The following is a 72,089-nucleotide window of genomic DNA, read 5'->3' as shown; positions in this document are numbered from 1 at the left end:
ATACTTGAGGCTCGATGTGCTGCGGTGATATGCGAATTCCTTGTTGCATAGCATGCACACAACCATGCTCTAATCGACGCTTCCATCCGTTCGTTTTTTATAACAAAATGTCCCATCCACGGATCCAACCAAAGCGGTCTCGTCAGCTTCTTCGTTCATGTTCACTGTGGTTTGTTGTTGTCTGAAGCATTGATATATATAAAAGGTCTGAAGTCATGAACGCTAGTTGGTGCTCCAGTATAATCGGTCCACCGAAACTCATCCAGTGAGAAACGTCCCGCGGTGCAAAAATAAGTGTGATTAAAATGCGTAAAAAATGTTTAACGTGTTATTTTTTGTGTAATTAATTAACGCATTAAAGTCTGTAATTAATTAATCTTAATTAAAGCGTTAAAGTCCCGGCTCTATTAAATACATAACACATTCTTTACACAAATTATAAGGCAGTAGTCTAATGTGACATTAACCAGTGACATTCAGGTCTAGGGTTTTTAGCAGATTATGTTTGGTCTTCGGATTTGTTTTTTTGTGTTTGCTATGTTATTACCCTAATCAAGAAAAAGAGTTTTTCATTCTTATGGTAAAAATGATTGAGCCTTCTGACGTATTCCGTCTTTCTGAATATGATAATATTGTTTGGACACCGTCTCTGATACTGTGTGAGACTGATTATTTTTTTTTACGTGAACGCTCGCTACTATTTAAAAGAGGTTTTTTTGGTACCTATCCATTTAACAGGTAAGAAATTGAAATTAATATCCATAGGGTTGAATCTTTAAAAGTAAAATGTATTTTTGTGATTATTTTGGAATCAAAAGGGTGAACTGTGGTGGCAAATTTAATTTTAACCATTTGTTTAATGATATTAACCATTTGTTTAAAGATTGTTTTATAATGCCACAAGATTTAGCTTCTTCATGTGTAGATTAAAAAGGCTCCAAGTGAAATAGTTGGCAACCGTGAACTATAGCCTAGAGAGTTATTTAGTTTTACTAGTCTGAAGCTCCTCACATTGTTGACTTTTTGCTTAGATAGAAGTGGAGATGGCCGATGACTGTTTACAACAGTGAGAACTACGTAGGTTTCTGTCTCCTGAGATAAAAGTGTTGTTTAGGCTAATGTTAAGAACAGAGAGCAGAGGGGAAGGTGAGACAATGGTGTGACTGTTAATGATGTCCTCTCTTCAACTATGGCCATGCTAAAAGACACATTTAGAGGGGTGGCTTAACAGAGGTCTTCATTATATGATGTTTGGATATTAAGATTTTAGGTTAGAAAGACATTTTCAGTTGTGCTGCATGTACCTTTGAAACTGTTTTCTCCATTTGCAAATGTAAATAAATACTCAAAGACCAAACTTTGGTTTAATTCTCAAACGGTCGTTATTCGTTTTTATTTTATCATGAATATCACTAACGCTGCTGCTTCAAGGAAAACTTCCACCACAATTCACAGGGATGAGCTTCTTATGAATCATTCAAAACACCAATATTTAGAACATTGGAGAAAGCAAAAAAAGTAGACTGAATTGTTATTTGACACATTATCTTCACACTGTCAGAGTTAGGAAGAAGAGACAGATCCTGACTAAATACAGGCTCAGTGGCCACCAACTAGGTCAGACAGACAGGTCAGAGAGAGAGAGACAGGCTCAGTGACCACCAACTGGGTCAGGCAGAGGTGCACTTCCTCCTCCACTGGGAAAAATAATTTTCACTAAGAGATTTACACTTTGGAAAATTGCCAAAAAAAGTTAACACCAGAAAAGAAGCCGTAAGTTTTCCTAGGAGAGGGGACAGCAGCTCTACTGACAGCTAAATATGGATCTGCATGCCACAGCCTGAGGGACTCACAACCACTTAGGATCCCTAAGTGGGATCAGACTTGTTTAGTATTGTATAGTAATTATATTAGAATAGTATATATGTGAAATCTACATATTTAATATATATATATATATATATATATATATATATATATATATATATATATATATATATATGGGCTATGAATTTCTGTAAACCGGTTGAGAGAGAGAGAGAGAGAGAGAGAGAGAGTCAGTCTGATTACCTCCGCTGTCTGAAAACTCCTGTTTTTCTGAACGACAGTTTACACATCAACGTACTATGTGAAGGCATTTCATCATCTGCTGTCTTAGTTTGTAATTCTTGTGTCTTCCTGCTAATAACAACTGTTTTCGTCTTCTCTGAGATGATTTTTGACGCATTTCTTTTGACATTCTGAACTACCGCGGAAATGTCAAAGCACGTCACATGACGATTCTGAACGACTCACATTGTCAGAAATTGGCATCAGCCAATGAGATTGCGCATTAAGAGTTATATCCCCCCACTTGTACTTTCACGATTGGTTGCTAATAAAAAGAAAATGACCATATTTGGATCCGACAGCATTGCACAGGAGAGAGAGAGCTTTCCAACGGTATATGTGATGGTACAGACAGTGATCGCGGAGCAGCAGGATGATTTAGAACGCCAACTTTTGTTAAATTTAGGAGAAATCTACAAACAAAGTGTGGTAAAATAAAGACCTAAATGTGTATTTTTTTTACTTTTTTTAACCGCAAGTCTGAAAGAATACATGTTATTGAAAAAAATTGCCCAAAATCTCAAAATTGACCAGTGAAAAAAAAACAATGTTTTTGCCTGCCGTGTCTCGCCTTAACAAGCACAACCATGGCCAGAAGCAGGAATAGCTCCTAAATGTCTTTTGAGCAGTATCAGGCATAATTTACAGGGGGGATAGTAATCAAAACTGGCCAGTTCAAACCCCCAAGTATCTTATCATAATGATGAATGAAAGATATTAGCTCTTGTAAAACATAGGTGGTTGACTTTCTAAATTCAATGTAATTGGCAAGCAAAAGCAAAATCCCCCGCCCCCCCATCCGCCTCTGTGTGAGACTTGGTTGCGGCACATCGGGTGCAATTCGTGAGTGTTCATGAGTGCATTCCGCATGAAGTAAAGTGTAAAAGACTGGTCCAAAGTATGCCCTTCTTTTCCTGGAAGTGTCATTCTTTCAGAGGACTTTGTGCGATAAATCCATAATTTTAGATTCAATATTGATAGTCTTTTGTCGATATATATGTAATTAGACTACAGCCCTCGGTGGGGACAAACAAAACTTTTTTTTCAGCTCATTTCTTCGGTAAGTGTTTTTTCTTTGGCGGTCTTTTAAACAAAATATTCATTTGGGGTTACGAGGGTACAGCATCATAAATATGTTTAATTTGCATTGTTACACAAACACTAACCCGAGAGTTTCAAGTCTGCAGTGTGGACTCTTCAGTCCAGCCGACACCAGCTTGAATCCTGCAGCTCGTTGTTACTCAGGTCCAGCTCTCTCAGACTAGAGGACTGGGAGCTGAGAACTGAGGATAGAGCTTCACAGCTTCTGTCTGATAGGTTATAGCCACTCAACCTTAATGAATAATTTTCATCCATTTAACAATTAATACATTAAGAAAAAGAACTTAGGGACTGTTCATTATTTATTTAAGGGGCTACCGGAGGAGTTTTGGGACCTTTAGCCAAAAAAGACATGACCCTCCCCTCGCCAGTAAAAAACATTCTATGACCCTCCAAAACGATTTGGAAGAAAGGCATGACCCTCCCCCAAAAACTTATCAAGACCTTCTGTACTGGCTTGCGCTTGGCAAAGATATACAGATTCCCATTGTTTTTTTACAGCCATGACATACGTGACTAAACCTCTGCATTCTCATCTGACGCTCTCTGTTATGGTGTGGTGCCATTTCAGTAGATTTACTCACTAACGTTGTTGTGAACACAATAAGCATGGAAAACTAAATGCAAACTTCTTACATTACTGCATTACTTCAAATAAGTTACTCCTCTAGTAAACTAGTATTCACATGAAATAAAACAATAAAACATTGAGACCATTCTGCAAGGCACTCTGGGTAACATTTAACACACAAACAGGTTGCTATGGACTCGTCGCTAGGCTTCCTCTACTTCGCAGTTTAAACAAAGTGGAATAAATGTATAAAAGTCCAAATCTACACAAAACCTGCAATCAATTAGTAAACTGACATCAAATGTGGCATTTAGGAAACATTTATTGCAACCTTGGCACAGTAAGATGTCCAGACATAGTGCAACGGTCATTTTCGTTTTTTGCGTCCTGCTCCTCCCATCGTCAGCCAGAAAATATTTTTTTTTTACTAAAGCAGTATATGAAATCAGATGTATTACCTACTACCATTTAGTTGTTTTTTTGTTATTTAAGATATTTATAAAATATCTGATCATGCCAGACGTAATTATTCCACTTATTTTTTAAACAATGCAATTATCCGTTTCAGCAACCAGGGGGTCAGCTCCCCCTGCCCCACAGCAAACTCATGGGTCTGACCCATCTGGTAGTGGGGGCCCAGAGTAAGAGATACATGGAAAATTATGCACCAAACAAGCCACTTTGAAATTTTTCATTCATGTTTCATGAATACAAAAGTTGGGTGACAAATAGACTGAATTGTGGACTCTTTAGTCCAGCAGACACCAGCTTCACTCCTGAATCCTGCAGGTTGTTGTTACTCAGGTCCAGCTCTCTCAGACTAGAGGACTGGAAGCTGTGAACTGAGGACAGAGCTCCACAGCTTCTCTCTGACAGGTTACAGACAATCAACCTTAATGAATAATTTTCATCCATTTATTAATTATAATACATTAAGAAAAAAGAGCTTAGGTGGTCATCTTTCTCAAATATCAGTACACTAACCTGACAGTTTCTAGTCTGCAATGTGGAATCTTCAGTCCAGCCAACACCAGCTCCACTCCTGAATCCTGCAGGTCGTTGTTATTGAGGTCCAGCTCTCTCAGACTAGAGGACTGGGAGCTGAGAACTGAGGACAGGGCTTCACAGCTTCTCTCTGACAGGTTACAGCCACTCAGCCTGAAGAGGAATCAGCAATACATGAGAAAACAAAAGTTATTTATTTTCTGAATAAAGAAAATCTCTTAATCTGGATAGTGTGTGTGCACATACAGAGCTTTGTTGGAGGCTTTGACCACTGGCAGCAGCCTCAGAAGAGCCTTCTCCTCAAAAGCCAGTTTTCCCAGAGACTTGATCATCTTCCTCCTCTCTGTACAGTGTGTATCTGTCTCAGCTCCTCCGTCATACTTGATGTTCTTCACTTTGGACTGAACCACCAGGAAGTGGATGTACATCTCAGTCAGGGTCTTTGGCAGCTCTCCTCTCTCTCTGGTCTTCAACACGTCCTCCAGAACTGTAGCAGTAATCCAGCAGAAGACTGGGATGTGGCACATGATGCCGAGGCGTCGTGATGTCTTGATGTGGGAGATGATTCTGCTGGCTTGCTCCTCATCACTGAATCTCTTCCTGAAGTACTCCTCCTTCTGTGGGTCAGTGAACCCTCTGACCTCTGTCACCATGTCGACACACTCAGGAGGAATCTAATTGGCTGCTGCAGGTCGTGTGGTAATCCAGAGGCGAGCAGAGGGAAGCAGTTTCCCCCTGATGAGGTTTGTCAGCAGCCCACCCACTGAGGTGGACTCTGTAACGTCAGTCAGGATCTCAGTGTTGAGGAAGTCCAGAGAAAGTCGACACTCATCCAGACCATCAAAGATAAACACAACCTCTTCAAACCTAAAGAGTCCTGCTTCTTTGGTTTCACTAAAGAATCGATCAACAAGTTCCACCAAGCTGTACTTTTTCTCTTTCAGCACATTGAGCTCTCTGAAGGTGAATGGAAATGTGAACTGGATGTCCTGGTTGGCTTTGTCTTCAGCCCAGTCCAGAGTGAACTTCTGTGTTAAGACTGTTTTCCCAATGCCAGCCACTCCCTTTTTCATTACTGTTCTGATTGTTTCATCTCTTCCAGGTGGGGCTTTAAAGATGTCTTCTTGTTTGATTGTTGTTTCTGGTCTGTCTGGTTTCCTGGATGCTGTTTCAATCTGTCTGACCTCATGTTCATCATTGACCTCTGCAGTCCCTCCCGCTGTGATGTAGATCTCTGTGAACATCTGATATAGAAGGGTTGGGTTTCCAATGAATACATTTTGGTAAATATTTTGAGACATTAGTAAATATCCCATTTATCCAGCATGTTAAATCTTTAGAGAAATCCTCTTACTGCTTTGCAGACGGTCAGCCAGCTCCTTCTGCTTCATTCTCCTTAGGAAGTGCAGTGTGATCTTCAAAAATGCCTCTCTGCTGCTCTTCCTCTGCTGTTCATCCTCACCATCCAACAGCTCCTCATCCTCCCTTTTACTCTCTAAGCATTCTGGGTAAGCTGGACTCAGAATCTTCTGGAGCTTCTTCAGCTCGTTCTTCACAAAAGTGCCGATGTCCTCCTCCAGCAGCTGGAACAGAAGATTATATGAATGACAAATCAAACTGAAATCACAGTAGCAAACATCAGATCCATGTTGGACAGACTGACAATCCACTGGTCTAAAAAGTGCAGCATGGAGATGATTTTTAAGAGAATATATGTAAACGTAGCTGTTGTATATGTACAGACCATAAATATGGAGCTCAGGTGTGTTTGATGCTGCTGGGCAGACTGACCACTGGGAACCTCTGAGCTCTCCTGGTCCAATCTGTGGAGGAATCAGGAAGAATTAGCTCACATTATGTCTCTCCAGACAGAGACAAACACAAGGTAATAGTTCATGAAGTGATGTTTGGATGTTAACAGTGAATCAGAGGACTCCCTCTAGTGGTAAACGTTTACTAGTCCTGTTGATTAACAGTTTGAAATCCTCACTTTTGATCAACAGAGTGGTGTCCATCTTTGAAGTTTAAAGGATCATACATAGACTGGTCACTCTTCATGGACACACAGCTGGGTTCAGGTTCTTCCAGATTACTCCTGATAGAAACACAAGATAAATTCTGTACTGCACCCACAACACACTGAGACAAAACCTTAGAGTGGTTAAATACAGTACATCGTCTGTACATTATATTTGTATCCAGCTAGTTATTGGTCACATTGTGTATGACCCATTGTAAACATTTAATTTAGCTGTATTAAATGCGGGGTGCAGCACAGACTTAAATATGATGCTGTGGGGTGACCATAATGGTGTAATAGTAATGTGAATGTCTAATAAGGATAATATTTACAAGGACTTCCAGATGGCAGAACTAGATTGGTACTCCTTGACGGTGTTTTAGCAACTCAAGATGTGTTTTGGTCTCGTCTCGGTCTCTCACAAAGGACCGGTCAAGAATAAAGTTCCTAAACATTTTCTAATACATTTGTGTTTACATCAACATTAGCAACATTAACATGTCAGCTCCGAAATGTCCCCCTTTTCCTACTTTTAGGTTTCAAGTTACAATATATATATATATATATATATATATATATATATATATATATATATATATATTTATATATATTTATATATATATATATATATTTATATATATATTAGAAGACAAGTGTACACCAAAAATAAACAATGTGAATAAACTGTAATTTTATATTTAATTTTTTGTATATTTGTAATTTGTTGTAAACTTTGAAACTGAGACTGATTTAAAGTGAGCTGACAGGACACATGCCGTCACCGTCCATTAAAAGACTTTTTAAAAACATCTAAAACCCGGAGATCTCACAATATATAAAAACACATCATTTTGTTTTCACCATCAGTTTAAAATCTTCACCTTTGATCGACAGAGTAGTGTCCATGTTTGAAGTTTATAATAAGAGGGATAGACCAGTCACTCTTCATTGACACACAGCTAGGTCCAGGTCTGGGTCCAGGTCTGGGTCCAGGTCCAGGTCCGTGCTGCTTCACTGGGCTGAAACACAACACACACAGAGCTTTGAGTATGAATAATGAATGGTGGAGTGATCTGAGTGGTGGACAGTTAGAGATGGTCCTCTCACCTCTGAGCTTTGGTCTGGCTGTCATGTTCCCCACACAGAGTGGTTTTAGAGGGAGGGGCTCCCTCCTCTCTGTCCTCACACTGACTCATAGCAGAGTCCACACCTTCATCTGGAGAGGAAACACTGAGAGCAGCAGTCCAATCGTTCATCAGCACATCATCACTCATTCATCCCTCACATCATTTCTCCTGGAAAAAAGCCAAATATCAGCAGCTGGTCCTCTGATTGGCTGCTTCTCTCTGTCTCATATCAGTGTCAGTTGGACTGTTGCTCAGACTGAAGAATCAGTTAGAAAACATGACTGAACTCTAGGAACTACTGAGGGCCTTTTCTCATCACTTCATCACATATCATTCACTCAACACAGAGAACTGATCAACACATGGATCAATAGTGGTTTGTTATTGGACAGAGAAGATGCTGCTGGTTCTCACTGGTCAGTGGTGAGGACCAATCAGAGCAGAGGAAGCTGCCATCAGCTGCTCTACTTCTATCAGTCCACTAGATGGCCTCATGGAGCTGTTATAGGATTTTACTGATTGATGGAAATCCGAGCTGAATGTCACCTTGTGTGACGGCAATCTTTGATCCTGATATTTGGATGATTCAAGAGAATGAAACCAGAGAAGCTGCAAAAATCCAAGTATGTTTCGCTGCAGCCTGCGGAAGACGGGGCTTGATGTCAAGCCCACATCCATCTTGTTTCACATTATATGATAGAAACTGATGATGTAGGCTAAACACAAATGACATTTCATGTAGTTACTGTGATTGGGCCTGTGTACGTTTTCGTTTGATTTTCGTCGGATTTTGAAACAATATCCAAATTTGAAAAAAAATGGGTCATTTTAAAGCTTGTTAATATTGATGACAATGTGTCGAAACGGAAAACAAGCCATATTTCAGGAAATAAACTTGTCCATGAGTCTATTGAGAGACTTCCAGCTGACAGAAGGGTCTGTAGGCATCACCAGCTGGCTGTCACGTCAGACTGGAACTTCTCAAGTCCGACAACATCGGAGCAAATGTGCCATGTGGCCATACATTTTTGTAAAACTGCCCATATTCTAAATGTACACAGTTGATTTCACGCATTAAAAAAGTCTCAGAAGTGAATTTAGTGGTGAATTAGCTGATGAAAAATGTAACAAGTTTCCAGTTGTTGGCTGCTGCTACTACTGCAAACTCCCAGTCTAGTTCATTGTTAATAAAGCAAAATTGACCCTTTGTACATTTGGATGTAATGGAGACTGAATTCTTGTTGTTAATATGAAAGTCCATGATAACAAAACAACACACCATTTTACTTTTGAGGGCTAAATTAAATGAAATTTGGCTTGTTTTCTGTTACACTGTACACATACATCCTGTAGGGGAGCTCTATAGAGAAACCTGCGAGGAACAGCGAAGAAATGGCCAAAACTGCATAGCACCCCTTTAAAGAAAGCGTTCCTCTGAAAGCCTTCGTGATTTAAGTTGTCAAGTAGATGTTAAGTTAATGCAAATCACAACATCTTTTGTGGCACCAACTTCATAGCTAGGACATAGCTTAGCTTCAAGGACATCTTGGCTGCTAGCTAGGTGCACATCACATGACGTGATGACATGTATACAGCGTGAAGGGAACAGCAGGAGTAGACACTGATGATACAATCATTCGGAGCTTACTAAAAGCAGGGAACTGTCCTTCCAGGAATGGTGTGAGAGCAATCATCTCACTTAACACTAATAAAACTAAGGAGATGATCATTGATCAAAAAGAAGTGGGCTCTCATTACCCTATAGTTATAGGAGACAATGCAACTGAACAGGTGTCCTCTTACAAGTACCTCGGCATCCACATAGACTCTGCTAAAATGTGCATTGTCTCCGGACATTGTCACATTTTGACATTGTGAAGTACTTAAAATTACATTTCGCTCAAACACAACAAGTTGCAGTCAAAGAGAGTTAGTAAAGCTAATCACTCACTACTGATCACCAAAATGCAACAAACCGTGAACTCATCTTTATTTCCCCAGCACAATACACATTTTGAGGGCCTCCCAGACCCAAGAAAATACCTTGAGGGTAGATCCTATAGACCTTTTTCACGGCAGACATGTTGACATGTCATCGCAGAAAAAGCATAGGTGTATTCAAAACCATTACTGATGGCTGCATTCCACTTAGGAGAGGCCCTGGTATTGTGCATGCTGACTCACTGAAATAGCTTACTGGGACATATACTACTAACTAAGGTTATCAATTTCAGCTGTACTTTTCCTACTATGACAATTCAACATGTCTGCTGTGAAAAAGGTCCATACATGTCCATGTTGTTATTACTCCACCAATATCTTGTACAATATGAGACTTCACCTTGATAACCACATGTAGCTTGCAGTGCAACACAAAGGTAGGGTTTGTTGGGATGGACAATATGTGTATGCTAGATGTTGAGCACCAGTCCCAGATGGATATGTAATGGATAATGAACACAGCTTTGATTGATTTTGTTTAATTATGCACACTTTGGCAGCCGTTATCCCTTACATATAGGCCTAGCTGGCAAATCCATGACATTCTACACTTATCAGATTTAGTAACAATATTAATGTTTTACAGGGTTTTTCATCTGTAAATGTTTAATTTGGCTGTTTCAACTTATTCTATGTATTGCAGTGCACCTTTTCCACATCCATTTTGGGAATTAATCTCCAATCTACATTTTCCTTTGGCAGTGTGAAGACTGATTTCATGAATCCGCCACTTGAATTTGTCAAGATTTTTATATTTGTCAATAAAACTTTTATACTACTTCCTTGAAATGTGTATTATTGGATGTCTGGTGCTTGCACTTTTAAAGTCTGTGTAATGATAATATGCAGCCACATGGGGGCATTCTAACCCAAAAGATAGATGCGGGTGGAAGCATGCCGCCGTGAAGAATTAAAGGCTTGAAATATCTCGCTTTGCATGTAATGAGTCTATAATAATATATTAGTTTCACCTTGTAATGGAGACTGATTCTTGTTGTTAATATGAAAGTCCACGATAACGACACAACACACCATTCACGTTAGAGGGCTAAATTACATGAAATATATTTTCCGTTTGAACACAGTGCCATCAATATTAACAAGCTGAGCCCCTCAAAATTACCCATTTTTCGTTTCAAAATCAGAAATCAAATGAACAAAAAAGTACACTGGCCCAATTACAGTGACTACATGAACACTTCACTGTTGTTGCATGAAATGTCGTTTGTGTGAAGCCTACATCATCAGTTTCTATCATCTAATGTGAAACAAGAGGCTATATCAGCTTCACTACCAGGCTGGCTTGGTCCGTTCCAGTGTATGGGGAGTGATGGAAGACGTACTTGACATTTTTAGCAAGATGTTTAGCAAGATGTTTTTCACTTCCAAGGCTGGAGTTACTTCTGCTGTATTTTCTCTCTCCAAGTTTGTCACTTTTTTCAAAGTTTTTGTCTCCGTTTTTGAAGTTTGTCTCCTTTTTTTGAAAGTTTTGTCGTTTGTTTTGACCTATTCTTGCCTTTCTTCGTTACTTTTTTCTACTGTCTTTTTTCTTTCAGGTTTTTCTCTTTTTTAAGTTTGTTTTCTCACTTTTTTTCAAAGTTTGTTGTCTTCAAAGTTTTCAAAGTTTTTGTCACTTTTGTCACCCTAGTGTTCTACAGTGCCTGCAGAGGACACAGAGACACTGAGGAACCAGAGCAGAGCCTAAACCCAGGATAAAGAGGTTCAGTGAATGTGGTGTTGAAGGTGTGGAGGTGGATCAATGAGTCAGAAGAGACTGTGTAGAAGGACAGAGTGCCAGCAGGACAGTCCACATACACTGCTACTCTGTTAGAGACCGAGGAGGAAGTGAGGTCTGTTCTTATCGTATTGTGACAGACAGAGTAACCAACATCAGAGCAGATCAGACTCCAGGACTGATCATTCCCTCCAAACCAACAGTCATAACTGTTTCCTCTCCTTGTGATTCCTCTGTAACTCACTGATATATGAACCCATCCTCTCCTCTCGACCTCCCAGTAACCGCGACCAGTCAGACCATCTCTACACAGCAGCTGAGGACAGGAGTCAAATCTGTCTGGATGAACAGGATATGAGTGATTCTCCTCCACATATGTCACCTTCCTGTTGTTATAAGACAGTTTGAGGTGTTTATATACTGTGTTTGTGTCCAGTTCCAGTTCACAGACATCTGATGGAGAGAACAAGACACAATACAGCTGCAGGTTATCATCTGATGATTTATTAACAACTTTACTGACAATAGAAATTACTGAGTTACTGAAAATCATTTAAACTTTAATTTCATATTCAGCTGTGAATGATTTTTAACAAACTTTATCTTCAACAATCCAGTTATAACATGAACAGTTGCTGAACATGAGATTCAGCATGTCAGTAATATTCTGCTTTATTTCCTCATGTAGAATAAAGTCTCACTAATAAAACTGTCACATCATCTTCCACCACAGAACAAGCAGCTCTGAACTTAAAGGCCCAAACACACTGAAAGCTTCAGAGACTCGCGTTTTGAAGTACACCTATTATTTAAAATTGCCGAACACGCACCACAAGCGTTTTGATGCACCTCAAACTGCTTTCATGCGTCTACTCTGACCTTGATTTGATTTTGGAGCGTCAAAATGAGGACCCACCGTGACCAGAGCTGTTTTTATCTGCAGCTGCACTACATGTTTGGAGAAAGTTACTGTAATATGCTATGTAATGATGTGATCCGAATCAAACTTCCGCTAAAGCGGTTTAATGCACCGGAAATCAGCTGTTCATTTAATATTGAATGTGTATGAGAGTGTGCTAATAGTGTACTTTTATCATATCTGATGACTAATTCGTGAAAATAGCTTACTGAAGCATTTTGTAAGAGAGAGAAAGAGACAGAGACAGAGAGAGAGAGAGAGAGAGAGGTGGATACGCTCAGAGCAGACAGCTGTCGGCGAGCCTGTACGGAGATATGAATAAAATAAGTTATCTGTTTGCCATGTAAACATCATATCTCGAATATGATCACACAAGCCTCATAACGGCAATATGCATGTCAATGTTAACACACATGATTCAAACAACATGCTAGCTCCGTCCGTGGGTTTAGTGATACTCAGCATCCAGCAACGGCTTTTCTACGGATCGAGTCATAAACATGAACATTGTGATAAATAGTTCATGGGTTGTAGGTAAAATAACGCATAATTAATGAGAAAAATATAACATTGAACAGAGCAGAGAGCAGAACAAAGCTGCTGTCGGCTGCTGCTCCTGTGCACATTTACGCATTGTTATCATTAGCGTTGTGATTACTGCTGCCGACGCCACGCAGGCCAAAAACAGAAAAAAAAGTGGTTTTTCAACAACTCAATTTTTCTTATCGCTAAACAACAGTTTTGATGCCTTCCAGTCAGGTTTTCGACCACACCACAGCACCGAGACGGCTCTTGTTAAAGTCTTTAATGACATCCACTTAAACACATATAGTGGCAAAATTTCAGTCTTAGTATTACTTGATCTCAGTGCTGCATTTGATACGGTAGACGATGACATATTGCTTGACCGATTGGAAAACTGGGTTGGTCTTTCTGGCTCAGTACTAAAGTGGTTTGAATCCTATTTAAAGAATAGGGACTACTTTGTGTCTATAGGTAATTATACATCTGAGCATAGAAATATGACGTGCGGAGTTCCCCAAGGCTCAGTTCTGGGGCCTCTTCTGTTCAACATCTACATGCTTCCACTGGCTCAGATTATGGAAAACAACAAAATAAGATACCATAGTTATGCGGATGACACACAAATTTACATAACCTTATCGCCAGGGAACTATAGCCCAATACAACAATTAAATATGTGCATTCAACAGATTAATGATTGGATGTGCCAGAACTTTCTTAAATTAAATGAAGAAAAAACTGAGGTTTTTGGAGCAAAAGAGGAATGATTGAAAGTCAGTGCTCAGCTTCAAACGACTATGTTAAAAACAACAGACAAAGCCAGAAATCTTGGTGTAGTCATGGACTCAGACCTGAATTTTAAAAGCCACATTAACATAATTAAAAAATCAGCCTATTATCACCTTAAACATATATCAAGGGTTAAAGGACTTATGTCTCAGCAGGATCTGGAAAAACTTGTCCATGCTTTTATCTTCAGTAGACTTGACTACTGCAACGGTGTCTTTACAGGTCTCCCTAAAAAATCCATCAGACAGCTGCAGCTAATTCAGAACGCTGCTGCTCGAGTCCTCACTAAAACCAAGAAAGTGGATCACATCACTCCAGTACTGAAGTCTCTACACTGGCTTCCAGTGCCTCAAAGAATTGATTTCAAAATACTTTTACCGGTTAATAAATCACTAAACGGTTTAGGGCCAAAATACATTTCTGATCTGCTACTACATTATGACCCAACCAGACCTCTCAGGTCGTCTGGGACAGGTCTACTTGTTGTCCCCAGAGTCAGAACTAAACAGGGGGAAGCAGCGTTCAGTTTTTATGCTCCACATATCTGGAACAAACTCCCAGAAAACTGTAGGTCCGCTGCAACTCTCAGTTCTTTTAAATCTAAGCTAAAGACCTATCTTTTTGATGTTGCTTTTCTTTAAATAATCTACTTTATTAACTTTAATTTCTTATACTGCACTGTAGCTTTTATTCTTATACTGCACTATCAATTTTATTCTTGTCTTTTAATGTTTTTAATTTGTTTATTAATGTTTTTAAATTGTTTTTAATTGTCTTCTAACTGCTCTTTAATGTTTTATGTAAAGCACTTTGAATTGCCCTGTTGCTGAAATGTGCTATACAAATAAAGCTGCCTTGCCTTGCCTTGCCTTGCCAATGCTTGCCCTTGGGGGAATTACTGGAATTGTTGGGTCTTTGTAAATTATAGTGTGGTCTAGACTTACTCTATCTGTAAAGTGTCCTGAGTAGTGCTGTAAAATGATTAAAATATTTATTCGCGATTAATTACATTAATATCATAGTTAACTCGCAATTAATCACAATTAATCGCACATTTTTATCTATTCTAAATGTCCCTTGAAATGTCCCCCTTCTTTTTGTCCCATTATTTTTTTTTGTTAATAAATGTTCGGATGGTGAATGAATGAACAACACACAGCACAGCAACACAATCCCTTTTTTTCCTTTTGAGTTTGACCATCTCAGCATCGCCTTTCCCTTTTCTTTGTTGGCTTTCCATCATCAGACTCACACACTGTCTGTTAACATAGACTTCCAAACGTGACAAAGAAAAAAAGAGGTGTTCGATGGTTTTACGTCATAGGCTGACAAGGGTTATACCATTTTGTGAGGGGCCGTTCACTGATCCCCCTATATTTCTGAAAATCCTATAAATGGTTCTGACCGTTAGTGCTTTCTGATTAGCCTGTATTAGTATTGAAATAAGAGGCTGCTGCGGCCCGCTGTAAGGGTTGAGCAGAGGCTGCACAGTTTGACCAGTGGGCCGTGCAGCCAGAATCCGCAGCCGGGCAGCATGGCAGGGCAGCTTGGCCGAGTAGCTCGGCCAGGCAGTGTTGCTTGCAATGTATACAAAAAAGGGTTTGTGTTGACGCCGTTAATAACGCGTTTAACTGACAGCACTAGTGCTGAGATAAATTAATGCTTTTAGTGTGTTCAGGCCTTAACCCTCCACCAAAGAGTTAACATTTAGCACAAAGTTCAGACCTTTGAACATCAAATCTCAAACTGAACTGAGTGTGAATGAACATCAGAGGGTTGTGGGTCCACCAACTGGCTTTAAGCTGGTTTTCATTGACCAGGGCCAGATGTAAAAAAATCTCTAGCTGGCTCTCAAACTTTAAACACACTCACACTTCCTCACACCAGGTCTCAGTCTTTGTGGTCCACCATGGTCCATCCTGCAGGAAGAAACAAAGTCAGAATCAACTTCATACACCTTACATCCAGGCCTGCCTTAACCCGCCGTTACCCCTCCCCCCCCAAAAAAAAACTCACACTATAAATAACAAAAATATGTAATATCCACATTCGTTTATACAGCACAATATGTATTAGTGTTATTTGGGAGATACAATGGTGACTTGTCCCTCTATGGGATGACCAAATCACTTAAGCCTACTTGGATCTGTCAGAGTGTGAGTGTGTGTTTGTGCCTCAACATGACGAGAAGACGGGGCAGTGGGCAGCATGCAAGTCACAAGTTAGAAACAGCATTCATATTTTTGTGCTATTTTTATCATTGGCTGAACATATTTTCTTAACTCATGTTTGGGTTGGCTGAGCCCATTCTTGTTCCTTGCTCTCACTGGCTTAAGTGATGGACAGAAAATTCAAAAGCTTTCTCAGATCCTCCATTAAACACAACCCAGCCAGAGTTCATCAGTTAGTGACATAAGAACAGTGTTGTCCATCTGTTCAAACCTGAGAGTGTCCAGTCTCCAGTTTGGATCATTAAGTCCAGCTGACAGCAGCTTCACTCCTGAGTCTCCTGGATGATTGTAGCTCAGGTCCAGAACTCTCATATGGGAGCGGTTGGAGCTAAGAGCTGAGGCCAGAGAAGTACAGCCTTCCTCTGAGACCAGACAGCCTGACAGACTACACACACACACACACACACACACACACAAACAATTTAGTTTGAAATATTGAATCTGCAGGTCCCAATAGAAATAGATGCATAAAATCTTGGAAACAACCGTAATTCCTACATAATCCATTCAACATAGCTGGGATAAGCCTCGTATTGAACTGGATACAAATATAATACACTAACCTAAGAGTTTCCACTCTGCAATGTGGACTCTCTAGTCCAGTGGACACCAGCTCCACTCCTGAATCCTGCAGGTCGTTGTCACTCAGGTCCAGCTCTCTCAGACTAGAGCACTGGGAGCTGAGAACTGAGGACAGAGCTCCACAGCTTTTCTCTGACAGGTTACAGTCACTCAAACTGAAAAGGATATTTAGTCAGTCCATTCCAAAGTTAAATACATAAAGCCATTCAAGGCTTAGTGGGTAAACTTCTAATAATATTTGAATCCTAACCTGAGAGTTTTTAGTCTGCAGTGCGGACTCTTTAGTCCAGTAGACACCAGCTTGACTCCTGAATCCTGCAGCTCGTTGTTACTCAGGTCCAGCTCTCTCAGACTAGAGGACTGGGAGCTGAGAACTGAAGACAGAGCTCCACAGCTTCTCTCTGACAGGTTACAGCCACTCAACCTAGAATAGAATAGAATAGAATAGTTTACTTGTCATTGCTTTACAGACAACAAAAAGAAGTTTACAACATTAAAAAAACATGCCAGGATAAAATAATTAGATTTAAGTTAAAACGTTGCATTAGGGATTAGAGTAGATGAAAGTACATACAGTGCTAATAGATAGACAAACCGGCAACATGCACGAACAGAACAGTCACAGGTGTGATAGCAGTTATTTTTTCAGTGGCCATTTGGTGTTATGGATTTGACAGATTTTGGATAGAAGTTGTTTTTTAACCTGTTTGATTTGGACTTGATGGACCTGAATCTCCTACCAGAGGGCAGTGGAGAGAACAGAGAGTGACCAGAGTGTGTAATGTCCTTGAATATACAACTGGCTTTCTTCTGCAGTCTACCATAGTAGATGTCTGTGAGTGAAGGCAATGATGCGCTCAGCAGCCCTAACCAGGTCCTCCCTATTCTTTTGTGCTGTTGGAAAACCACACATTGCAACAATAGGTAGTATGCTCTCTATCACTGACTGGTAAAGGTTGGTCAGCAGGTGCAGAGGGAGGTGAGCAAGTTTTAGCTTCCTTAGAAAATAGAGCCTCTGTTGTGCCTTTCCCACCTGGTGAGAAATGTGCATAGTCCAGGTGAGGTCATCCGAGATGTGCACACCAAGGAATTTAAAGCTTTCCATCCTCTCTACTTCCTCTCCATTAATGGAGAGGGCAGAGTGCTCAGTGCGCCTTGATCTTCTAAAGTCCTTTATAATTTCCTTGGTTTTGGAAGTGTTTATGTCCAGGTTATTTCGAAGACACCAGTTTGTCAAATGTTGAACCTCCTCTCTGTAGGCTGCCTCATTGTTGTCAGATATCAGGCTTACAATGTTGTTGTCGTTAGCGAATTTGACAATGGTGTTATTGGGGTGAATTGGAGAGCAGTCATGTGTAAATATGGAATAAAGGAGGGGGCTGAGGACGCAGACCTGGGGTGTGCCTGTGTTGAGTATGAGGGTGGATGATGGATGCTTCCCCATCCGTATGTTCTGTGGTCTATTACTGAAGAAGTCCAAGGTCCACATGCACAGTGAACTGCCCAGGCAAAGGTTACTCATTTTTTGTACCAGTTTCAACCTGAAGAGGATCTTTAGTCATTCAATTCATGAATCAAATACATAAAGTCATTCAATGCTTAGTGTGTAAACTTTGACAAATATTTGAATCCTGACCCGAGAGTTTTTAGTCTGCATTGTGGACTCTTTAGTCCAGTAGACACCAGCTTCACTCCTGAATCCTGCAGGTTGTTGTTACTCAGGTCCAGCCTTCTCAGACTAGAGGACTGGGAGCTGAGAACTGAGGACAGCGCTCCACAGCATCTCTCTGACAGGTTACAGCCACTTAACCTAAACATAATTAAATAAAAAGTACATTCAATAACTAATACATGACGAAAATAACAGTTAAGAGGGTCATCATTTTACGATCACAAATAGTGGTATATTAACCTGAGCGATTCCAGTCTACAGTGTGGAGTCTTTAATCCAGAAGAAACCAGCTCCACTCCTGAATCCTGCAGGTCGTTGTTACTCAGGTCCAGCTCTCTTAGACTAGAGGACTGGGAGCTGAGAACTGAGGACAGATCTTCACAGCTTCTCTCTGACAGGTTACAGCCACTTAACCTAAAAATAATTAAATGAAAAGTGCATTCAATAACTCATACATCATGAAAATAACAGTTTAGCAGCTCATGATTGTACAATCACAAATAGTGGTATATTAACCTGAGAGTTTCCAGTCTGCAGCGTGGACTCTTCAGTCTAGTAGACATCAGCTTCACTCCTGAATCCGGCAGCTCATTGTTGCTCAGGTCCAGCTCTCTCAAACTAGAGGACTGGGAGCTGAGAACTGAGGACAGAGCTTTACAGCTTCTCTCTGACAGGTTACAGCCACTTAGTCTGAAAATGATCAGATGATAAGTCCATTCAATGATTAATATGAAACAAATAACAGATCATGAAGGTCATCATTTTAAATAGTGGTATACGAACCTGAGAGTCTAATGAGTACTCGCGCACGTGCACGTAAACACGTCAATATGCAAATGAGAGTACACTAACCTGAGAGATTCCAGGGTACAGTTTGGACTGTTTAGTCCAGCCGATACCAGCTTCACTCCTGAATCCTGCAGGTCGTTGTTAGTCAGGTCCAGCTCTCTCAGACTACAGGACTGGGAGCTGAGAACTGAGGACAGAGCTTCATAGCTTCTCTCTGACAGGTTACAGTCACTTAGTCTGAAAATGATCAGATGATAAGTCCATTCAATGTTTGATATGAAACAAAAAACAGATCATGAAGGTCATCATTTTCAAATAGTGGTATACGAACCTGAGAGTCTAATGAGTACTCACGCACGTGCACGTAGACACATCAATATGCAAATGAGAGTACACTAACCTGAGAGTTTCCAGTGTACAGTTTGGACTGTTTAGTCCAGCCAACACCAGCTTTACTCCTGAATCCCGCAGCTCGTTGTTACTCAGGTCCAGCTCTCTCAGACTAGAGGACTGGGAGCTGAGAACTGAGGACAGAGCTTCATAGCTTCTCTCTGACAGGTTACAGTCACTCAGCCTGAAGAAAAAAAGCAAATATGAAGAACAATTACAGCAAATTTTGTCATTTTTTCTCAATAAAGAAAAACTTAAAACTTTAATCTGGATAGTTGTGTGTGCACATACAGAGCTTTGGTGGAGGCTTTGACCACTGGCAGCAGCCTCAGAAGAGCCTCCTCTGAAGCAGAGTATTTCTTCAGGTCAAACACATCCAGATCTTTTTCTGATGACAGTAAGATGAAGACCAGAGCTGACCACTGAGCAGGAGACAGTTTATCTGTGGCGAGACTTCCTGACATCAGGGACTGTTGGATCTGCTCCACTAGAGAACGATCATTCAGTTCATTCAGACAGTGGAACAGATTGATGCTTCTCTCTGCAGACAGATTCTCACTGATCTTCTTCTTGATGTACTCAACTGTTTTCTGATTGGTCTGTGATTCACTTCCTGTCTGTGTCAGCAGACCTCGTAAGAGAGTCTGATTGGTCTGCAGTGAAAGACCCAGGAGGAAGCGGAGGAACAAGTCCAGGTGTCCATTTGGACTCTGTAAGGCCTTGTCCACAGCACTCTGGTAGAAACTTGTTTTGTTTCTGAAGATTTTAGATAGCCAGGATGTTGTATGTCCATCTGTCAGTAGGTTGACTCCAGAGTTGATGAATGTCAGATGGACATGAAGAGCAGCCAGAAACTCCTGAACACTCAGATGGACGAAGCAGAACACGTTGCCCTGGTACAGTCCTCTCTCCTCTTTAAAGATCTGTGTGAACACTCCTGAATACACTGATGCTGCTCTTATATCAATGCCACACTCTGTCAGGTCTGATTCATAGAAGATCAGGTTGCCTTTCTGCAGCTGTTCAAAAGCCAGTTTTCCCAGAGACTTGATCATCTTCCTGCTCTTTTTATTCCAGTGTGGATCTGTCTCAGCTCCTCCATCATACTTGATGTTCTTCACTTTGGACTGAACCACCAGGAAGTGGATGTACATCTCAGTCAGGGTCTTGGGCAGCTCTCCTCCCTCTCTGGTCTTCAACACATCCTCCAGAACTGTAGCAGTGATCCAGCAGAAGACTGGGATGTGGCACATGATCCCGAGGCTTCGTGATGTCTTGATGTGGGAGATGATTCTGCTGGCTTCCTCCTTATCTTCGAATCTCTTCCTGAAGTACTGCTCCTTCTGTGGGTCAGTGAACCCTCTGACCTCTGTCACCATGTCAACATACTCAGGAGGGATCTGACTGGCTGCTGCAGGTCGTGTGGTTATCCAGAGGCGAGCAGTGGGAAGCAGTGTCCCCCTGATAAGGTTTGTCAGCAGCACACCCACTGAGGTGGACTCTGTAACATCAGTCAGGATCTCAGTGTTGTGGAAGTCCAGAGGAAGTCGACACTCATCCAGACCGTCAAAGATGAACACGACCTCTTCAAATCTGCAGATTCCTGCTTCTTTGGTTTCACTAAAGAAGTAATCAACAAGTTCCACCAAGCTATACTTTTCTAATTTCAGCACATTGAGCTCTCTGAAAGTGAATGGAAATGTGAACTGGATGTCCTGGTTGGCTTTGTCTTCAGCCCAGTCCAGAGTGAATTTCTGTGTTAAGACTGTTTTCCCGATGCCAGCCACTCCCTTTGTCATCACTGTTCTGATTGTTTCATCTCTTCCAGGTGGGGCTTTAAAGATGTCTTCTTGTCTGATTGTTGTTTCTTGTCTGTCTGGTTTCCTGGATGCTGTTTCAATCTGTCTGACCTCATGTTCATCATTGACCTCTGCAGTACCTCCCCTTGTGATGTGGATATCTGTGAATACCCGATTCAGAAGGGTTGAGTTTCCTGCTTTAGCAATCCCTTCAAACACACACTGGAACTTCTTCTGCATCTTACATTTGAGTTTACGCTTACAAACTCCATTAGTACTTCCTGAATGAACACACAACAAAGAAGATCAATAAGTTAAAGAACATATTTCAAAAATTCCTCAGAGAATGAGTACATGAATATATTTTGGTAAATATTTTGAGACATTAGTAAATGTCCCATTCATCCAGCATGGTAAATCTTTAGATAAATCCTCTTACTGCTCTGCAGATGGTCAGCCAGCGGCTCCTGCTTCATTCTCCTCAGGAAGTGCAGTGTGATCTTCAGAAATGCCTCGCTGTTGCTCCTCCTCTGCTCTTCATCCTCACCCTCCAACTCCTCTTCATCCTGCCTTTTACTCTCTAAGCATTCTGGGTTATCTGGACTCAGAACCTTTTGGATCTTCTTCAGCTCGTTCTTCACAAAAGTGTCAATGTCCTCCTCCAGCATCTGGAACAGAAGATTATATGAATGACAAATAAACTGAAATCATGGAAGCAAACCCATGCTGGACAGACTGACAATCCACTGGTCTAAAAAGAGCAGCATGGAGATGATTGTGAACAGAGTAGATGTAAAAGTAGTTGTTGTACATGTACAGACCATAAATATGGAGTCCAGGTATGTTTGATGCTGCTGGGCAGACTGACCACTGGGAACCTCTGAGCTCTCCTGGTCTCCTCTGTGGTGTAATCAGGAAGAATTAGCTCACATTATGTCTGTCCACATAGAGATAAACACAAGGTAAAGGTATATGAAGTGATTTTGATGTCAATCAATCAATCAAATGTGTCAATCAAATGTGTACATGAATTTGTAAGAGTTACAATTCCAGTCAATGTTTTCTCATCAGTTCCTTAAACTTCTGCATGATTCATCATAAATTAGTACATGGCCATCAGAGGGCACACAGGAAAATGATCTAACCAAGTCTCGGTGAAAGGACACAAGAGCTCCTGACATTCCACTGGAAATAGACGGAGGCATGTAGGCACGGAGGCCACCAGCTCACCGTCTAATGCCTGCACACTGGTTAGCTCCTCAAACTACTGGTTGTGGAGGTAATTTAAGAAATTAATAAGTAGTAGAAATTACGATGGACCAGAAACAGGGGAGACCAGATTTGAACAGGAAGCAGAAATTAATGCATTATTGATTGACCACACAAGACAAAGAACAATGAAATGGTACCCATTTTCTGAAAATAAAATAAAATAAATTAACATCCAAAGGTTCAGTATATTGTTCAGTTTTCACAAAGATACTTCAGTTTCAATTCAGCAACAAATTAATGTGCTGAATTGGCTATTCCAGTGTATGACTACCTGTTTTGGCCTGTCTCTGTTCCAGAGATCAGTTGGCCCTGATTGACTGGCTCCTCCCAAATCGTTAAGGGATTGGCCTTACCTGTGTGGAGTCTATATAAACTGGGTGATTCCATAAAGGCTGGTTCTTGCTCTCGTCTGGAAGGCTGGTGCCTTTCAGACACCCAACTTAGTTTTGTTTAGTTGGATTGTGTTTAAGGTTAAGTTAACATTTACAATTCCATAGCCCCCAACAACCCACACCACACTACTGATTGCTGACTGTACAAACAGTAGTTTACTTCAGTTGAGATGTTTTAATGAATTAACTTGTTTACTTAACTCGTATTGTGGACCTCCCTTCTTTGTGTTAGGTTATGCCCTTGAACAAGCTGGGCATAATAAGTGGGGGCTTGTCCAATTGTGAAACTGAAACGTAAGTATGTTGGGAGGCCCACAATGACCATTTTCTTGTGTTTGAGTGAAGTAGGAAGGGGTCAAATTTTTTCTTATGTTAAGCTACATATAAGGTGTGAAATATCAAAAAGAACAGTGAACGTGGGTTGTGCTCTACTCGGCTATGGTGATGATTGTTGTGGGTTGACTGCACCATTTCTGCTGGAGCATTTATTGTGTTCCTCATATACATTGTACCAGTGATTATCTCAAGGAGATATTACTGGTTTATTTTCATGGCTGTTATTTTTGCAGAGCTCTCAAGTTTTGAACAGAGTTAAGAGTGAGATTTTGGCGGCAGGGGTTTGGGTGGGGATGGGGGTCTGATCTAATAAATGACACATAAATTCGTACAAATAAAAAAAATGTTTATTTAATTCAGCATTTCTTTGTGCTGGATAAAATATAATGAAATAGCCTAGGCCAAAGGTTTTCATAATGGGGTGTCGTGGAAGTTTTCCTTGAAGCAGCAGAGTTAGTGATATTCATGATAAAATCAAAACAAATAACGACTGTTTGAGAATTAAACCAAAGTTTGGTCTTTGAGTATTTATTAACATTTGCAAATGGAGAAAACACAGTTTCAAAGGTTCATGCAGCACAACTGAAAATGTTTTTCAAAACATCTTATAGTGGAGAAACTCCGTTAAGCCACCCCTCTTCAAATAGCTTTAGCATGCTGCCACTTTTCTAAAAAATACCATAGACAGTCAGATGATTTTACAACCTTCCATTCTGCTCCTGTGTCTCCTACATTAGACTAAATACCTGCTTATCTCAGGAGACAGAAAGAGATACGGTTCACACAGTGTTATAGCCTTCTTCACTTTATCTGCAAGAAATAAACAAATGAGGAGCTGCAATTCTTTAGCGAAAATAACTTATGCTATTGCTCACAGTCTACAAGGCCAGCTCTCTCACTGGTGCCTTTAAGTCTATAGGAAGGAACAGGATTTTGTGAAGGTTTAAAACAATCTTTAAACAAATGGTGAATATCATTAAACAAATGGTTAAAATAAAATTTGCCACCACAGGGGGCCAGGAGGTTGTGCAGTAAAAATAAAAGGAAAGAGAAAACTAAAAATATTCCAAATTATTATGGGCATTGCTATAAAAGTATTATGGGTAGGCCTATTATAAAATGGGTATCTTTATAAAAATAAAAAAACTGTCAGAGTAGCCCTGCAGCCGATTCAACATGTAGCTATTATAATAATAATAATAATAATAATAATAATAATAATAGGCGCAAAAGCTGTGTTTCCTCTATGTTGATTTCGGCCGCCACAGTATCAGTAATAGGGCAGACGCACAACAGGGTTTCCGCTATGTACATGTAGTATATAAAGTCATAATAACATGACTCTACAGAGCCGTGTGCTCTACTGCAGGGGCCTTCAACGTTTTGAAAGCAAAGGACCCCTTAACTGAAAGAGAGATGGCACAGGGACCCCCTACTACATATATTGTATAAAAGTAAGTTGCATATTATTAAACTGGGCCTACCATAACCTGTAGGGCGCTAGAGCTTTTTTTGCCAAGCTATTCAAATAGCCTAATAATTGGTGGCATGCTTTTATATATCTTATTTTCATGTTAAACATACATGTACCTGATGAAGGTCTGGGACCGAAACGTTGTATTTTTCAAAATAAATAATTTGCTTACGTAATGGTCAGTGTGCGGGATTTTCTCTCAACAAACATACATGTGGCAAAGTTAATCCTTAGGATTAACTGTAGATGTGTATGGCCTTAGTGACTACCTCTCCTATAGGCCAGATAGCCTATCATCAGTGGGGATATATATTTGCTAATACTTTAAAAAACTTTTGAAAATTAACAATAATTTGGAGGCCCCCCTGCTTTGATTCTGAGGACCCACTAGGGGTCCCGGACCCCCCGTTGAAGATCCCTGCTCTACTGAACTCAAGCGAACTGTCATCCTCTCTCTCCCCTCAACTGGAACAGTGACAGGAGTCATCACTCGCAAAGTCATAGCAACCAGATAAACAACAGGGCGAGTACACCGGAGTACACAAGTACACCTTATATACTGTAAATGGAGTAGCCTACACTTGTCACTCAATCTCAGGCAAAGTCACAAACTGCGACGAAAGCCGCAACTTAAAATCCGCACTCATTCAGCCGGTGTGTGGCAGGCACTATTAGCGCCAGGATTTAGGTGGGCCTCCAGAAAACTGGATGGGCCAGTTAAAATAAGCCAAAAAAATGTATTCAGGTTCCCCCTGCATACAGAAAGACAGACACTAATAACGTTAAGACACTACTTGCCTTGCTGGTGTGGGGGGGCTACGGGAGAACTTGATGGGGAGAGGGCGGCCGAGCAGGATGGTAACTCGTCACTTGTAACCGCGTTACTAAATGGCAGGAGTTCCCTGCTCCTGCTCCTCCAACCCAGTCTCACGTCAGTTCGTGATGGCATTACGAAATTAAATCTATTAGAACGTGATACCAATTGTGAAGATTTACGTGTTGGGGTCACGTTTTTTATACTAATGTATTTCAATGAGAAGCATTTTACGTAATCCCAGCACGAAACTTTCTGCCACTCGGCTGCAGCAGCAGATAAGCTGGATACAGCTTTGATATTATTGGTATTTTTAGCCCAATAATCGCTGTTTTAATCAACATTTATTCACCAGATCTTATCACGGTTTATATGTATTTCTTTTAATGATATTATTTCGGTCTATTTCGGCCAGGGAAGCTGGATTGCTTTGTTTTTTATTGATATTTTTAAAACTATAACGCTACATCTTTCAACATGTATTTAGCTGTTATCATGGTATGCATTTCTTTATTTTAATAATATTATTTCGGTCTTATTACCGGTGAAATATTACAGTAAATAAGACAGAACAGTAATCTACGATATGAGCCGAGCTGGGCACAGTCAAAGCCGATGTCCCACGATGCAATGCGGGCATTCATTCACAGAATCAGACGGCGATCAGCGGGTCTATATCGCTTCAATGTACGTAAGGGATCATGTAGAGCGTTGTTATAGAGAATACAACAACGACGGGGTGATCAGGACCCCGACGCCAAATCTTCTTCTAGCGGATTTATTGATAGCTCTCCTCCAGGGGGAACAGAACTGCGTCCATGGCAACGCTCTGCTATGCATGGCAACGGTGTGTTATACATAGCAACGGTCTGTTATCAAGAAAATAACAGACCGCATTGTACATTAGAATATCAGCAAGCCATGTAATAAATATATATAATCAGTAGTTTTGTCCCCAGCAACAACACGTTGCTCAGTTTTGTTCCAGTAAGTTATGCATAGTAATAACGTTTAAAAGAAATCAGCTGAAGACTCCGGAAGTGACGTCGTAATTACCGCTCGGCGGATAGAAAAGATACAAATACATAATATTCGTAACATTGATGTTTTTTTCTAACGTTGTATTTGAGGAGTTAAACAATAAAGATATTAATAATAATAAAATACAGTTTCATGTATTTGTCTCATGTATTGTGTTCTCGGCCGGCCGGCGGGCGGCATCAATCTGAAACAGAATGAAGCCCACTCACGGCAGACAGCAGAAAGAGGAGCCGAACACGTTCTCCCACCCACCCCGGAAGAACTACAAGTGCTCAAGCTTTGTAACAGATTCTGGGACGTGTCTATAGTGGGAGTTGTAGTTTTTAAATATATTGGTATATTTCTCATAAGTAGAAGTTGGAAGTGTAGAATTTCGGATACACCATGGGTTTTTTTGGGGTGGTGTCATCAGATTTTAAAAATAGAATAGTTAAATAGGTGAAAATAGCTTATTACCATATTTGACAGTGCTTACAGTGGATAAACTTTGGTGACCATATCTACATGATAGCTGAGGTCCAGAGCTTTCTATAACAGCTGGTCTTATGTGTGTAGCACCTTCTGTTGCTAAATGACAGGCCTTCATACATGTACTGGGTTCAAGGTTCAGAGGTCAATATTTCAAAGCAGGAGTAATGTATCCTCTCCAGACTGACATATGTTACTCTCCAGGTTGAGACCTTTCCAACGATGTGTTTGCTATAGTCCTACGACAAGGTTTTAATTTTCACCTATCATAGGGACCATTTTGCAAGCTATACTTTATTGTCCCCAGAGGGATATTTGCCTTGAGTGCAAAATGCTTCACAAATAATACTTGACATATTGTTTTATCATACAGATGACATACTTAAGATAACACAAATAAACAAAGTGATATGTAGTTAGATTGAAGCACATCACACAGCCACAATCTATTGCTCATCTTTCACAAACAGTGAGCACACAACCCTATATGCATCATATCATGAAGCTATTCCCTGCAGCCTCAAGCAACATTATTTAAAGTTTTAATTGAGGTAGGTCCAAATTAGGGCTATAGTTTAGAATTATTTAGTTTACATTAGGGTACCCATTTCTTCTGCCAGAGGATAAGAGCTTGGCATGGAGAATAAAGATTGATCAGAGCATAATATCTGTGCTCCCTGAATAGTAAGCTTTAAATGAGATGTTTTTAGCCGAGAACACAATACATGAGACAAATACATGAAACTGTATTTTATTATTGATGCTATCTTTATTGTTTAACTCCTCAAATACAACATTAGAAAAAAACATCAATGTTACGAATATTATGTATTTGTATCTTTTCTATCCGCCGAGCGGTAATTACGACGTCACTTCCGGAGTCTTCAGCTGATTTCTTTTAAACGTTATTACGATGCATAACTTACTGGAACAAAACAACGTGTTGTTGCTGGTGACAAAACTACTGATTATATATATTTATTACATGGCTTGCTTATATTCTAATGTACAATGCGGTCTGTTATTTTCTTGATAACAGACCGTTGCTATGCATAACACACCGTTGCCATGCATAGCAGAGCGTTGCCATGGACGCAGTTCTGTTCCCTCCGGAAGAGAGCTATCAATCGATCCGCTAGAAGAAGATTGGCGTCGGGGTCCTAATCACCCCGTCGTTGTTGTATTCTCTATAACAACGCTCTACATGATCACTTACGTACATTGAAGCGATATAGACCTGCTGATCGCCGTCTGATTCTGTGAATGAATGCCCGCATTGCATCGTGGGATATCCGCTTTGAATGCGCCCAGCTCGGCTCATATCGTAGCCTACTGTTCTGTCTTATTTACTGTAATATTTCACCGGTAATAAGACCGAAATAATATTATTAAAATAAAGAAATGCATACCATGATAACAGCTAAATACATGTTGAAAGATGTAGCATTATAGTTTTAAAAATATCAATAAAAAACAAAGCAATCCAGCTTCCCTGGCCGAAATAGACCAAAATAATAACATTAAAAGAAATACATATAAACCGTGATAAGATCTGGTGAATATATGTTGATTAAAACAGCGATTATTGGGCTAAAAATACCAATAATATCAAAGCTGTATCCAGCTTCTCTGCTGCAGCCGAGTGGCAGAAAGTTTCGTCCTGGGATTACGTAAAATGCTTCTCATTGAAATACATTAGTATAAAAAACGTGACCCCAACACGTAAATCTTCACAATTACGTAATGGTATCACGTTCTAATAGATTTAATTTCGTAATGCCAACACGAACTGACGTGAGACTGGGTTGGCTCCTCGCAGCGTTTCTTGCTGATGTTAAATGAAAACAAGCTGCTTCGCTTCGCTTTGCGTTTCATATTAGCTAATAGCTGCACTCTGGGTCTGTCTCATTGAGCTTGCTTGAAAAGCTTGCGCGCAAACGTCATTCATTTCATTGGATCACTTGCTGGTGACGATGCAGCCTGTGTGGGCAGGCTTAAGAGGCCACACGTGGGGTAGAAGCCGCTGATTGGCTGAGAAACTTTCACTCAAAGCTTTCCAATGTCAAAATGGGCGGGCCCGGACCTAAAATGCCCAATGGCAGCGCCGCGGGTGGTGGCAGGGCGTTCTGACCTCTGTGGGGAACTCGCTTGATTCCTCTACTTGTTCCACTGTTAAAAATAGCGGCGAAGCTTGGTGGGCGTTATCCTGGTAATTTGTCTGCGTGAGAAATACAAGGTGTGGCGTGTGAGTGTGTGAACAGGTTGAAATGCGTGTGTCTCACGCCCAATACTTGAGACTTGAGAGCCCTGTTTTTGTGTCTTGACCAGCATCAGACTGGTTGTAGTGGGCAGCTCCCAGTGGGAATGTATTTGACTGAAAAACAGTGTTCAGGTGCTCAGAGAACTTCATTGAGTCAATTAAAGGAGAACTCCGGGCAATTTTTACGTTAATCTTGATTGCTATATGTATATGAGTACTGTCGATAGCAAAAAAAACGAGCCGAATCGGTGCTAGCAACACGGAGCTGCTGCAGCTAATGCCGAGAGCTCCCACTCAGCTAAAACGGCAGTTATGGAGGCATAAGATAAAGAGTGCCTTTGGGCCTCTTAACAGACACAAAATGCAACTAAAATGTCTGTGCAACATGGACAGGGACCTTACATGACAACAAGATGCATTTAGCATCTTAGCCATTGTTTAAATTCACCTACCCTCTTAGCTGCTAGCTGCCGTCTGGGATGAGTGAGTGTGTTCAGCCAGGCTCCAGTAATAATCATCACGCAGCAGTTCCATGTGTATTTGTAGCATATATATCCATTTTGTGTGCTGTCGTTGGTGAATATGAGTCAACAACGACAACAATCCAACAAGCGCCCGCTGGTCTGGTGGAGGTCTTCCAGAAGACCGTTCAAGCCTTCGTGGCGAAAAATTGTTTCACCTTCACAAATAGGTAATTGAGCACTGTAGTGGTTATGACCATATTAGTGACTATGTAACTACATGGAAACGGACCAAATTATGTTTATGCCCTGTACAGTAAAATAGTGTTTTGACTGCTAGCTGTAGTCTCGCGCTGAAGTCCCGTGGGAATTCAGTTGTAGCGTAAAAAAGGTAAATAGCAGTGTGCAGGTTGGAGGAGCGTAGTGTGTGAAAAGTGACGATCGGAGGTGTTCACAAGGGAAGAAGCTTAGAGTTTGAAAAACAAGGGTTGATTTACTGTGGAAAAGAAATGGTTCGCATTCCTGCCTTTCCGAATTGTGGCAACAGAATGAGAAAATACAAGAACCTAAACTTTCATCGTCTTCCTTTCCATGACCATGATATTCTGCAGTTGTGGCTAGTTGCACACTGCTATTTACCTTTTTCACGCTACAACTGAATTCCCACGGGACTTCAGCTCGAGACTACAGCTAGCAGTCTAAAACACTATTTTACTGTACAGGGCATATGTGACAGGGTAAAGGAAATACTCATAGCCTGTTATACACTAACGGTATTAGTAAGTGTATATTCTATTCTAAAATAGCTCAGGTTAAAAGGATCATGCACTCAGTACATAGTTCACAGAGAGTGATAAAGTTCATATAATTGTAACTACCTAACCCTAAAGAAGAATCTGTAAACATATTCATTACTTTATTTTGTGGTGCATAATTTAAGGGTAAAAGTGTTAATCTGTGATCTACTAAATGCTTTCAATCTACGAGCCTGAGATCGATTGCTTTGGTCTCCACCCAAGTTCCTGGGGAAAACGCGGTCTTTTCCTCATTACACTAAAGTTCTCAGTGAGGAAACACCTGCGCATCACTCTTGTGATTATTTCTCCCCTTTTTCAGGTATGTTATTGATAAAACGGAGTTCATTTAATAACTTCCTACTTTCTAACATGTCAATAGTGTCTAAGGTGTGTGTTAGTAACATTTTAAGTAAGTTAGAGTTAAGTTTACAGAACGTAATGTGTGTGCGTGTGTGTGAGCGGAGCTCCGCTCTGGTACAGAGAAGAATAGCTCCGTACTGAGAGTAGACACCATTTTATGTCAAATTTTGAATTAACATGTATGCAGTTAATCTATTTTGCGGTGTTATCTGTATAATGTGTTTCAATGTGTTTCAAGCACTTTATTGACATTTGTGATGCATTTAGTTATGGTTTACTGAGCTAAAACTAATTGGTGTTTAACAGTTATATTGAAAATGTTTTATATGTTTTAGTGAATTACAGTGTACGCTATTGTAACTTTTATAAGCCTTGTATCCTACAAAACTATTTCCTGTATATCTGTTCTGTAAAATGTGGTACTGTTGTAAAATGGATTTACACTAAAGTTCTCAGTGAGGAAACACCTGCGCATCACTCTTGTGATTAATTCTCCCCTTTTTCAGGGGCGTAACACATAAACATAATTTGGTCCGTTTCCATGTAGTTACATAGTCACTACTATCTTCTGGAAGACCTCCACCAGACCAGCAGGCGCTTGTTAGATTGTTGTCGGCCTCGGCAGGCGAGGGAGGCGGGGAGGAAGTAGAAGGATGCCGGTTGGGGCTGCTAGCCTGGCTAAGGAAACTACCACACAATTCGCCACTGCAGAGACGCATATTCACCAACGACAGCACACAAAATGGATATATATGCTTCAAATACACATGGAACTGCTGCGTGATGATTATTACTGGAGCCTGGCTGAACACACTCACTCATCCCAGACGGCAGCTAGCAACTAAGAGGGTAGGTGAATTTAAACAATGGCTAAGTTGCTAAATGCATCTTATTGTCATATAAGGTCCCTGTTCATGTTGCACAGACATTTTAGTTGCATTTTGTGTCTGTTAAGAGGCACAAAGGCACTCTTTATCTTATGCCTCCATAACTGCCGTTTTAGCTGAGTGGGAGCTCTCGGCATTAGCTGCAGCAGCTCCGTGTTGCTAGCACCGATTTGGCTCGTTATTTTTGCTATCGACAGTACTCATATACATATAGCAATCAAGATTAACGTAAAAATTGCCCGGAGTTCTCCTTTAAGGTTTAAAACAACAGATCTCACAACTGAGCGTCTGATGAAAACACATGATTTTGTTTTAATTATCATTTTGAAATCCTCACCTTTGATCAACAGAGTGGCGTCCATCTTTGAAGAATAAAGGAGGAGCCATAGACCAGTCACTCTTCATGGACACACAGCTGGGTTCAGGTTCTTTCAGATTCCTCCTGATAAAAACACAAGATCAATTCTGCACTGCACCCACAACAAGCTGAATCAAGTCGGTGGTTTAATAAACCTACTATACAGTATGTTTTTATCCAGGTAGTTTTTGGTCACATTTTATATGATCCATAATTAATATTTAATTTATGTACATGTTTAAATGTATATCTTAAAGCTGTAGGTGGGGAAATTACACTGTGGGGTGACCTTTGTTAAATAGTAGTCCATATCCACGATATATATATTTATATATAGACTATCTGTCCAATCTGAGTTTTCTGTTAAACTACTTTTAAACGTACACATGTTCCATCTCCGTGAACCATCACCTTATCGTGGTGGAGAGGTTTGTGTGTCTCTGTGAACCTGACGGCTGTGTTGTCTGGAGCCGTGTGCTCCTGGTAGGGTCTCCCAAGGCAAAGTGGTCTCAGGTGAGGGGCCAGACAAAGAATGGTTCAAAAACCCCAATGAAATAACTATTTATTACAAAACCTTTTTTTTTTATATATATATATATATATATATATATATATATATATATATATATATATATATATATATATAATTCCTTGATTTTATTTATTTTAATAAATATTTTGAAGATGCCTTGTTTGTCCTTTTATAACTTTTATTCTGTCTTATATACATTCTAAGAATTTGATTGGATTGTTTTGTCTGTCACTAATATATAATTTATATTTATTATTATTATTATTATTTATTATTATTTATTATTATTTTAGGTTTATTATTACAAATTGAATTACTTGCCTCAAGATTTTAGCATAATTATACACATGCCATTGGTTTTATGCATTTTTTACTAACAGTTTGCTTTTATTTATATGATGTATTTTAAATTATTTATGTTATTTATTGTGTGGCACTTTATTTACTTATATTTTACTTCTTAAAGCACTTTTAACATAGCAAATATTATTAACCCTGAATGGTATGTGTATGGATATTTTTAACCTCAAGAGCAAGTAACGCAGACAGTATTTAATTTTTTAATTTAAATAACATGGTTTTAAGATTATAATAGTTATATTTTATATTGGGACACCAGGCTTTTTATATTTTTATAATTTTATTTATCACACGACTGTGTGTTTTTTTATTTATTTTTATATTTTTTTTGTTTTTTTAAATAATCTGGGAGAGACACCGGAGTTGTTGTGGATTTGACCTTTTATTCAAAGTTTTAAATTTCCGCTGTCTTGCCTTTCCAGTGGTTCTTTTAACCTCCTTTTAATATCTAACAGCCCCCTTTTTTTAACAGCCCTGTCATTTTTATTCAACCGAACCTGGTTTTTTAAGGAGTTCTTTAAAGTGTTTTTATTCACACCAGTGGTCCCCTTGTGCCCGTGTCCCTCGCAGCACCCATTCTGGGTGTTGCATTTTAACCCAAACCTACCCCTAAACCTAACCCTACCCCTAACCCTAAAGAAACTACTGTCAATGTTAGGGAGTAGGAGAGTGTTTTCTTTCTTGCCGTTGTCAAGATCCATGTATTTGTCATTTACAGTTTAGAAGTTCTAACAACTTTGTGACATGAATGAAATCTACTATGTGTTTTATTAATTTGACCATTTTGTAAAGAATTTTACCATAATGCCTGTTATCGCTAATTTGCATCATACCTAAATTTATATCTATTCCATATGCTATAGACAAATTAACAATCTCAACTTAATTTAGCATCAGCTTGAAGCCAGAAACACACATAATATTTTGTTTATATAATTGTGAATAAATTCAGGCGTCAAGGGGTTAGGTGCCTCAAGGGGCGGTAACCCACGAACACCGTGGTGGACACCAGTGGTCAGGGAAGCCGTCCGACTGAAGGAGTCTTTCTGAGATATGTTATCCCAGAGGTCTCCGGAGGCGGTTGCAGGGTACCGAAGGGCCCGAAGGGCTGCAGCCTCTGCCGTGAAAGAGGCAAAGCAGCGGGTGTGGGAGAAGTTTGGAGAAGACATGGAGAAGGACTTTCGGTCGGCACCAAGGTGCTTCTGGAAAACTGTTCACCAACTCAGGAGGGGGAAGCGGGGAACCATCCAAGCTGTGTACAGTAAGGATGGGACACTGTTGACCTCAACTGAGGATGTAATAGGGCGGTGGAAGGAGCACTTTGAGGAACTCCTGAATCCGACTAATACGCCTTCTATGTTAGAGGCAGAGCTGGAGGATGATGGGGGATGTATGGGGTGAGGGGGTCTCTTCTCAGGGCCATCCAATCTCTGTACGACCAAAGTGAGAGCAATGTCTGGGTTCTCGGCAGTAAGTCGGACTCGTTTCAGGTGAGGGTTGGCCTCCGCCAGGGCTGCGCTTTGTCACCAATCCTGTTTGTAAATTTTATGGACAGGATATCAAGGCGTAGTCGGGGTTGGGAGGGGTTGCGGTTCGGTGGGCTGGGGATCTCATCGCTGCTCTTTGCAGATGATGTGGTCCTGATGGCATCATCGGCCTGCGACCTTCAGCACTCACTGGATCGGTTCGCAGCCGAGTGTGAAGCGGTTGGGATGAGGATCAGCACGTCTAAATCTGAGGCCATGGTTCTCAACAGGAAACCGATGGAGTGCCTACTCCAGGTACGGAATGAGTCCTTACCCCAAGTGAAGGAGTTCAAGTACCTTGGGGTTTTGTTCGCGAGTGAGGGGACAATGGAGCGGGAGATTGTTCGGAGAATCGGCGCAGCGGGTGCGGTATTACATTAAATTTATCGCACCGTTGTGACGAAAAGAGAGCTGAGCCAGAAGGCAAAGCTCTCGATCTACCGGTCAGTTTTCGTTCCTACCCTCACCTATGGTCATGAAGGCTGGGTCATGACCGAAAGAATGAGATCCAAGGTAAAAGCGGCCAAAATGGGTTTCCTCAGGAGGGTGGCTGGCGTCTCCCTTAGAGATAGGGTGAGGAGCTCAGTTATCTGTGAGGAGTAGAGCCGCTGTTCCTTCGCGTCGAAAGGAGCCAGTTGAGGTGGTTCGGGCATCTGGTAAGGATGCCCCTGGGCGCCCCCTAGGGAGGTGTTCCAGGCACGTCCAGCTGGGAGGAGGCCTCGGGAAGACCCAGGACTAGGTGGAGGGATTATATCTCCAACCTGGCCTGGGAACGCCGATCCCCAGTCGGAGCTGGTTAATGTTGCTCGGGAAAGGGAAGTTTGGGGTCCCCTGCTGGAGCTGCTCCCCCCGCGATCCGACACCGGATAAGCGGACGAAGATGGATGGATGTTCCATCAAAGCAAGTTACTTACCGAGGCTATTTAGCAGAGGCACCGTGGCTCCGTCCGGAGCTTAGCACCACCCAAGACGATTGTGAAATGCTATTAAACCAGAGCATGTTCTTCTCCCATCTCGGATTGCTGTGGAGCCAGACCTTCCTTCGCAGTGCTGTGGAGGAAGGTCTGGCAAAGAGAGACTTGTTGAATAGGTACACAGTCCGGAGTCACGTGATTAGCTTGACAGAGATGGCAGCTTAAGGTGTAGCTCCGGGCCTAACCTTGCCAAATTGTTGTTTTTTATGGTTCTACCGCTGATATTTTATCACTTTTTGCTCGATAGAGTCTTTTGAAGCAGAATGGCAAGCAAGAACAAAACCCAACGCGTCAATATGGACGCCATTGCAGATGCATTACTGGAGAGACAGAAGAGCTACCTCGAGACGCGCTTCACTCGGAGCGACGAGAAGCTAACTGCTATACATGCTCAGCTAGCATCCCTGACTGCAAGCCTTGGCGCTATCAGATCTGATGTGGACACTCTAAAAACTGCCATGGAAAGCAACTCAAGTACTCTTGACGGCTATGGCCACACTTTTCAAAAGCTGCAGATGAAGCCTAAACTTTCATCGTCTTCCTTTCCATGACCATGATATTCTACAGTTGTGGCTAGTTGCACACTGCTATTTACCTTTTTCACGCTACAACTGAATTCCCACGGGACTTCAGCGCGAGACTACAGCTAGCAGTCTAAAACACTATTTTACTGTACAGGGCATATGTTACAGGGTAAAGGAAATACTCATAGCCTGTTATACACTAACGGTATTAGTAAGTGTATAGCATGTGAGGATTCTAAAATAACTCAGGTTAACTCTTGTGATTATTTCTCCCCTTTTTCAGGTATGTTATTGATAAAACGGAGTTCATTTAATAACTTCCTACTTTCTAACATGTCAATAGTGTCTAAGGTGTGTGTTAGTAACATTTTAAGTAAGTTAGAGTTAAGTTTGCAGAACGTAATGTGTGTGCGTGTGTGTGAGCGGAGCTCCGCTCTGGTACAGAGAAGAATAGCTCCGTACTGAGAGTAGACACCATTTTATGTCAATTGTGAATGAACATGTATGCAGTTAATCTATTTTGCGGTGTTATCTGTATAATGTGTTTCAATGTGTTTCAAGCACTTTATTGACATTTGTGATGCATTTAGTTATGGTTTACTGAGCTACAACTAATTGGTGTTTAACAGTTATATTGAAAATGTTTTATATGTTTTACTGAATTACAGTGTACGCTATTGTAACTTTTGTAAGCCTTGTATCCTACAAAACAATTTCCTGTATATCTGTTCTGTAAAATGTGGTACTGTTGTAAAATGGATTTACACTAAAGTTCTCAGTGAGGAAACACCTGCGCATCACTCTTGTGATTATTTCTCCCCTTTTTCAGGGGTGTAACACATAAACATAATTTGGTCCGTTTCCATGTAGTTACATAGTCACTACTATCTTCTGGAAGACCTCCACCAGACCAGCAGGCGCTTGTTAGATTGTTGTCGGCCTCGGCAGGCGAGGGAGGCGGGGAGGAAGTAGAAGGATGACGGTTGGGGCTGCTAGCCTGGCTAAGGAAACTACCACACAATTCGCCACTGCAGAGACTCATATTCACCAACGACAGCACACAAAATGGATATATATGCTACAAATACACATGGAACTGCTGCGTGATGATTATTACTGGAGCCTGGCTGAACACACTCACTCATCCCAGACGGCAGCTAGCAACTAAGAGGGTAGGTGAATTTAAACAATGGCTAAGTTGCTAAATGCATCTTGTTGTCATATAAGGTCCCTGTTCATGTTGCACAGACATTTTAGTTGCATTTTTTGTCTGTTAAGAGGCACAAAGGCACTCTTTATCTTATGCCTCCATAACTGCCGTTTTAGCTGAGTGGGAGCTCTCGGCATTAGCTGCAGCAGCTCCGTGTTGCTAACACCGATTCGGCTTGTTTTTTTTTATATTGACAGTACTCATATACATATAGCAATCAAGATTAACGTAAAAATTGCCCGGAGTTCTCCTTTAAGGTTTAAAACAACAGATCTCACAACTGAGCGTCTGATGAAAACACATGATTTTGTTTTAATTATCATTTTGAAATCCTCACCTTTGATCAAGAGAGTGGTGTCCATCTTTGAAGAATAAAGGAGGAGCCATAGACCAGTCACTCTTCATGGACACACAGCTGGGTTCAGGTTCTTTCAGATTCCTCCTGATAAAAACACAAGATAAATTCTGCACTGCACCCACAACAAGCTGAATCAAGTCGGTGGTTTAATAAACCTACTGTACAGTATGTTTTTATCCAGGTAGTTTTTGGTCACATTTTATATGATATATAATGATATGATCCATAATTAATATTTAATTTATGTACATGTTTAAATGTATATTTTAAAGCTGTAGGTGGGGAAATTACACTGGGGGGTGACCTTTGTTAAATAGTAGTCTATATCCACGATATATATATTTATATATAGACTATCTGTCCAATCTGAGTTTTCTGTTAAACTACTTTTAAACGTACACATGTTCCATCTCCGTGAACCATCACCTTATCGTGGTGGAGAGGTTTGTGTGTCTCTGTGAACCTGAGGGCTGTGTTGTCTGGAGCCGTGTGCTCCTGGTAGGGTCTCCCAAGGCAAAGTGGTCTCAGGTGAGGGGCCAGACAAAGAATGGTTCAAAAAACCCCAATGAAATAACTATTTATTACAAAACCTTTTTTTTTTTATATATATATATATATATATATATATATATATATATATATATATATATATATATATATAGATATATATATTTATATATATATATATATATATTTAATTCCTTTTTGGCATTTTTTTTTTTTTCCATTGTTACTATTCTTTCCTTTTAGGGGTTTTAATCTATTCCTACAGAGGAGGTCCTACCCAATTCCTTGATTTTATTTTAATAAATATTTTGAAGATGCCTTGTGTGTCCTTTTATAACTTTTATTCTGTCTTATATACATTTTAAGAATTTGATTGGATTGTTTTGTCTGTCACTAATATATTATTTATATTTATTATTATTATTATTATTATTTATTATTATTTTAGTTTTATTATTACGAATTGAATTACTTGCCTCAAGATTTTAGCATAATTATACACATGCCATTGGTTTTATGCATTTTTTACTAACAGTTTGCTTTTATTTATATGATGTATTTTAAATTATTTATGTTATTTATTGTGTGGCACTTTATTTACTTATGTTTTACTTCTTAAAGCACTTTTAACATAGCACTTATTATTAACCCTGAATGGTATGTGTATGGATATTTTTAACCTCAAGAGCAAGTAACGCAGACAGTATTTAATTTTTTAATTTAAATAACATGGTTTTAAGATTATAATAGTTATATTTTATATTGGGACACCAGCCTTTGTATATTTTTATAATTTTATTTATCACACGACTGTGTGTTTTTTTATTTATTTTTATATTTTTTTAGTTTTTTTAAATAATCTTCTGGGAGAGACACCGGAGTTGTTGTGGATTTGAACTTTTATTCAAAGTTTTAAATTCCCACTGTCTTGCCTTTCCAGTGGTTCTTTTAACCTCCTTTTAATATCTAACCCCTTTTTTTTTTTAACAGCCCTGTCATTTTTATTCAACCGAACCTGGTTTTTTAAGGAGTTCTTTAAAGTGTTTTTATTCACACCAGTAGTCCCCTTGTGCCCGTGCCCCTCGCAGCACCCATTCTAAGTGATGCGTTTTAACCCAAACCTACCCCTAAACCTAACCCTACCCCTAACCCTAAAGAAACTACTGTCAATGTTAGGGAGTAGGAGAGTGTTTTCTGTCTTGCCGTTGTCAAGATCCATGTATTTGTCATTTACAGTTTAGAAGTTCTAACAACTTTGTGACATGAATGAAATCTACTATGTGTTTTATTAATTTTACCATTTTGTAAAGAATTTTACCATAATGCCTGTTGTCGCTAATTTGCATCATACCTAAATTTATATCTATTCCATATGCAATAGACAAATTAACAATCTCAACTTAATTTAGCATCAGCTTGAAGTCAGAAACACACATAATATTTTGTTTATATAATTGTGAATAAATTCAGGCGTCAAGGGGTTAGGTGCCTCAAGGAGCGGTAACCCACGAACACCGTGGTGGACACTCGTGGTCAGGGAAGCCGTCCGACTGAAGGAGTCTTTCCAGGATATGTTATCCCAGAGGTCTCCGGAGGCGGTTGCAGGGTACCGAAGGGCCCGAAGGGCTGCAGCCTCTGCCTTGAAAGAGGCAAAGCAGCGGGTGTGAGAGAAGTTTGGAGAAGACATGGAGAAGGACTTTCGGTTGGCACCAAGGTGCTTCTGGAAAACTGTTCACCACCTCAAGAGGGGGAAGGATGGGACACTGTTGACCTCAACTGAGGAGGTAATAGGGCGGTGGAAGGAGCACTTTGAGGAACTCCTGAATCCGACTAATACGCCTTCTATGTTAGAGGCAGAGCTGGAAGATGATGGGGGATGTATGGGGTGAGGGGGTCTCTTCTCAGGGCCATCCAATCTCTGTACGACCAAAGTGAGAGCTGTGTCTGGGTTCTCGGCAGTAAGTCGGACTCGTTTCAGGTGAGGGTTGGCCTCCGCCAGGGCTGCGCTTTGTCACCAATCCTGTTTGTAAATTTTATGGACAGGATATCAAGGCGTAGTCGGGGTTGGGAGGGGTTGCAGTTCGGTGGGCTGGGGATCTCATCGCTGCTCTTTGCAGATGATGTGGTCCTGATGGCATCATCGGCCTGCGACCTTCAGCACTCACTGGATCGGTTCGCAGCCGAGTGTGAAGCGGTTGGGATGAGGATCAGCACGTCTAAATCTGAGGCCATGGTTCTCAACAGGAAACCGATTGAGTGCCTACTCCAGGTACGGAATGAGTCCTTACCCCAAGTGAAGGAGTTCAAGTACCTTGGGGTTTTGTTCACAGTGAGGGGACAATGGAGCGGGAGATTGTTCGGAGAATCGGGCAGCGGGTGCGGTATTACATTCAATTTATCGCACCGTTGTGGACGAAAAAGAGAGCTGAGCCAGAAGGCAAAGCTCTCGATCTACCGGTCAGTTTTCGTTCCTACCCTCACCTATGGTCATGAAGGCTGGGTCGTGACCGAAAGAATGAGATCCAGGGTAAAAGCGGCCAAAATGGGTTTCCTCAGGAGGGTGGCTGGCGTCTCCCTTAGAGATAGGGTGAGGAGCTCAGTTATCTGTGAGGAGTAGAGCCGCTGTTCCTTCGCGTCGAAAGGAGCCAGTTGAGGTGGTTCGGGCATCTGGTAAGGATGCCCCCTGGGCGCCTCCCTAGGGAGGTGTTCCAGGCACGTCCAGCTGGGAGGAGGCCTCGGGGAAGACCCAGGACTAGGTGGAGGGATTATATCTCCAACCTGGCCTGGGAACGCCTCGGGATCCCCCAGTCGGAGCTGGTTAATGTTGCTCGGGAAAGGAAAGTTTGGGGTTCCCTGCTGGAGCTGCTCCCCCCGCGATCCGACACCGGATAAGCGGACGAAGATGGATGGATGTTCCATCAAAACAAGTTACTTACCGAGGCTATTTAGCAGAGGCACCGTGGCTCCGTCCGGAGCTTAGCACCACCCAAGACGATTGTGAAATGCTATTAAACCAGAGCATGTTCTTCTCCCATCTCGGAATGCTGTGTGGAGCCAGACCTTCCTTCGCAGTGCTGTGGAGGAAGGTCTGGCAAAGAGAGACTTGTTGAATAGGTACACAGTCCGGAGTCACGTGATTAGCTTGACAGAGATGGCAGCTTAAGGTGTAGCTCCGGGCCTAACCTTGCCAAATAGTTGTTTTTTATGGTTCTACCGCTGATATTTTATCACTTTTTGCTCGATAGAGTCTTTTGAAGCAGAATGGCAAGCAAGAACAAAACCCAACGCGTCAATATGGACGCCATTGCAGATGCATTACTGGAGAGACAGAAGAGCTACCTCGAGACGCGCTTCACTCGGAGCGACGAGAAGCTAACTGCTATACATGCTCAGCTAGCATCCCTGACTGCAAGCCTTGGCGCTATCAGATCTGATGTGGACACTCTAAAACTGCCATGGAAAGCAACTCAAGTACTCTTGACGGCTATGGCCACACTTTTCAAAAGCTGCAGATGAAGCCTAAACTTTCATCGTCTTCCTTTCCATGACCATGATATTCTACAGTTGTGGCTAGTTGCACACTGCTATTTACCTTTTCACGCTACAACTGAATTCCCACGGGACTTCAGCGAGACTACAGCTAGCAGTCTAAAACACTATTTTACTGTACAGGGCATATGTGACAGGGTAAAGGAAATACTCATAGCCTGTTATACACTAACGGTATTAGTAAGTGTATATTCTATTCTAAAATAGCTCAGGTTAAAAGGATCATGCACTCAGTACATAGTTCACAGAGAGTGATAAAGTTCATATAATTGTAACTACCTAACCCTAAAGAAGAATCTGTAAACATATTCATTACTTTATTTTGTGGTGCATAATTTAAGGGTAAAAGTGTTAATCTGTGATCTACTAAATGCTTTCAATCTACGAGCCTGAGATCGATTGCTTTGGTCTCCACCCAAGTTCCCGGGGAAATCGCGGTCTTTTCCTCATTACACTAAAGTTCTCAGTGAGGAAACACCTGCGCATCACTCTTGTGATTATTTCTCCCCTTTTTCAGGTATGTTATTGATAAAACGGAGTTCATTTAATAACTTCCTACTTTCTAACATGTCAATAGTGTCTAAGGTGTGTGTTAGTAACATTTTAAGTAAGTTAGAGTTAAGTTTGCAGAACGTAATGTGTGTGCGTGTGTGTGAGCGGAGCTCCGCTCTGGTACAGAGAAGAATAGCTCCGTACTGAGAGTAGACACCATTTTATGTCAATTGTGAATGAACATGTATGCAGTTAATCTATTTTGCGGTGTTATCTGTATAATGTGTTTCAATGTGTTTCAAGCACTTTATTGACATTTGTGATGCATTTAGTTATGGTTTACTGAGCTAAAACTAATTGGTGTTTAACAGTTATATTGAAAATGTTTTATATGTTTTACTGAATTACAGTGTACGCTATTGTAACTTTTGTAAGCCTTGTATCCTACAAAACTATTTCCTGTATATCTGTTCTGTAAAATGTGGTACTGTTGTAAAATGGATTTACACTAAAGTTCTCAGTGAGGAAACACCTGCGCATCACTCTTGTGATTATTTCTCCCCCTTTTTCAGGGGTGTAACACATAAACATAATTTGGTCCGTTTCCATGTAGTTACATAGTCACTACTATCTTCTGGAAGACCTCCACCAGACCAGCAGGCGCTTGTTAGATTGTTGTCGGCCTCGGCAGGCGAGGGAGGCGGGGAGGAAGTAGAAGGATGACGGTTGGGGCTGCTAGCCTGGCTAAGGAAACTACCACACAATTCGCCACTGCAGAGACTCATATTCACCAACGACAGCACACAAAATGGATATATATGCTACAAATACACATGGAACTGCTGCGTGATGATTATTACTGGAGCCTGGCTGAACACACTCACTCATCCCAGACGGCAGCTAGCAACTAAGAGGGTAGGTGAATTTAAACAATGGCTAAGTTGCTAAATGCATCTTGATGTCATATAAGGTCCCTGTTCATGTTGCACAGACATTTTAGTTGCATTTTGTGTCTGTTAAGAGGCACAAAGGCACTCTTTATCTTATGCCTCCATAACTGCCGTTTTAGCTGAGTGGGAGCTCTCGGCATTAGCTGCAGCAGCTCCGTGTTGCTAGCACCGATTCGGCTCGTTTTTTTTGCTATCGACAGTACTCATATACATATAGCAATCAAGATTAACGTAAAAATTGCCCGGAGTTCTCCTTTAAGGTTTAAAACAACAGATCTCACAACTGAGCGTCTGATGAAAACACATGATTTTGTTTTAATTATCATTTTGAAATCCTCACCTTTGATCAACAGAGTGGCGTCCATCTTTGAAGAATAAAGGAGGAGCCATAGACCAGTCACTCTTCATGGACACACAGCTGGGTTCAGGTTCTTTCAGATTCCTCCTGATAAAAACACAAGATCAATTCTGCACTGCACCCACAACAAGCTGAATCAAGTCGGTGGTTTAATAAACCTACTGTACAGTATGTTTTTATCCAGGTAGTTTTTGGTCACATTTTATATGATATATAATGATATGATCCATAATTAATATTTAATTTATGTACATGTTTAAATGTATATTTTAAAGCTGTAGGTGGGGAAATTACACTGGGGGGTGACCTTTGTTAAATAGTAGTCTATATCCACGATATATATATTTATATATAGACTATCTGTCCAATCTGAGTTTTCTGTTAAACTACTTTTAAACGTACACATGTTCCATCTCCGTGAACCATCACCTTATCGTGGTGGAGAGGTTTGTGTGTCTCTGTGAACCTGAGGGCTGTGTTGTCTGGAGCCGTGTGCTCCTGGTAGGGTCTCCCAAGGCAAAGTGGTCTCAGGTGAGGGGCCAGACAAAGAATGGTTCAAAAACCCCAATGAAATAACTATTTATTACAAAACCTTTTTTTTTTTAAATATATATATATATATTTAATTCCTTTATGGCATGTTTTTCTTTTTCCATTTTTACTATTCTTTCCTTTTAGGGGTTTTAATCTATTCCTACAGAGGAGGTCCTACCCAATTCCTTGATTTTATTTATTTTAATAAATATTTTGAAGATGCCTTGTGTGTCCTTTTATAACTTTTATTCTGTCTTATGTACATTTTAAGAATTTGATTGGATTGTTTTGTCTGTCACTAATATATAATTTATATTTATTATTATTATTATTATTATTATTATTATTTATTATTATTTTAGTTTTATTATTACGAATTGAATTACTTGCCTCAAGATTTTAGCATAATTATACACATGCCATTGGTTTTATGCATTTTTTACTAACAGTTTGCTTTTATTTATATGATGTATTTTAAATTATTTATGTTATTTATTGTGTGGCACTTTATTTACTTATGTTTTACTTCTTAAAGCACTTTTAACATAGCACTTATTATTAACCCTGAATGGTATGTGTATGGATATTTTTAACCTCAAGAGCAAGTAACGCAGACAGTATTTAATTTTTTAATTTAAACGTACAATATGTAACTTTCTGCCGCTAGGGGTCTCTCAACCAAAACAATGGACGGTAAAACTGGACTTTTGATGACGTTGCGAAGTTGCGTGGAATTATGGGAGTTTTTGCTGCCGGTTAGAATGCATCAGTTCACGGACGAGTTTACTCATGTTACTTGTATTCATGTTATTCTAATAAAATAGCTGCAGTTTCCCCAACATAATTGCGTTTTTCTTGATTAGATTTTTATTTGTAGCAATTGGACCAGTTAGCTCGTGAGCCAGCAAGCTAACAGTAGCCAGCAGCTAAAACACAAAATATTTCACGTCACCTTTTGGATGGTTTCAACATCGGGGCGGACGGGGTTTGTTGTAACGCTAGCTAGCTACCTAACGAGGCTGAGAGACTGGTGTGGGTGGGGATTGCCGGGGGAATCTCCGCGATAGCAAGGACGTTCGATGCCTGTTGTGCAGCAGCACAGCAGGCTGCCCGGAATTATCTCCCCTTCACTTTTCAGTAATCTTAGCTTTTTCGTTTTGGTGCTTAACCCACCTTTTGTCGGGTTAATTTAGCTAACCGTGAAGACAGCTAAACGAAGGGGAGAAATTCTGCAGGAGGTGATTTTCGGCACATACACCGGTAGCGCTACGGAGATGTAGCTAGCTAACGCTATGGATGGCCGCTGTTGTGACTCGGTGCTGGGTCGGATATGGTCTGTTTCCCGACGTTTAATTAAACTGCCGTTAGCGTCGTAAGCACCAGGCACTGGAAATAAGTTCTGGCCGGGGGGGGGGGGTGCTGTAATGAAAGTAGCTGGCTGATAGCTGACTGGGGGCTAACGATAACTAGCTAGATATATGTCCCGGGGCTGTTGTCAGCTGTCATCCCAACTGAGTCTCTCTGCGCCGGGGGAGTGAGGCCGACAGACCGGCGTGGGTTAGCCCAGTCCTGTTATCTGTGGTCGAAACAGTCATACTAAAAATAACTTTAATAGCGTGTTGAACGATGTTGTAACCTCATAATGTTGCCCACAAAGCATTAGCATCAACGTTAGCTAGGTACTTGTCAAACAGCACATTGTAGTAACGTTAAGCTGGTATTGATATTGAACTTTCAAAATAAATAAGGTCTCTGTTGTATTACTGTGATAAAAAGTGGGATGTAATTAATCACAAAATGATGCTGTATGGCAAAAAAAAAAGCAGTGGTTACAAGTATTTTTTTTCTGTGACATTGTATGATTTACAATTACTCCTGAACGTATCATCTGGGTGCCAGTGTTCTGACGGAAGTTAGAGTAACTGGAGGGTGAAAGGTTATATGACGCCACTGACGGGCGACTAAAGGAAACGTCCCGTGTCTGAAAATAAAATAACCGATTTCTCTGGGTTTGACATTTGGTGGAAACATTTAGGATAGTGTAAGAACACAACTCATAAAAATATATAACATAGGTATGGTCGTTTTTTGACATTTTAAAGCAGAAATGTTACATATCGTACCTTTAAATAACATGGTTTTAAGATTATAATAGTTATATTTTATATTGGGACACCAGGCTTTTTATATTTTTATAATTTTATTTATCACACGACTGTGTGTTTTTTTATTTATTTTTATATTTTTTTTGTTTTTTTAAATAATCTTCTGGGAGAGACACCGGAGTTGTTGTGGAGTTGACCTTTTATTCAAAGTTTTAAATTCCCGCTGTCTTGCCTTTCCAGTGGTTCTTTTAACCTCCTTTTAATATCTAACCCCCCCCTCTTTTTTTTAACAGCCCTGTCATTTTTATTTAACCGAACCTGGTTTTGTAAGGAGTTCTTTAAAGTGTTTTTATTCACACCAGTGGTCCCCTTGTGCCCGTGCCCCTCGCAGCACCCATTCTGGGTGTTGCGTTTTAACCCAAACCTACCCCTAAACCTAACCCTACCCCTAACCCTAAAGAAACTACTGTCAATGTTAGGGAGTAGGAGAGTGTTTTCTTTCTTGCCGTTGTCAAGATCCATGTATTTGTCATTTACAGTTTAGAAGTTCTAACAACTTTGTGACATGAATAAAATCTACTATGTGTTTTATTAATTTTACCATTTTTTAAAGAATTTTACCATAATGCCTGTTGTCGCTAATTTGCATCATATCTAAATTTATATCTATTCCATATGCTATAGACAAATTAACAATCTCAACTTAATTTAGCATCAGCTTGAAGCCAGAAACACACATAATATTTTGTTTATGTAATTGTGAATAAATTCAGGCGTCAAGGGGTTAGGTGCCTCAAGGGGCGGTAACCCACGAACACCGTGGTGGACACTCGTGGTCAGGGAAGCCGTCCGACTGAAGGAGTCTTTCCAGGATATGTTATCCCAGAGGTCTCCGGAGGCGGTTGCAGGGTACCGAAGGGCCCGAAGGGCTGCAGCCTCTGCCGTGAAAGACGCAAAGCAGCGGGTGTGAGAGAAGTTTGGAGAAGACATGGAGAAGGACTTTCGGTCGGCACCAAGGTGCTTCTGGAAAACTGTTCACCACCTCAGGAGGGGGAAGCGGGGAACCATCCAAGCTGTGTACAGTAAGGATGGGACACTGTTGACCTCAACTGAGGAGGTAATAGGGCGGTGGAAGGAGCACTTTGAGGAACTCCTGAATCCGACTAATACGCCTTCTATGTTAGAGGCAGAGCTGGAGGATGATGGGGGATGTATGGGGTGAGGGGGTCTCTTCTCAGGGCCATCCAATCTCTGTACGACCAAAGTGAGAGCTGTGTCTGGGTTCTCGGCAGTAAGTCGGACTCGTTTCAGGTGAGGGTTGGCCTCCGCCAGGGCTGCGCTTTGTCACCAATCCTGTTTGTAAATTTTATGGACAGGATATCAAGGCGTAGTCGGGGTTGGGAGGGGTTGCGGTTCGGTGGGCTGGGGATCTCATCGCTGCTCTTTGCAGATGATGTGGTCCTGATGGCATCATCGGCCTGCGACCTTCAGCACTCACTGGATCGGTTCGCAGCCGAGTGTGAAGCGGTTGGGATGAGGATCAGCACCTCTAAATCTGAGGCCATGGTTCTCAACAGGAAACCGATGGAGTGCCTACTCCAGGTAGGGAATGAGTCCTTACCCCAAGTGAAGGAGTTCAAGTACCTTGGGGTTTTGTTCGCGAGTGAGGGGACAATGGAGCGGGAGATTGTTCGGAGAATCGGCGCAGCGGGTGCGGTATTACATTCAATTTATCGCACCGTTGTGACGAAAAGAGAGCTGAGCCAGAAGGCAAAGCTCTCGATCTACCAGTCAGTTTTCGTTCCTACCCTCACCTATGGTCATGAAGGCTGGGTCATGACCGAAAGAATGAGATCCAGGGTAAAAGCGGCCAAAATGGGTTTCCTCAGGAGGGTGGCTGGCGTCTCCCTTAGAGATAGGGTGAGGAGCTCAGTTATCCGTGAGGAGTAGAGCCGCTGCTCCTTTGCGTCGAAAGGAGCCAGTTGAGGTGGTTCGGGCATCTGGTAAGGATGCCCCCTGGGCGCCTCCCTAGGGAGGTGTTCCAGGCACGTCCAGCTGGGAGGAGGCCTCGGGGAAGACCCAGGACTAGGTGGAGGGATTATATCTCCAACCTGGCCTGGGAACGCCTCGGGATCCCCCAGTCGGAGCTGGTTAATGTTGCTCGGGAAAGGGAAGTTTGGGGTCCCCTGCTGGAGCTGCTCCCCCCGCGATCTGACACCGGATAAGCGGACGAAGATGGATGGATGTTCCATCAAAACAAGTTACTTCCCGAGGCTATTTAGCAGAGGCACCGTGGCTCCGTCCGGAGCTTAGCACCACCCAAGACGATTGTGAAATGCTTTTAAACCAGAGCATCTTCTTCTCCCATCTCGGAATGCTGTGTGGAGCCAGACCTTCCTTCGCAGTGCTGTGGAGGAAGGTCTGGCAAAGAGAGACTTGTTGAATAGGTACACAGTCCGGAGTCACGTGATCAGCTTGACAGAGATGGCAGCTTAAGGTGTAGCTCCGGGCCTAACCTTGCCAAATAGTTGTTTTTTATGGTTCTACCGCTGATATTTTATCACTTTTTGCTCGATAGAGTCTTTTGAAGCAGAATGGCAAGCAAGAACAAAACCCAACGCGTCAATATGGACGCCATTGCAGATGCATTACTGGAGAAACAGAAGAGCTACCTCGAGACGCGCTTCACTCGGAGCGCCGAGAAGCTAACTGCTATACATGCTCAGCTAGCATCCCTGACTGCAAGCCTTGGCGCTATCAGATCTGATGTGGACACTCTAACAACTGCCATGGAAAGCAACTCAAGTACTCTTGACGGCTATGGCCACACTTTTCAAAAGCTGCAGATGAAGCCTAAACTTTCATCGTCTTCCTTTCCATGACCATGATATTCTACAGTTGTGGCTAGTTGCACACTGCTATTTACCTTTTTCACGCTACAACTGAATTCCCACGGGACTTCAGCGCGAGACTACAGCTAGCAGTCTAAAACACTATTTTACTGTACAGGGCATATGTGACAGGGTAAAGGAAATACTCATAGCCTGTTATACACTAACGGTATTAGTAAGTGTATATTCTATTCTAAAATAGCTCAGGTTAAAAGGATCATGCACTCAGTACATAGTTCACAGAGAGTGATAAAGTTCATATAATTGTAACTACCTAACCCTAAAGAAGAATCTGTAAACATATTCATTACTTTATTTTGTGGTGCATAATTTAAGGGTAAAAGTGTTAATCTGTGATCTACTAAATGCTTTCAATCTACGAGCCTGAGATCGATTGCTTTGGTCTCCACCCAAGTTCCCGGGGAAATCGCGGTCTTTTCCTCATTACACTAAAGTTCTCAGTGAGGAAACACCTGCGCATCACTCTTGTGATTATTTCTCCCCTTTTTCAGGTATGTTATTGATAAAACGGAGTTCATTTAATAACTTCCTACTTTCTACCATGTCAATAGTGTCTAAGGTGTGTGTTAGTAACATTTTAAGTAAGTTAGAGTTAAGTTTGCAGAACGTAATGTGTGTGCGTGTGTGTGAGCGGAGCCCCGCTCTGGTACAGAGAAGAATAGCTCCGTACTGAGAGTAGACACCATTTTATGTCAATTGTGAATGAACATGTATGCAGTTAATCTATTTTGCGGTGTTATCTGTATAATGTGTTTCAATGTGTTTCAAGCACTTTATTGACATTTGTGATGCATTTAGTTATGGTTTACTGAGCTAAAACTAATTGGTGTTTAACAGTTATATTGAAAATGTTTAATATGTTTTAGTGAATTACAGTGTACGCTATTGTAACTTTTATAAGCCTTGTATCCTACAAAACTATTTCCTGTATATCTGTTCTGTAAAATGTGGTACTGTTGTAAAATGGATTTACACTAAAGTTCTCAATGAGGAAACACCTGCGCATCACTCTTGTGATTAATTCTCCCCTTTTTCAGGGGCGTAACACATAAACATAATTTGGTCCGTTTCCATGTAGTTACATAGTCACTACTATCTTCTGGAAGACCTCCACCAGACCAGCAGGCGCTTGTTAGATTGTTGTCGGCCTCGGCAGGCGAGGGAGGCGGGGAGGAAGTAGAAGGATGACGGTTGGGGCTGCTAGCCTGGCTAAGGAAACTACCTGGCTGAACACACTCACTCATCCCAGACGGCAGCTAGCAACTAAGAGGGTAGGTGAATTTAAACAATGGCTAAGTTGCTAAATGCATCTTGTTGTCATATAAGGTCCCTGTTCATGTTGCACAGACATTTTAGTTGCATTTTGTGTCTGTTAAGAGGCACAAAGCTGAGTGGGAGCTCTCGGCATTAGCTGCAGCAGCTCCGTGTTGCTAGCACCGATTCGGCTCGTTTTTTTTGCTATCGACAGTACTCTATATACATATAGCAATCAAGATTAACGTAAAAATTGCCCGGAGTTCTCCTTTAAGGTTTAAAACAACAGATCTCACAACTGAGCGTCTGATGAAAACACATGATTTTGTTTTAATTATCATTTTGAAATCCTCACCTTTGATCAACAGAGTGGCGTCCATCTTTGAAGAATAAAGGAGGAGCCATAGACCAGTCACTCTTCATGGACACACAGCTGGGTTCAGGTTCTTTCAGATTCCTCCTGATAAAAACACAAGATAAATTCTGCACTGCACCCACAACAAGCTGAATCAAGTCGGTGGTTTAATAAACCTACTGTACAGTATGTTTTTATCCAGGTAGTTTTTGGTCACATTTTATATGATCCATAATTAATATTTAATTTATGTACATGTTTAAATGTATATTTTAAAGCTGTAGGTGGGGAAATTACACTGTGGGGTGACCTTTGTTAAATAGTAGTCTATATCCACGATATTTCATTTCTGGGATTGCTCCGGTGCCGCCGGATGTCCCTCTTTTTGGCTGGATGTCTGTCCCCATCCTCTTTCGTTGTGTTGGCGTTCTAAACTTTGGTGGATTTGTGAGGACTATGGTTAAGTGCTCCTCAGATCTCTGCAGGGTAAATCCAGATAGCTAGCTAGACTATCTTTCCAATCTGAGTTTTCTGTTGCACGACTAAAACTACTTTTGAACGTACACATGTTCCACCAAAAGAAGTTACTTCCCGAGGCTATTTAGCAGAGGAACTGTCTCCCTCCAGAGCTTTGCACCACCCATGACAATTGTGAAATGCTAGTAGGGCTACAACTAACGATTATTTTAATAATCCATTAAAGTGTCGATTATTTTTTCGATTTATCGATGAATCGGTTAAACAAAAAAGTTGTTTTAGTTAATAGTTGTGTAAAGGTAAGTAACACAAGGAGCAGATACAGACAAGACATACATACACAAGCTTATTCATTAAATTATAACCATCATTGTAGTAAGCGCAAGTTAAGTTCATTTATACAACACACACACATATATTTGTCAACAATAACTGATATGGGACAAAGCACATAATATATACATGACAACAGATTAAAAAAATGAATGGGCCACAAAAGGAGAGTGAATAAAACCGTGTCTTTAGTCTTACAAACCACTCCTGTTTTACTACTGTTATTACCGAGCTAACGCTAGCTTGTCATGCTAGTCAGCTGGATAACGAGTAAACGGCAGCACCAGAAGAGCTACTGGAGGGACGGTACGTTCCTCCCTTCAGACCGGAACAGAAGTAGGATAGTGTAGTGACTTTACCCTGCTGTTGAACTCCCTTCCTCCTCATCAAGGACTCCAACATGTTTACGTTTTAGGTGCTGACTCATCACCGTGGTGCGCCTGTGCCATGCCGTGTCGCTTTTGTTTATCTTGCAATTAACACGTTTTCAATTTATTTAGTGTGAAATGCTCCCACACTTTGGATGACTTAGGTCGTATTGATTTCTCTGCCTCTGCCATGTGTTTCAGAACAACGTTACGGGTCTCTCTCCGTATTTCCTCTCCCCCCGCTCTGTTCTTTTTTCTTTTCTTTCGCTCCGTGCTGCTCCGCTCTGTGCTCAACACAATTCTTTTTTTATCTCCGCAACTGAGTGGCCTAATAGTTGCGCGACACAACGAATCGATAATGAAATTCGTTGCCAACTTTTTTAATAATCGATTTTTATCGATTTTATCGATTCGTTGTTGCAGCCCTAAATGCTAGTAAACCAGAGTACGTTCTTCTCCCATCCCGGAATGCTGTGTGGACTAGCCAGACCTTCCTTCGCAGTGCTGTCGAGGAAGGTCTGGGAAAGCGAGACTAGTTGAATAGTTACACCATCCAATTAGGATAGGATGTGTTGTGGTTGACTTCAACTACTTCAACCTGAAGACTGTACTCCTCAAATTCCACCAACGTCCTACTTTTTCCCCCTGTCTTTGTTTTAAAAACTGGAGATCTCACAATACCATTTAGTCACATAAAACACATAATTTTGTTTAAATTATCAGTTTGAAGTCCTCACCTTTTATCAACCCAGTGGCCATCTTTGAAGTTATAAGGAGTGACAGACCCGTCACTCTTCATGGACACACAGCTTGGTCCAGGTTCAGGACAGTCTGGTCTCTGATGAATCCTGATAGAAAGAAGTTTATTATATCTTTTCTATTTTTTTATACTGAACACTATATACAACTACGTACTTTTTGTCAAATCTTTGTTTAAAAGTAAAATGAAGATCCTTTGAGTCGTCACTCTTGAAGGACACACAGCTGGGTCCATGTCCATGTCCAGGTCCAGGTCCAGGTCCAGGTCTAGGATTAGGTCTAGGTCTAGGTCCAGGTCCAGGTCTAGGTCTAGGTCCAGGGCAAGGGCCAGGGCCAGGGCCAGGTCCAGGGCCAGGTCCAGGTTTAGGTTTAGGTCTAGGTCTAGGTCCAGGTATAGGTCTGTGCTGCTTCTCTGGGCTGAAACACAACATAAACAGAGTTTTGAGTTTTTTGAATTTGTTGTACAGTACAGGCATATTGACACACAATCCACAACACAAACACCGAACCAGACATCAACATCGCTACCCATCCAACACATCAATAAACAGAATACAGTAAAAGGAGTATATTGCACAATATCATAAAAGAAATAAAAACCACTGCACATTATCATACTTCACATATATTCCTTCAGTCATACCCCTCCCTACACCTTATTTAATTGGGTTATTGCCATAACTCAACACTACTACTAAATTGACTTACACTGGGTCATAAGAACGACGTCCATCTTCGAAGTACATCTTGCCATCCATTGATCAATCACTCTTCTTGGATACACAGCTGGGTACAGGGGACCTTCCTCTCTGCTGCTTCTCTATGTGTCATACCAGTGTCAGTTTAATCCCTTTGGCTTGTTGATCAGAGCTGAATGTCACTTTGTGTGGTGGCCATCTCTGATCCTGATATTTGGATGATTCAAGAGAATAAAACCAGAGAATTTCTATTAAGGGTAGAAGTTCCATTCACGGGAATTTCCACACCTTCATCTGGAGAGGAAACACCTGCTGGGAGAAATGAACTCTGTCACAAGAACACTGGCTGTTTATATGCACAACATATTACTATATAATGTTTATTTTTTTTCCTTCTTCTGAAAATCACAATATACTCAGGGTGCGATTTGTGGAAAAAGAAGGGGAGGGTTTTTTTTAGGGTTTAGGTCTGAAGGGAGCGTCATCTGGTGGTGCCTGTAGTCGGCTACTGTTGGCGGCTAAACAACTGCAGCTAGTAGCTAGCGTCCCGGAGCTCTGTAGCCGGCTTCTTGGAGCTCTTTAGCCGGCTTCTTGGAGCTCTGTAGCCGGCTTCTTGGAGCGCTGTAGCCGGCTTCTTGGAGCTCTGTAGCCGGCATCCTGGAGCTCTGTATCTGGTGTCCTGGAACGGCCAAATACAACCAGCAACTGTGGCTCTGATTTTATCATTCTATGGCATTATGTGTTCACATTACAAAGCTTTACTTAGTTTAAATACCTATTTTTTATGAATATAATATTTAATGTATTGGTGAAGTAGCATTGATCACTTTGATCGGGGAGATAAATTTAATTCAGCAGAGGCAGGAACATGTAGACCAGAAAGGGGGAAATCCCTCACATCACCCCAGGAAAACATGCACCCTGGATATACTGACGAAGCAGTTAACTTGCCTAATGAAAGCGTATATTCCTGTTTACATGCAGACGTGCATACTCTGATTAACGTAACACACGTTGTTTATCACGTCAAAGGAAGGAAAAGTGGAACGGCTGGAGCTGAGTTTTGCTTCTTTGCATCAACACAGGATTTTTGAAAAGGTCAGTTTAGCAATGTTTGTTCATATACAAAAACCTGTTGATATCTGAGTCACTGATCATGTTTAAAAGTAGCTGTGTTTCTCCTTATTTTCTTTTGGCCATGGATCTCTACCACAGCCCTCCAAACTGTTTTACAAAGTTTAAACTTTATTAAAACAAAAATAAATAAATGCAAATCTCCAAAACGAAGTACAGAATGATCACACAGATGGCTCTTTGATTCTGCTCTGTTCAAAGTCCACACATATCTTGAGTCAGCACTGTTAAAAAAAAACGTTTTGGTCGTTCTTTTTTGACACTTTTCACAATGCTTTTGTCACTTTTCTTTTTACATTTTTGTCACTTTTCCAAACAAGCATTTTTGTCTTAGTTCTTTTTTAGATGCTATATAATTTAATAAAAAACCTAAATTCAATGAAAGTAGTGAACTGATAATTTATTTTACCTGTGATGAGCGTTTTAGGGAACCATCCATTTTATTTATTTTTCCAATTTGGTTGAAAGAAACCCAAATTTCTGATTTGAGAAAACTTTTTAAATGGGCAAAATTTGACCCGAGGACAACACGAGGGTCAAATTGAAAGAAATTGATATCATATAGTGTGACGCTATGTTGTGTAATTTAAATTAAACTCTCAGACTCATTAGACAAAAGTGGAGTAAAGAAAGACATGTTTTGAAAGATAAAGAGCCGAAAATCTATGAATAGAACTTTCTTTTTCGCCTGTGTGTGTGTCTCTGTGTGTGTATTTGTGTGTGTGTGTGTGTGTGTAAAGAATATTTTGAGTATTATTTCATAGCTTATAGTTCTTGTATTACTTTACACTGGGGACTGAGTAAAGTAGTTTTATGTATTATTCTGTGTTTATGTGATACAGGAATAATACTGTAAGCCCTTTTATTCGACACAAAAAATATGTAACAGGAAGGAGCCAAGTCAGGTCTTCTTTCACTTACAAAGTATTTGTACATGGTGGTGTTGATACTTTCACTGCAAACTCTTCAACTACACAAACACATTTTTACATTTAGATGAAACTAAAAGATCAGAAATCAGCTGAAAATGTCACTTACCGAAAGTTTAACCTCGAGGAAACTTATCTGGGCCACAGCACAGGAGGAAGTGAAAGTAAAAAGCTGAAAAGGTTACCACAGAGAGAGAGAGAGTGAGAGAGAGAGAGAGAGAGTGTAGAGAGAGAACGAGAGAGACAGAGAGAGAGAGTGTAGAGAGAGAGAGAGAGAGACAGAGAGAGATTGTAGAGAGAGAGATAGTGTAGAGAGAGAGAGAGATTGTAGAGATAGAGAGAGAGAGTGTGTGTAGATAGAGTGTATTGTATTCATAGACTATATATTAATGGACAGAGCATGTGTGACGTCACCCATTGGTTTGTGGAGATCTGCTATCCGTCATCGAGTTTGCCATTACAGGCGCAGCCATCCTGGTTGCGGATGTGACGATTTTAGACGAGAGGGAGGAGTGTGGGAGGAGCTATTACACTCTACGTTACGTTACACACTTTCATTGGCTATCACATCTTAGCCACGCCCTAAAACACCCCCTGCTTTATCGCCTATTTTAAAATCAACGAGACCATAATTCAAAAAATGAACATCATTATGTTTTGCAGAAGACTTAAAACTAGCGATTGAGAACATAAACTCATTATGAAAGTGTTTACTGATGTAGTAAATCAAGTGAGAAGTGGGCCACTTTTTCATTTACTTCTACAGAAACCGACCTCCTTTTGTGACCGCACATGCCGCCTCCTGCTGGAATTCAGATAGAATGCAGGTTTAAAGCTGCTGTAGGTAAGATTGTGAAGAGCCAGGACTTTGCCAAAAAATTTGAACATCGACAACTTCTCAGTCCCTCCCCCCTTTCTGCTGAAGTCCAAACAGTCTCCTAAGCCCCTCCCACACAACGGAGTTTGACAGAACTGCCTAGGCATGTCAGACAACATTTTAACTAAACACTAACACAATGTTAACTTTACTCACCAACAGTAAAACGATGCTGACTAGCAGGCTACTGTTAGCCATTTCAGCATCATATCTGACCGACCACTGTGCAAATGTTACTATTATCCTCACCAACGTAGCTTTGTGGACTTTTGACTACTAATAACCAAGTGAAAGATAAATCATTCATGGTAATTATGTTACCTGTTGAGGAGAAATGTGGCTACATCTGCACTGTTCTTCAGATCTTTAAAATCCCGGAGCTCTCGCCACCTCTGAAAAGCCACTCCAATATTCACCCGAGTTTTGGGAAACCTTTCGGTAACACTTTACAATAAGGGTACATTAATTAGTATTAGTTAATGCATTACACTGTTAATAACAGTTAATTAAGGTGTCTATTATACCATTAGTTAATGCAGTAATAAGACATGACTAACTGTTAGTAACAGTTAACTAAGGCGTCTATTTACCATTTGTTAATGCTTTGACTAACTGTTAATAACAGTTAAATAATGTGTCTATTTTAACATTAGGTAATGTACTAAAAAGCCTAAACTGGAAATAAAAGCTAACTAAAGTGTCTAAGTAAACGCTTAGTTGATGGTAATTAAGATATTTCCTAATATTACTAGGTGGTTGATAAAGCTGTTTGATAGCATGTATGTCTAAAGGTTCACAGGCAAGCCATGTTATTATGAAAAAACTGTTTTTATAGTTTTTTTGTCCATTCGCCAACATATGACTTACTTTCAGTAGATGGTGAGATCAGTGAAAAGACTCTATAGTCTCCATGCAGAGGTTTGCTTCTTCCTTTTATCTTCATGTAGACATTGACTTAAAGCCCAACCTATATGAATTATTGTGAATGCTATATAAGCATTACTTAACCTTAAATGGTCACTTGATTAATGTATAACTATACTGAAGAAGCATTAATACACCATAATTAAAGTTATTAATGCTGTTTGGTAGCCTTATTGTAAAGTTGAGAACATATGCACCTTAACTTACACTTAGTAAATGTATAACTATACTGAAGAAGCATTAATACACCATAATTAAACAGGTGTTAATGCTGTTTGGTATCCTTTTTGTAAAGTTGAGAACATATGCACCTTAAGTAACACTTAATAAATGCTGTGCTGAATAAACATTACTAAACAATGATTCATAGTTTATTGTTCATGTTTAGATTACACTGGACATTTTCCCACATGTCTTCTGGATAGTTTTCCTCCCTTTAACAAACTAAGTGGGACATATCAATTTCTTTTAAATGCATGGAAAAGCTACGGATGCAAGGATTGATTGTTCACTAGATCAACGTCAGATCTTTACATATGTTGTGAACTCAAATGACAACAAAACATGATAGGGCACCCTTAATGGTAATGGTATACACTCTACCAAGTGAGTGGTGAGCTACCTTGACGATCATGGTTATTCATTATCTAGAGCAGTGGTTCTCAAACTTTTTTCAATAATGTACCCCTTTTGAATTGTTTCTTTAAGCCAAGTACCCCCTGAACAGCGCTAATCGTTTTCGGTAGAAAAAAAAGTGTATATAAACAGGAACAGTACAGTGATATCAGCAATAGATTTACTAAACAACAGCCTTGTAATTAAAAAATATATATTTAAATGCTAATGAGAAAAAGAGACAAAAACTGTAAAAAAGACAAAAACTTGGAAAAAGATGGTAGAAAGAAGGAAGGAAGTAAGACAAGAATAGGTCGAAATAGTATCAACAACTTCAAAAACAGTGACGTAAGAAGAAAAAAGCGAGAAACTTGTAAAAAGTAGGACAGTATAGGAAGGAAGGTCCAAAGAAGGCGACACAAATGTCACATTTTTGGTAGGAAAAAAAAAATTCTACATAAAGAAGAACAATGTTCTGGACAACAGCCTTGTAACTATTAAACATTTAGTTAAATATCTCACGTACCCCCTGCAGTCCTCCAAAGTACCCCATGGGTACACGTACCCCCATTTGAGAAACACTGATCTAGATTGTGTCCAGAATATTAATGTATTGATGCATCTGACAGCCAACAATCACATCATTCAAATGTTTGTTTGTATAGATCACAGTATACTATGGGCCATAAATAATCATTATCATAGTGTAGCCTCCCCGGCTGAAAGATGGTCTTCATGGTTGGTTGGTTTATTCACTCTCTCTATGCAGAAATCAACCAATCCACGTCCAATATACCGTAGTAATTGCATTTCTATCTCTCAAGTTACACCATTTCATGTAGCTAAACAGGCTCATTAGCGTGGTAATTAACTGCAGGCTAATATGTTGACATGCTAGTTTTTCTTGCTCATCTCCAAGTTCGTAAAACTTTTAAACAGCATATCATAAAGTGACTGAAATACTGACAAACCTTGTGCCCTTATCAGCCAGACGATAAACAAGATAAGCATACACCATGCTTTCTTTGCCAGAGTATCAGCAGTAGAGCTTAGATCAGGCCCAAAAAAATCAAGCCCGACCCTACTCGAGTCCGTGCACATTGTGTCCGAACCCGGCCCGGCCCAACACACTAACTGGAATTATGAGCCCGAGCCCGATTGAAACCTTTTTTAGACACTGTTTTAATACGTGGGCCGTTATAATTGACGTTCTCAACTACAATTCAGAGTTGTTGAATGAAGAAACGAAAAAAAAAAAAAAACAACGCATTTATCTGTGAGGGCTTGCCTCACCCTTAGGGGTAGCCTATGCTTGGAGAAGTAACAAAAGAGGACATTGAAGGCTGACTATCATCTTTTTCTATCATCTTTTTCTGCTTCATGTGTCTGCTCATCATCTACTTCTCCATTTTATTTGCTGTCATAGGCGAGCAGCGTGCCGCACTTAGCCAATGCACTCAACATAGCCGACACATATGTTGTCACTGCCCACTATTTGTTTAAAATGGTTCCATACCTCCAACTTTCCTCCAAATTTGCTCAAAGGTAATTCTCCTGTTTTTCTTTTCTTCTTTACATCCTAAGCTCCATGTTGCACTTAAGCTCCACAATACAGCCCAGCAGCCCCGGTGTGATGCGTGCGAGAGGAAAAGACTCCGCGCATGACACATGTTGCATTTTGTAACTGTAGTCCAACTTGTGTAACTTTTTGGACACATTTGTTACTATGGCCTAAATATAGCCTATATGGATAATATTTCTGATTATGGCATAGCTTTCTCCCCACCCAATTAGGCTAATAAAGTAATGATTAAAAATAAAACACAAATGATTGATCAAGGGCTTGGCTCGGCCCGGCCCTCCCCGGCCCGAGGATAGTGGCGGAAAATAACGGCCTGGGCACGGGCAGAGAATCTAAACTCTAATCAGCAGCACATGTTGCCCATGGCCGCAGCCCGCTTATAATACATCCAGTTTTGATCTTTTCAAAATCAAAGCGCTAGCTAGCTAGTTAGCTAGCTTTAGGTAACCAAAATGACCCTGTTCTCTGGCAGATTTTTCTGCTATTAACTTATGTTAGAGCTAACCCAACAGCCAAGCTAGCTCTAAGTGATCAACATATTATTTAATTTCACTCATTTATTAATCCATAGCAGCATGGAAACTGCTGTGGATTAATAAATGAGTGAAATGAAATAATATGTTGGTCACTTAGAGCTTTTTATTTTGCTACCGCGGCCCTGGCCTTTGGGTCTCTGTGACCCATACGTTATTCAATGGTATTTCTCTGCTGCCGCAACTCTGGCCTTTGGGTCTCTGGGACCCATATGTTATTCGATGGTATTTCTCTGCTACCGTGGCCCTGGCCTTCGGGTCACAGAGACCCATACGTTTTTCCATGGTATTTCTCCGCTATTGCGGCCCTGGCCTTTGGGTCTCTGGGACCCATACGTTATTCCATGGTATTTCTCTGCTACCGCGGCACTGGCCTTCGAGTCTCTGTGACCCATACGTTTTTCCATGGTATTTCTCCGCTACCGCTGCCCTGGCCTTTGGGTCTCTGGGACCCGTACGTTATTCCATGGTATTCGGGGGACCCCAGCCTGGCTTGTAGTAGTAACACAGAAAGGGTAGGGAAAGGGTAAAGAAACACACTTTGTCCTCGTCCTACTAAACACTTTTATTATAACACACACACACACACACACACACTGTTGACATTTATCTTCTCTTTTTTGTCATCTTTGCTTCGTCTTGTTCTTCTTCTTTGTTTAGACCTTTGTACTCTTTGTACTCGGTTCAGCAGCCGGTTACAATGCTGGCATGCCCCTTTGTGTGACTATAAATTTGGAGCTGCATCGTTTTCTCAAACGCGCGGAACAAGAGGCACGCTCAGCACGCGGAGTACACACGCCATGCGCAGCTCGCGCGGCACGCGCAACACGCATAGCACGCGAGGCACGCGCAGCACGCGAGGCACGCACAGCACGCAATGTCCCCCAGGTGGAAGAGATGGAAGAAAAAAACACAGAAGTGGAAGAAGAAGAAGAAGAAGAAGAAGAAGAAGAAGAAGAAGAAAAAGAAGAAGAAAAAGATGATGACGATGATGACCACAGCAACTCTGACGAGGACGACGAATGGTCATCCGGCGGGTGTGCATCAGAAGACGACTGAGACAAACACGACGTCGCCGACGGAGAAAAAGAAAACGAAAAGGACTGCCACGACGCCGCTGACCACGACGCGGGAGAAGAGGACTACGACGCCGCCGACAACCGAGACGAACGTGGTCAAGAACGAGGACAAGAACGAGGACAAGAACGAGGACAAGAACGAGGACAAGAACGAGGACAAGAACAAGGACAAGAACGAGAAGCAGACATAGCTGCAGCAGCCCAAGAGGGTGTACGTTAAAGGGGAGAAGAAGAAGAAGAAGAAGAAGAAGAAGAAGAAGAAGTAAAATGGATGAGCAGGACAAGGAGGAGAGCGAAAGGTTCCTGTCGAGAAACGGCGAAATCGAATGGTCCTCGACGACGTATCATCCCAGTTGCCCTCGACCTCATTGCCGTGGCACACCACAAGAACGAGAAGGAGAACAAGACCAAGACCAAGAACAAGACCAAGACCAAGACCAAGACCAAGAACAAGACCACAGCTACCGCTCCAGAGAGCCCGGGACCCACAGAGTACACGGCCACACGCGTCCGCGACATACTCTCCACTGTTGGATTCCCGCAGGGTACAGATTTCATCATTGGCAAATTATCAGAGATGTTTTATCAATATTAATAAAGTTATGAATATGGTTATTAATAACTGTATCAAATCAACAAACAATCAAAACGGGGCACCACCCTGCAAGTCAGGGACCAATAATCAAACTGTGGAACAGTCTCATTTCTGTGAAAATCCTTTATAAGGAAACAAAGGAAGGGGTGATTTCGAGCACGGACCGGTTCAGCCAGCAATTATTACAACAAGTACACAAATAATCACAAGCAACTGCTAATTAAGTATAATAAGATTTATTAACGTCACAATTATCAATAGCTAATCAATAGTCCTTCAATAATAAACTTATATACCTTTTTACAATATCACAACCAAAAACAAAGCAAAAACAAAGCAGCATGGACACGTCTGTATCTGTGTGAGTGTGTGAGAGAGAGAGTGAGTGAAAGAGGAGGGGGGGTGTCGAAATGTAGTTCTAACACAAAACTACAAAATGGCTACTCCGTTGAGCTGCACATAACTATTTAGCCTCAAGAGGGCGGTAGTGATGCTGGGTAACAAGTGGTAGCGAACCCTTTGCTCATTAATAAAACACACTACTTATCTCTGCCCAGACGTAAGCCTTCTTACAGGTGTGTTCAGTCCATTTATTCCTGTCCATAGATTTCCACAGAAATCACACAGAGCGGGTCCCTGGCGCTCGTCAGCGGCCACGGAGAAACTTCCCTCCAAAAAGACAGCAAGGGGCAAGTTTAGTCGACTTTGAGAAGAAAAACGTTGTTTCCTTCTCACTGCAAATATGAAAACACTGGTGCGTTTTCAAGGATCCACCGAAATAAAATCCAGTTTCTCCAGAAAAAGGAAGTTCAGCACAAGCGCTTGCGCGCCTCCTGTCAGCAAAGTGAGTTGCGAGTGAAGACAACAGGATTTTGGGTGATCAGGCTTATTTATAGGTCAAGACTCTGCTGTGTTTATGGTCCCGCTGACCCAATAGGAAGACTCGAAACTCTTGAAAGTGTCGAGACTACAATCTTGTAGTTCTTTGACTTCCTGCCAGTTGTGAGGCTTGTCCCTTCTGGCTGGAACTTTCGCATAGAGGTGTGAATTAACCAGGCTTTGAGGTTTACATACAGGCCACGATTCCTTTGTCTCTCTGGTCAGCTCAATCTTAGGCCTTTTTGGTTAAATCAGGTTTAACCAGCTTCTTGGTTCCCAACACCACGTTTGACCTGTTGGTCATGCGGCGCATACTAGAGATCATGGTGACCGCCACGAACCTCGAGGGCCTGAGGAAATGCGGCAACGACTGGAAAATGACGGACGTCACGGAGCTGCGCGGCTACCTCGGGCTGCTGCTCCTCGCCGGCGTGTACAGGTCCCGAAACGAGGCCCTGGAGAGCCTGTGGCACGAGGAGAGCGGCAGGGCCATTTTCCGCGCCAAGAATGTGAAGCCTGATGCCCTGTCCCGTCTGTTTGATCCTGACCCCTCTTCCGAGGTGCCCGTGAACATTTTGCCTGAGTCCTGTGTTATTTGGGCCGTAACCTGGGAAGTGGAGGAACGGGTGAAGAGGGCTCAAGACGGGTTAATTGTTCCTGCAGGTTGCCCTTCCAACCGCCTGTTTTTTCCTGCTGACCTTCGGGCTCAGGTCATCCACTGGGCTCACACTTCACTTCTCTCTTGTCATCCGGGGGTCAAGAGGACCGTTTTTGTGATACGGCAACGGTTCTGGTGGCCGTCCATGGAGAGAGGTGTTGGGGAGTATGTGTCTGCGTGTCCAGTATGTGCCCAAAACAAGACCTCACGTCAAGCTTCTGTTGGTCTCCTGCAGCCTCTGCCTATTCCCAAGCGGCCGTGGTCGGACATTTCTCTTGACTTTGTTACCGGTTTGCCTCCTTCTGATGGTAATACAGCGGTACTCACAGCTGTGGACAGGTTTTCAAAAATGGTAAATTTTATTCCCCTGCCCAAGTTGCCTACCGCAAAAGAAACTGCGGAGGTTCTGCTCGCCCATGTGTTCAGGATCCATGGCTTGCCTACTGATGTGGTTTCTGATCGTGGTCCTCATTTCATCTTCCAGTTCTGGAAGGCCTTCTGCACGTTGATTGGGGCCACGGTCAGCTTATCTTCGGGTTATCATCCGGAATCCAATGGACAGACTGAGCGACTTAACCAAGAGATGGAGAAGGGTCTTCGCTGTCTGGTTTCTAGGAGCCCTGTATCTTGGTCCAAGATGCTTCTGTGGGTGGAATACGCCCACAACACCCTGCCCTGCTCATCCACTGGCTTGTCGCCCTTTCAGTGCGCCTACGGCTATCAACCGCCACTATTTTCTGCCCTCGAGAGGGAGGTAGGGGTGCCCTCGGCTATGGCCTTGGTCAGACGCTGTCGACGGACCTGGACGAGGGCTCGACAGGTTCTACTGTGCAACAGGGACCGCTACAAGAGGCAAGCTGATCGACGGAGGTCCGCTACGCCCCATTACCAGGTGGGCCAGAGGGTGTGGTTGGCCACGGCGATCTTCCTCTGCGCATCGAGAGCCGGAAGTTGGCCCCTCGGTTCGTGGGACCGTTTCCTGTTTCTAAGGTGATCAATCCTGTGGCTGTCTGGTTGAAGCTGCCCCGGGCTATGAGAGTACACCCCACATTCCATGTGAGCAGAGTCAAACCAGTCCAGGAGAGCGCACTGGTCCCGGTCATGCCGCCTCCTCCTCCTCCTCGCCTTATTGACGGGGCCCTGTTTATACCGGGTCCGCAAGCTGTTGGCGGTCAGGAAGAGGGGCCGTGGCCGTCAGTTTCTGGTGGACTGGGAGGGGTATGGTCCAGAAGAGAGGTCATGGGTGTCGGCCAGCAATATTTTGGACCCTAGTCTCATTCAGGACTTTTACAGACTGCATCCTGACGTGCCTGGGCCGTCCGGTGTTCGGCCCTAGGGGGAGGGGTACTGTCACGTCTGCCTCCGCTCTTATTGTGTTTTCTGTTTGTTTTCATGAACTTCCTGTTTGATTTTGCATCCACTGTGTGTCTTCATTCACTTCACTTGTCTTCCTGCCTTTGTTTGTTTCCCGCCGTTTTTGATTACCTGTCTCCGCCCTAATGTTATTCACCTGTGTCTGGTTGTTTTCCCCTCCCCCGTGTATATACAGTATACTCACCTGTGTTCACTTGTTCTCTGCCAGATTGTTGTAGCTCCATGTTGACTCACTTTCCAGCGTTCCCTTGTTTTGTTTCCCCGTGTAGCCTGACCTATTGCCTGTATCATCGACCACGTTTGCCTGCCTGTTGGATCTGTACCGTTGCTTGCATTGTTCTGGGAGCAATAAACCGATCACCTTTATCCTTGTTTCCTGAGTCGTGCATTTGGGTCCGCCATTGTAGCCTGACAGAGTGTGTGTGTGTGTGTGTGTGTGTGTATGTATGTATGTATGTCTGTATGTATGTATGTATATGTGTGTGTTTTTGCCCAGCAAGCCCGCCAGGTTCGCCTTCACGCCCACCGTCACTCTGGTGTCCTACGTGCCCAAGAGGAACAGGAACGTGGTGCTTCTGAGCACGCTGCACACGGGGGACGCGCGGGTCAGCGCGTCCAGGGCCGCCAAGCCCAACATCATCCTGCACTACAACAGCACCAGGGGTGGCGTGGACAACTTGGACAAGCTCGTTGGCATGTACAGCTGCCGCAGGAAGACGGCGCGCTGGCCCCTTGCCCTGTTCCACAACATCCTCGAAGTGTCTGCCTACAACGCCTTTGTGCTCTGGCGAGAGCTCAGGCCCGAGTGGCTGCGCGGCAAGCTCAACAGGCGCATGGCTTTCCTTGAGCAGCTGGGCAGGGCGCTCGTCACTCCGCTCATCGAGAGGCGCTCGCGTCTCCCTCGCACGCAAGCGTCCACCGCGCTCGTCAAAGCCGTGGCGGTCAGGTGTGCCGAGGTCAGGCGCGCCGAGGTCATGCGCGCCGAGGTCAGGCGCTGGTGTCAGGCGAGCCCGTCAGGACCAGCGAGGAGACGAGGAGGACGAAGACGACGAGGAAGACGACGAGGAGGAAGAAGAACCGAGAGTGCCGAGAGTGCCCAGCAAGCAAAAGAGGTGTCAACTCTGTCCAAAGAAAAAGGACCGCAAGACACACATCGTGTGCGGTGGCTGCCAGAAATGCGTCTGAGGGAGCTGCACACAGCCCTACTGCACGGACTGCGTGAGACAGTAGCCTCTTGGCTCGCGCGGCGGTTTGAGCTTCGTCTTTGCCTTTACGCTGCACACAAAAAAAAAAAAAAAACAGCGTCTTTGCCTTTACGCTGCACACAAAAAAAAAAAACAGCGACATCAACTTTCCACTGCAACAAGGGTCCCGGGGACCCGAGGGACACAGGCTGCCACGAGGCCAGTAGCGAGAGACAAAAATGTCATTGACTAGGCGAGGATCCCGGAGACCCCAAGGGCCAAATAGTTGCCACCTCGGTAGTTGACGTGGCAAAGCGTTCAAATAGTAGGCCCGAAGGACGAGGCGAGCGTGTGACATGGAATAACATAGAATAAGCGAGGGTCCCCGGGACCCGAAGGACGAGGCGAGCATGTGACATGGAATAACATAGAATAAGCGATGGTCCCCGAGACCCGAAGGATAGAGGCCGCGAGGCTAGTAGCAAATGCATAGAATCACAATAAGCCAGGGTCCCCGGGACCCGAAGGACAGAGGCCGCGAGGCTAATAGCAAATGCATAGAATCACAATAAGCCAGGGTCCCCGGGACCCCAAGGACGAGGCCGCGAGGCTAGTAGCAAATGCATAGAATCACAATAAGCCAGGGTCCCCGGGACCCAAAGGACAGAGGCCCCGAGGCTAGTAGCAAATGCATAGAATCACAATAAGCCAGGGTCCCCGGGACCCCAAGGACGAGGCCGCGAGGTTAATACAAAAGGTGAATAAACTAAACAAGTTCCCGTGACACGAAGGACAATACAAGGGTTAAGAGTTTTACAGACTTGGAGATGAGTGTTGTGAAAGTAAAGCTAGCATGTCAACATATTACCCTGCAGTTAATATTACCAGGCTAAAGAGCCTGTTTACATGAAACGGTGTAACTTTTACTACTACAGTATACTGGATGTGATGTAAAAATGTGTGGATATATTTAAAGTAACAGGATTTAGTTTTCTTTGTTTTCTCAGCTCTTTCAGTGGTTAGATGCAGTGTGTTCAAGGCATGTTTGAAACTGCAAAGGAAAAATCAAGTCTTTGTGAAAGAGAGCCAGACCATCTTTCAGCCGGGGAGGATAAACTATGATAATGATTATTTATGGTTCATAATATACTGTGATTTATATGAACAAACATTTGAATGCTGTGATTGCTGGCTGTCAGATGCATCAATGCATTCATATTCTGGACACAATCTTGATAATGGATAAACATAATCGTCAAGGTAGCTCACCACTCACTAGATAGAGTGTGTACCATTAAGGGTGCCCTATCATGTTTTGTTGTCATTTGAGTGTACAACATGTGGAAAGATCTGACGTTGATCTAGTGAACAATCAATCCTTGCATCCGTAGCTTTTCCATGTATCTAAAAGACATTGATATATTCCACATGGTTTGGTAGGTTTCGAGAGAGGACGATTATCCAGAAGACAAGACAGTGAAGATGACAAGAGCGGGAAAATGTCCAGTGTAATCTCAATACACTGTTATAGCTCTGAGTCTTCAGTGGAAAGAAAGATGAGAACTGACTGAGTTAAACTCATAATCAAATGAAAACCTTTTTTACAATATAAATATGTGTGCATAACAGAAGGTTGTCACGAAGATTTTATTTCACATTGACAATGTTTCACTAATGTTTAAAAGTTTAAAAGTGTTAGTTAAGGTACATATGTTCTCAACTTTACAATAAATATACCACAGAGCATTAATACCTGTTAAGTCATGGTTTAGTAATGCTTATTCAGTATTATTATACATTTATCAAGGTGCAAATGTTCTCAACTTTACAATAAGGCTACCAAACAGCATTTGTAACTGTTTAATTATGGTGTATTAATGCTTCTTCAGTATTGTTATACATTAATTAAATGGTAATTAAAGGTACACTGTGTAGGAATTTCTCCCATCTAGCGGTGAAATTGTATATTGTATTCAAACAAATAGTGCTCTCTAGCACTTCGCTTTTTCAAATGTGTGTTGCAACTACAGTAGCCGTTATGTACCAAGAAGCTATGACATGTCTTCCAATAGTGCTTCATCGAGTTTTCTTTCGGGTGATGAGGTTTGTTATTTCAAACAAACTGCATTTAATCATTAGTGTGAGCATGTATAAGTAATTACTCCTCGAGCAAGATTGTGAATTATGTTGCCATGTTTATGGGTTTTATTTGGTAGTCTGCCATTAGTAGCCTATAGCATCACCTAACAACTTGACACACAACGAACAAACGAATGTTACAGTATGAATCACAGACTGTAAAAAGCATGAACTGTGGTAATTGGTAGTGATACATTCTTTATTCATTTATTTTTCGATATACGTGCCTTGTTAGGTGATTCAACGGTAGGGAGAGGTAGAGGAAGAGGAAGAGGGAGAGTGAGAGCGAGAGGACAGGGACAGAGAGGCAGTGGATCGGCGGGAGGTAGGCGAGGAGGAGGACGAGGACGCTTGGCAGCTTCAAGAGATGATCGTGAAAGAATTGAAGATTTCCAAAGGCAGAGAAGAGAAGCGACAGAGGTTTGTACAATTTATATTACTAACAGCAGCTATGAGTTTTTATTCTCTTCCCAATACTATTCACGTAGTGAAATACACATCTGTCTATATGATTCATAGTGAATATTCAAATGTATTCTGTTTTTCTTATAATACACTGCATATATCTATATTATTCTTACTACTATTATAATGCTACTGCTACTACATTGCACAGATCTGTACATGTTGTTCATACATTTTTCATATTACATATTTATTCTGGTCTTATAAGGTAACTGCTAATACACGGCACATATTTATATTTAATTTATATTACTCTAAACAACCTTCTGTTAACCAACTGTACACTACTGTCTACACTGCACTATATTTCTTGTCCTGTCTGTACTTGTATATCACTTGCACTTTTCTGCTCTTTTTGCACTTCTGGTTGGACACAAACTGCATTTCGTTGTCTTTGTACTTGTACTCTGCACAATGACAATAAAGTTGAGTCTAATCTAATCTAAAAATAGTCACGTGAGCTAATTTAGTGTTTTTGAAAACAAAGGCCTATAAAAAATGTTATAGAGAAATGTTTTCTTTTGCACACCAATAGTTTTCTTTTGTCAACATTGATACATGAGATCCCTGCATTGCCTCCATTGCACTATACTGCAAAACATGTTGTCCAATCTGTTGGCTGTATAGGTCTACCTAATACCTACCTGTATACCTAATGGCCTAACCCTATCCTATTTCCTTTGATTTCTTCAGAGACTTCTGCAGGAGATGAGCCTTGAGGGTCAAAGACGCCTCACAGCTGGACTGTTGGAGAGGCAGCCGGGTCTGATTTTTGATCTATTGATGGAGCATCAGCGAAGAAATGGTGCCCCTACATCCGCGGCAGTACCAGAGGTACCTTGGTGTACCTTTAACCACTGCAGAGACATGCCTCCTTCCACATTTCACACAATACTGCCTGGATAAGGGTTATCTGCGAATACATAGGCAGTATCGGGAGGATCTCACAGCATTCGGAAATGTAAGGGAGCCCGGTGATGACAACCGTGAATACAGGCATGCAGCTTACAGACACTTTATTTTCTGGCAGCATGCCGCATTAGGACAGGGGAACAGGAGAGTGATTCCCAGCTGCTGTGTTTGCAGGATAAGGGAAAAGTTCCCAGACCCTCAGGGACAATACACTGGCTACATTCCAGGGATGTAAGAGATTGCCATGAGTATTTTTCTAAAAAAAAACAACAGCTCAATCGGCCTCCAAGTTGGTAGCAGCATGGAAGGCTGATCCTGGGAAAGACATGGAGTGCCATTAGTCATGTGCACACAATCGATTATCATTAACACGCATGTGCACACAATTCAGTATCAGTTAAAGGGAAAGGTAATTAGCTGAAATAACGGCATGTAGACGTTTGTCACTTACCCAGACCTCTGCTGACCTGTGTCCGTACCAACTCTGATGTCGGTGGTGGAGGTATCGGGGGCACAACACCAAGCCGCCGTGGGTCATCTGGATGTAGGGTCCTCCATCGAAGCATCCCAACTCCACTTGTGACTCTCCCTTTCAAGATGCGTGCTTGCAACTCAGGGAGGTAACCATATGATTTCTCACACTTCACGGTGTAAAGGCTATATCTTCTTGCATTCTTGTTGTACTTCTTCCTAAGACTAAATAAAAAAAATAACAATTATTACAAGTCATTTAGTCATTATGAAAACTAGACTATCATACTTGTAAGACAATAGGAATATGCATTTATTTGAATACAACATAAATTTTGATGAGAGTTTTGACATACACATCACACTGGCCCTCTGCCGTCCGGTATGTTGGCCGTTCGCGGTGGAAATTGTAGTCCAGAGCTGCAAGCACAACTCTTGAGTCATACACTTGGGGAGTGAAGGCCTGGCGCTTGCTGGCATACATCAGAATGTGATTCTGAAATGACTCAAGATGTGCTGTTGATCTGGATGAATAAAAAAGAAATTAGACCCCAAAACACACACCCACACATGAGTTACGGCTCTGTGACATTTCTGTTTAATTGTCATGTCCCCACACTTTACCTGAAGCTCAGATACTTGTGGACATCCTTCTGCCAGCACTTGTTGTGGACGATGTCTACTAGTGCTTTGTGGCTCTTCGAATCTCTCTCAATCCACTGTTTACCCTGAGTGTCTTCAAGGTGATCGTGTTGGCAGCTTCCCGTTTCCCGTTGTGATTGTTGCAAACATGATGCAGAACTCCAATCCAAAGTGCCTGAGGAAAGTAAAACAAATAAACACAAAAACAAAACCAAATGATCATGTCAAAGGTATTTGAATCATGGAACTTCTTGAATAAAAAAAAAATATGAATCCTGCTTACAAGAAACTGCTGAAATCTCTCTGCTGTCTTGCAGCACCACCAGAAATTGTTAACTATATCCCTCAGCCAGTGAATGAGAAGAGACTGTCCTTTCACCTTTCCTGCCTTATGGGGATAAACAAAACACAAACAAGTTATTCCATGCATGTATTTTGCATGGAGACCTAACATAATACGATGATTCCACTGACATGCAGGCAGGTACAGGACGGTGTTATTAATGAAATTAGATGCATTAGAACTTACGGTAGAGATCTTTTTGGACAGATTTTTGGCACCATGCCACATGTCCAGGCTGTGGTGAATTCTCAGATCCTTATATCTGCCTTTGTCTGTGAAGTAAGGAATCATTTTATTTCCAAGTATCTCAATCAGCATATTATATATTTGTATTAAAACATTTTATCTGATGACCACTTACTCAAAAGGGCTCCAATCTGGACATGAGCATCCATGCAGAACTCCACTACCTTTAAGTCTTTGGTAAGCTTGTCCACAGTCTGGATAAAACCCTCCTTCTCCATGATATTGGAGTTCCAGTTGGTCTGTCGCTTGTCTATAGTGGCCACATAGACAATTTCCTTAGAGTCAAGCTCCATGGTCGTGTAGCTGCAGTATTGTGCAGAATGCCCTGGTGAGTCATTTCTGCCATCACCTAAAAAAAGAAGGTAATTTCAAAATACAAAAAATGTATGACAGATGCTTTCAAAATTAGTTTCATTGTATAACATAAAAAAATTATGTAGAACAAGGTCATATATACAAATACACACATAGGAATACCACATCTTTCCCTTGAAGTCGGCTGATGGCCTCAGATCTCTTCTCTTCCCAGGTTATGTACCGCAGTCATTTAAAATAGCTGTGATAAAACCTCTTCTGAAAAAAACCACACTCAATCCTGAGGTCTTAGCAAACTATAGACCTCTATCTCACCTTCCATTTCTCTCCAAGATCCTTGAGAAGGTAGTCGCTAACCAACTATGTGAGTTTCTACATAGCAATAGTTTATTTGATGACTTTCAATCAGGATTTAGAAAGAATCATAGCACAGAGACGACACTAGTGAAAATTACTAACAACCTTCTAACTGCTGCAGACAAAGGACCATTCTTGTTTTACTAGATCTTAGTGCTGCATTCGACACCATTGACCATACAATCCTATCACAGAGATTGGAACATTTAGTTGGCATTAATGGAATCGCTCTAAGCTGGTTTATGTCCTATTTCTCTGATCGATCTCAATTTGTTAATGTCAATGATAAATCCTCCAAGTACGCTAAAGTTAGCCATGGCGTTCTGCAAGGCTCAGTACTTGGACCTATTCTATTCTCCTTAAATATGCTTCCTCTTGGTAATATTATTAGGAAACACTCAATTCACTTTCACTTT

General features: G+C 41.6%; 1 protein-coding gene and 1 long non-coding RNA gene across 3 annotated transcripts; both read right to left on the bottom strand.

Moving 5' to 3' along the window:
- Window positions 1-11,515: 11,515 nt before the first annotated feature.
- LOC114552050 (NLR family CARD domain-containing protein 3-like) lies at window positions 11,516-52,980 on the bottom strand. The gene is made up of 14 exons (XM_028572756.1): window positions 52,701-52,980; window positions 50,786-50,890; window positions 43,608-43,712; window positions 37,749-37,853; window positions 32,265-32,369; window positions 22,187-22,265; window positions 21,805-22,033; window positions 19,858-21,646; window positions 18,628-18,801; window positions 16,966-17,139; window positions 16,697-16,870; window positions 16,345-16,518; window positions 15,775-15,821; window positions 11,516-12,122 (listed from the first exon to the last, which is right to left on the bottom strand). Exons 1-14 carry the CDS (start codon window positions 52,760-52,762, stop codon window positions 11,587-11,589), a joined length of 3,858 nt encoding a protein of 1,285 aa, XP_028428557.1. The 5' UTR covers window positions 52,763-52,980; the 3' UTR covers window positions 11,516-11,586.
- Window positions 52,981-53,055: 75 nt separating this feature from the next.
- Window positions 53,056-55,642, bottom strand: LOC114552046 (uncharacterized). Of its 2 annotated transcripts, none has more exons than XR_003692096.1 (3): window positions 55,593-55,642; window positions 53,431-53,732; window positions 53,056-53,139 (listed from the first exon to the last, which is right to left on the bottom strand). It is a non-coding gene; the product is annotated as an uncharacterized LOC114552046 (long non-coding RNA). The 2 variants fall into 2 exon arrangements; XR_003692097.1 differs by having other exon boundaries at window positions 53,431-53,729; window positions 55,593-55,635.
- Window positions 55,643-72,089: the final 16,447 nt, after the last annotated feature.

Source organism: Perca flavescens, unplaced genomic scaffold (genome assembly GCF_004354835.1).
Source record: "Perca flavescens isolate YP-PL-M2 unplaced genomic scaffold, PFLA_1.0 EPR50_1.1_unplaced_scaf_6, whole genome shotgun sequence".
NCBI classification, from domain to species: Eukaryota; Metazoa; Chordata; class Actinopteri; order Perciformes; family Percidae; genus Perca; species Perca flavescens.
Note: the sequence above shows the minus strand (reverse complement) of the source record. Positions and strands in the feature narration are given on the sequence as shown.

Excerpts from the sequence above, each read along its gene's own strand:
- LOC114552050 (XM_028572756.1), bottom strand. The coding sequence starts at position 52,762 with ATGAAGAGTGACGGGTCTGTCACTCCTTATAACTTCAAAGATGGCCAC. Across the intron at positions 17,140-18,627 it reads TGTAGACTGGAATCGCTCAG|GTTGAGTGGCTGTAACCTGT; the intron begins GTTAATATACCA and ends ATTCTATTCTAG. Across the intron at positions 16,871-16,965 it reads TGCAGACTAAAAACTCTCAG|TTTGAGTGACTGTAACCTGT; the intron begins GTTAGGATTCAA and ends TATCCTTTTCAG.